The 69,836-nt window shown below is 50.1% G+C and overlaps 3 protein-coding genes across 4 annotated transcripts; 1 reads left to right on the forward strand and 2 right to left on the reverse strand.

Moving 5' to 3' along the window:
• Positions 1–1,451: 1,451 nt before the first annotated feature.
• Positions 1,452–13,052, forward strand: EXTL1 (exostosin like glycosyltransferase 1). Its single transcript, XM_068537797.1, has 11 exons — positions 1,452–2,263; positions 7,134–7,224; positions 7,529–7,636; positions 8,470–8,589; positions 9,114–9,246; positions 9,447–9,553; positions 10,398–10,487; positions 11,208–11,294; positions 11,584–11,744; positions 12,460–12,634; positions 12,790–13,052. The coding sequence occupies exons 1-11, from the start codon at positions 1,491–1,493 to the stop codon at positions 12,970–12,972; spliced, it is 2,028 nt and encodes a 675-aa protein (XP_068393898.1). The 5' UTR covers positions 1,452–1,490; the 3' UTR covers positions 12,973–13,052.
• A 2,716-nt stretch (positions 13,053–15,768) lies between these two features.
• SLC30A2 (solute carrier family 30 member 2) lies at positions 15,769–23,762 on the reverse strand. 2 transcript variants are annotated; one of them, XM_068537798.1, is made up of 8 exons: positions 23,647–23,762; positions 22,759–22,976; positions 21,895–22,041; positions 21,070–21,223; positions 20,148–20,322; positions 19,300–19,405; positions 17,129–17,263; positions 15,769–16,640 (listed from the first exon to the last, which is right to left on the reverse strand). In XM_068537798.1, exons 1-8 carry the CDS (start codon positions 23,694–23,696, stop codon positions 16,495–16,497), a joined length of 1,131 nt encoding a protein of 376 aa, XP_068393899.1. In that variant the 5' UTR covers positions 23,697–23,762; the 3' UTR covers positions 15,769–16,494. The 2 variants fall into 2 exon arrangements, with proteins under 2 accessions (XP_068393899.1, XP_068393901.1); XM_068537800.1 differs by lacking the exon at positions 15,769–16,640 and adding an exon at positions 16,722–16,834.
• Positions 23,763–30,058: 6,296 nt separating this feature from the next.
• Positions 30,059–41,477, reverse strand: TRIM63 (tripartite motif containing 63). Its single transcript, XM_068537801.1, has 9 exons — positions 41,173–41,477; positions 40,083–40,255; positions 37,093–37,261; positions 36,207–36,302; positions 34,753–34,986; positions 33,965–33,987; positions 33,500–33,624; positions 31,178–31,249; positions 30,059–30,114 (listed from the first exon to the last, which is right to left on the reverse strand). The coding sequence occupies exons 1-9, from the start codon at positions 41,329–41,331 to the stop codon at positions 30,104–30,106; spliced, it is 1,062 nt and encodes a 353-aa protein (XP_068393902.1). The 5' UTR covers positions 41,332–41,477; the 3' UTR covers positions 30,059–30,103.
• Between the last annotated feature and the right edge of the window lie 28,359 nt (positions 41,478–69,836).

Genomic DNA, 69,836 nt, shown 5'->3' on the forward strand with positions numbered 1-69,836 from the left:
GGCTGGCCTGTGCGCCTGAGTGTAAGGTGCCGAGAACGGGCCTGAAAAAGCTGGAGCTGGAGCTGGATAGGACTGGTGGAGGGTGAGGGTGGGGTGGCTGAAGGAAGAGGGACCAATCCTGGAAATAGCTGGGAGCACCCTGCCCAATACCAGCCCCACCCCCCGGCCCCTTGACACCTCACTTACCTGTTGATGGAAGGGGTTAAGTGGAGAGCCTGCCTACCAGCCAGGAGCGAATCCCCCATCTGTGGTGACCAGCGGGAAGCTCTAAGGACTCAGGTCAGGAGCTCCGGGTTCAAATCCCCACCCTGCCGCTCCTTAGCTGGGTCACCGTATAAGATACCATCCCCTCTCTGAGCTTCACTTTCCTCATCCATAGGAAACAACAGTGATAAACTTTGGCCTTGGAAGGTTGATGTGAGAATTCAGAGACAGAGGTTGTGAAAGCTCAAGGCCAACTGTGAGGTGTGGGCCCTGCTGGTTATTATTAATAGCAATCCAGAAAACGGGTTTGGAAGGGGTTAAGTGGAGACCTTGCCTCCCAGCCAGGAGCGAATCAGGGCTGGCAGGGGAGGAGCCAGGCTGCCGCTAGGAAAGAGATCTAGATTGGCCAGATACTGCCCTGAGAGGGGACGCAAGATAACAGCGGGGCTTGGGGACCATGGGGCAGGGGCTTGGCACGGGGTCCCTGGCCTCTGCACCCTGATAGCTCCAAGCCAGAGGGTGCAGGACCAGCTACTAGCGTTGGAGGGAGGAGGGGCCGAGCCGCCTGAGCCAGGACAGTGGGAGGGTGGGAGAGGACCAGGACCCAGAGCCCTCCCAGCCCCCCAGGTAGGGGCCACTGGCTGCACTCAGGCCTTGACCTCAGCTGACTCTGAGAGCCCACATGGGATGCAGAGTCTAATTTAAGCACCAGCTGCAGGGCCCACAGCCCAGGAGTGCCTGCCAGTGGGCACAGGTGTGGCCAGGCTGCTCAGGGGCTGCTCAGGCAGCGGGAGGATTGGGGAGACCAGCCCTGCTTCCACCCGGCCCTGCACCCTGGCCAAGCCGCCTCCTGCGGGAACCCTCATGGGTCCCCCATGGCCTGGCAGACGGTCCTCCTCTCCGTTGAGGCCAAGGTCAGGGGGTGCAGCCAGGAGGGCAGAAGGACACTGCCTTGCAGTCTGGACAGGGGTTGCATCAGCCTGAGCAGTGCCAGGGGAAGGGGGCCCTGCTGGGAGGGCAAAGGCTGGCTTGGTTGTCCAAAGGCCGAGGAAGCAGAGTCCTGACCGCAGGAAGGCAGGGCCAGAGAGCTGGGTCCTACCTGGCCTCCTGGTGCCTGGCCTGTGACTTGCTGTTTGATCTTACACAGGCAGCCTGCCCTCGATGGGCCTCAGTCATCCCATCTGTATGATGAGGGTGCTGACCTAGAAGGTTGATCCCAGTCCCAGAGGCCTACACTCAGGCCCCTGCTCCTCCTGCTTCCTGCAGCCCTGGCTGTGGGTGGCCACATGCAGTCGTGGAGACGGAAGTCCCTCTGGCTGGCACTGTTGGCCTCCTGGCTCCTCATCCTGGTGGGAGTCTTCCCCTTTCTCCGCCTGGCAGTGCCCACCAGACCCCGGGCAGGAGCCCCCCAAGGCTGGCCCCGTTGGCTGGACGCAGAGCTCCTGCAGAGTTTCGCCAAGCCTGGGGAGCTCCTGGAAGATGGCCCTCAACCTCCTCAAGCCCTCCATGGTGGCAGCTGCAACTGGGGAGCTTGCTTTGACACCTCAAAGTGCAGAGGTGGTGGCCTCAAGGTATTCGTGTACCCAGCGGCTGGACCCGTCTCCGAGACTCACCGCAGGATCCTGGCTTCCATCGAGGGCTCCCGCTACCACACGCTCAGCGCTGCTGAGGCCTGCCTCCTCCTCCTCCTCAGCCCGGACACCCCCACTGGAGAGTGCGACCCAGTGCCCCCGCAGTGGGATGGGGGCAGGAACCATCTGGTCCTCAGTCTCCGCCCAGCCCCTTGCCCCCGGACCTTCCAGCTGGGACAGGCAATGGTGGCCAAGGCCAGTCCCACAGTGGACACCTTCCGGCCCGGCTTTGACGTGGCCCTCCCGCTTCTCCCTGAAGCCCACCCGTTGCGAGGTGGGACACCTGGCCAGCTGCGGCAACACAGTCCCCGCCCCGGGGTGGCCCTGCTAGCCCTGGCAGAGGACAGGGGCACGTGGCACGTGGCAGGAACCGACTTCTCTGCCTGCCCCTGGGATCGGCGCTGTGAGCAGGACCGTGGACCCAAGCAGTAAGTGGAACTTTCCCCTTGGGGGCTGGATGGGAAGGGTATGTGATGGGAGCGAGCCCAGGGGCCAGGGTAGAGGGCAGGATTGAGATGGGCAAACTTAGGCCTCAGCTGCTGCAGGAGGGACTCAGGTTAGACAGCAGAGAACACTACCACCGAGATGGTGATTTGCTGCAAGGGGTGTCCAAGGAAGGTTTTGGAATTCTTCCTTGGGGATCTTTAAAAGCATAAAACATGACTCACTCCTACTTATTCTTCTTCTTTTATTCCAATCCTTCCTTCCCTAATATTTTATTTAACATACAACTCTATAGTGCTTACTATGTGCTAAGCACTTTTTATAAATGATGATAATAAAATAATACTAATCTTTATCTCTGAAGTGTTGGTGTACCAGACACTAAAGCTCAGAGAGGTTGAGTAACTTGTCTGAGGCCACCCAGCCAGAAAGCACAGCCAGTATTTTAATCCAGGATTGCCTGGCTCCAAAGCCTTCAGCCTTAGAATTCTGGGTTTTAAGCAAGAGTTTATGATCAATCCTGTCAAATGCCTCAGAGCCATGGTCACAGATGGAAGCTCCTCCTATGTCTAGTTTCTGGGATTAACCTCTCAAGGTAACAGACTTTGGTTATAGCAAATATGAATTAAGTCAGACCTACAGAAGAATCCCTACCAGTGAGAGTGCCTGAATATATACAAGAGGCATGGGGACCCATGGGGACATGGAGAGCTCATTAAGAAACTTCTCTCTACCTGGGCTAGTTGTGGTGACACACCTCAGGTGGTAAAGCAGTTAACGCCTAAGCACCCTAACCCCTCTGCAACCCCCAGGAGGCCAGCAGTATCCAAAGTCTGGCTGGGCAGACTGGAGGTGGAACCTGTCACCCTAGAATCCTTCCCTTGTCCCCTGTCTCAGGTATCTCCCTATTCTTTGCTAGAACAACATGGCTTATTCTGAGCTCCACTTCCCTCCCAGGAATTCTTCACGTGGCCAAGCTCCATTTTTGCCTCTGCTTGGGGCTTCTGGGGCTTTTCTCAGCCACAGGGCTCTTGTGGGAATGGAATCTCTCTACCTCCTGAAGGCACATGGCCTCCAGGGAGCCCCGCAGCCAGGGGTAAGAGCAGAACTGCCCCTCAGTCCCCATGGCCCTTCTGCTAGGACCCATCCCTAGCAGGCATCCTCGGCAAATCACCCGAAAAGCTGAGGATCCCCCCAGGTACCTCAAGCTCCAAACTCAGACAGAGCTCACCTTTGGTGACAAGGTTCTCTGCTCACCTCGCCTGGCCTTACTTCTGATTAGGCACTTAGCCATTCTTGGTTACAGGAAGTTCTTCTTTCAGCTGACTTTAGTTATGGCTAAATGCAGTCGGTTACTGGTGAATATGAAAGTCATTTTAGCCTGAACTTCTTTGAGAAACTGAAACTTGGGGAGTGCACACAATAGGTAGTTGCTCACTAAATGTTTACTGATTGAATCCAAATTGGCCAGAGCTGGCCAAGGTTTTCTAACAGGCGTGGGCCACCCTCTGAGTAGCATTTTTGATAAGTGTATTTCCAAGGTGTGATGCCTGAAAGCCTCTAACTGTCCTCTGAATTTCAAGCAGTTCTGTCTTTGGCCTCAACCCCCCTGCAGGCGACAGGACTTGTCATCTCTGGAGTAGCTGGAGCCTCAGTTTCCCTGAAGTGCCAGGCAGCTGCCTGAGCAGCCAGTCAAGTATAGGGACAGAGAGAGAGGGAGGCCCACAGCCACAGGCCAGTGCCCGGACGGTGGCCTGAATAAACACGTGCTGGCCAGAGAAAGAGGCGATTCAGGTCCCTGCCACCGTCCCACATTCACTCCGCTGGGGGAAGGGGGGAGGGGAGAAAGTGGGCATCTGGGGAGAGCCTGCTCTGCCGCTTTACATAATTCATGGCTAATCCTCTCGAGCACCCTTCAAGGGAGGTGTTATGATCCCCATTTCAGGGAACAGGAAACTGAGGCTCAGAGACATGGAGGCAGCCAGCCAAGGGCCTTGGTGACAAACTCCGTGGTTCACCACAGCCTCCCTCACTGCTCCGATCAGGCGCTCAGAAGCAGCAGAGCTGGGATTAAACCACGCTTCTGGCTCCAAAGCCCATATTTTTCCACCTTCGCTGAACAGTCTCATATTGCTTTAGAATAAGCCTCCACCCGTTTAAATTGTTATTTATTTATTTTTATGAATAGGGAATTCATTCACATGGTACAAAATTCCAAAGGCACAAAAGGGTATACAGTAAAAACTCCCTCCCACCCCTGTCTCCAGCCACCCAGTTTTCCCTCCTGGAGCCAGATACCCTTTCTAGTTTCTCTTGTGTCTTTTCTGAAGTACTCTGGGTGTATATAAACATGTGTATATGCTCTCCCCTGCTTTTTGGGTTTTTTTACATAAATTTAATGCATGTTTTAAGGTCCCTGGCCTGTCGCCACTGGGCGCACGAGGTGCAGTGCCTAGGGCCCATGATACTTTAGGGGCCCATGAAAATGTTCTCATTTCTTTGAAAATCAGAAGAAAAAAGTGAACTTCTAAATAGAAGAAAATGCTTTCATATATAATATTAGTATGTTCGTTTTTATACCAACACAGTTATCGAATATAATTTTTATAATATTTTTATGGCTGAGGGACTGCAAAGGCCGAAGTACGCAGGGCACTGGAAGTCGCAATGCAGCCCTGCCTGTGGCCATGGGTGGAGTCACCTTGACAGCAGCCTTGGACACTGAGGCCCCAAGTCCATGCCAAGCACTTTACAGGGTCACAGATCATCAGCAATCACGACGAGATCCATCCCTTCTACAACACACACACACACACACACACACACACACACACACACACACACACGGAGGTGCTCGTCCAGCCTCTGATGGGGAATTCAGCACCTCCCAAGGCCACCCACTGGCTTTTCTCAGCCAGCTCCATTACTAGAATTTGTGCCAAAACTGACCTTTCAGACATTTAGTCCATTGGTCCTGGGTCTCTCCTCTGTTGCACACTGAGCATTCATTCATTTAGCCCCCACTGAGTGCCCATACTCTGCCAGGTGCCCTGCTAGGCCCTGGGAATACTGGATGAGGGAGGCACAGCCCCAGCCCTCAAGTAGCTTGGTCTTATTAGAGAGACAGACAAGTCACTGGTGTGACACACATTGTTAAGCAGAGAGAGGCTGGGCAAGCTGCCTGCCCGGCTCCTCTACTTCAGAGCTGTGTGACCTCTTTAGGCCTCAGTTTCCTCATCTGTAAAATGGGATATTAACAGCACATACCTCCCATCTCATAGGGTTGCTGTGAGAATGAAGTGAGTCAATGCATGTAAAGCACCGAGAACAAAGGGCATGCTCAGTAAAGGTTAGCTTGGCTCGTTACTACTGCAGTGCACTTAAGGGCTGTGGGAGCAGAGAGGAGGGAGCCATCTCTGGAGAGACCAAGGAAAGCTTCCCAGAGGAGGTGATATTTGAACTTTATACATTAAGACCAAGTAGGAGGAATTCTTCAGGCTGCAAGGCAGGGAGGGGTGCTCCAGGCTGGGAGAGAAGGAGGTACAAAGACACAGAGGGAACAGTAGACGTTAACGAGGACTGACCGATACAGTTTATTCAGCAGGCTCTCTGGCTCTGGGTTCTCTGAAGCCTTAAACTTAAGGGTTTTCAGTCCCTTAGGGCTTTACTGGGGGAGGAGGAGAGGGCTGTGGCTGGCTGGTGCTGTGGCTCTCAATGAGGTAGAGGGTGTCCTGTTTTTAACTTGTAGCTTCTTCCAGAAGAAGCCTGGCGGGACACCTGAGCATCGGGCAAAGAAGGCAGGGTCCTCTGGGAGACCCCTGGGCAGCAGGTCTGGGGTGGTTCAAATAACCTGGGGCCAGGAGTTAGCACACCTTGGTTCTAGTTCCAGCTCTGCCCCAGCCCTTTCTGAGACCCTGAGCCAGTCCTCGGGTCTCTCTGAGACTCAGTCTCCCCATCTGTTCAATGAGGGTTAGTCCAGAGGCTAAGTACTCCTAGGATTGCTTCTTGAAGGTTCAGACTCAGGACCAGATAGGCTGTAGCTGAGGAGGGTCCTGGGACCCTCTAGGCCCTATTCAACAGTCCCACTCTGAGCAGGCCTGTGAGCCCTGGAGTCCTGCACACGCACACACACACACACACACACACACACACACACACACCCCGTAGCCAGGGCATGGGCACTCCTTCCCTGGCTGGGCAGTTCCAGGGTGCTGGCTCTGAGGAGGCTGCGACTCCTACCCCTCCCCCCAACAGGCACACACAGCCTGAGTGTGGCCCTGGGGCTGGTGGGGGAGGTGGGAGGAACAGAGGAGGCCTGTCCTCTGGGCAAGGGGCCCTCTGGGCCAGGGGGCCTCTGGGCAGCGGCTTCCTGTGTGGTTCCAGGCTGGGGGCCCAGCCCACCTCCTGACAGAAGAGCCTTTCACGGGCCTGGGCTCTGAGGATGGGGAGAGGGCAGGGCACGGAGGCCACTCAGGTGACGGCCGCCCAGAAGTCTCCATGAGGCCAAGAGGTGGGAGGGCAAACGTGTGCTTGCCCAAGTCAGACCAGCCTTGGAAACGTCAGCTCCCACCACCTCCCATTTTTCAAACGAGGGAACCAAGGTCCTAAGAAGAGAAGGGAGGTGTCCAAGGGCAGCGGCAGAGCTAGAGCTGCTACCCCAGCTGTGGGCGAGGGGCAGTGTATGGCTGGGCGTGTGCAAGAGTGTCTGTTAACAAATGAGAACGTGGTGGGTTTGTACATTGTGAATTTGGGATTGTTAGTGTGGAGGGCTGGGGGGCCATCAGGGGAGTCAGGGGGGTGAGGGGCAGCTGTCTCAGGTCTCCTGTGTGCAGGGCCCCCTCCTGTGCTCCTTAGGGCCCACCCTGGGGCAACGCTACCCAATGCCACCTTCTGCCTCATCCCTGGCCGCAGTCCTGATGCCTTGCACTTCCTTCAAGCCCTGCAGGTACAACCCCGACTTGGGCATCCCCCATCCCTGTCCCCCTACACTCCTGAGCTGGAAGGGCAGTCTGGGCCCAGGCCGATGGGAAGGGCCAGTGAGCTGCCCACTCCTTTACTCTGGGACTCAGATGTGCCTACAGCCATATTCATTGCACCCTCTGCAGAACACCCCCCCACCAAAAAAACCCCACTTTTCTCTCCTCTTTACCCCTTGCCCCCAATGCAGCAGTTGCTGACTTGGAAAAGGGAGGAGGGGTGAGTGTGTGCAGGGTGGGACTGGGCTCCCCAGTGACCTCCCTACCCCCCAGGCTGGCTGCATCCCTGTGCTTCTCAGCCCTCGCTGGGAGCTGCCCTTCTCTGAGGTCATCGATTGGACCAAGGCGGCCATTGTAGCTGACAAGAGGCTCCCACTTCAGGTAGCTCAGGGCCCTACCAATGGGGTGGGGACTAGACCCGGGACATGGGAGGACCCCGGGATCCTGGCCCCCAGGCTGGTCTCGGTCCTCATTCTTATCCCCCATCTATGTATATTGATGATTTTGCGCCCAGCCCCAAGCCTCTGGGGTTCTGAGAGCAAGAACTCAGCCTCTTTCAGCCTCAGTTTCCCCATCTGTACAATGGGATAAGTTAGACCAGATGATCTCCATGGGCTCAACCCCACTGGTCCATGACTGATTAAATACCTAGTTTAAAGGAAAGCCATAAAGAATCCAAAATCTGAGTGCCTACATGGAGCTTGGAGTGGGGAAGCAAAATGTAGAGTGACTTTGCCATCTGATGAAACTCATTTTGCCCAGCTCTGAAAAACATATGCATGAGCCTTGAATCCCCTGAGAAGTGAGGATGGTGTAAGAAGTTAACAGGAATAGCCTCCATTCACTGAGCCTCTACAATGTGCTAAGCCCTTAATATGTATAATCTAATTTAATCCTCACAACCACCCTAAGAGGCAAGTACCATTATTGTTCCCACTTTACAGATGAGGAAACAGACTCAGACAGATTAAGTAGCTCATCCACAGTCACACGGTTACTAAGTGGCATTTAAACTCAGCTCTGTGTGACCCCTGAACTCTTGATTGCTAAGTTACCTGGGATTTTGCCAAGGCTGGCAGCTGCCAACCCACCTGGAGAAATGTGGGGAGCGGGCTTCTGCTTCCCAGACCTCCAGCCTAGGTTGTCCCCACCCCAGGGTGAGTCAGGGCCGGCCAGGGCCCCATGCCTTCTCCTTTGCTCCCTCTGTGCCCCAGGTCCTGACTGCCCTCCAGGAGATGCCCCTCACACGGGTCCTTGCCCTGCGTCAGCAGACCCAGTTTCTATGGGATGCCTACTTCTCCTCAGTGGAGAAGGTCATCCATACCACTCTGGAGGTGAGGGGGATTCACCTGATGGGGGTTCTGGTGTTTGGCTCTGCCTCATCCCTGCCCCTCTCCATGCCCCTCTCTTCGGACACCTCCTCTGCCCTGGTGTTTGGGCTTGCCTCTTGAAGATGCTTCTGGGATGAATCAGAGACTTGGCTCGGAGCTCTTGGATGAGTTCCTTCTCCAGTCTCGGCCTCAGTTTCCCCATCTGTAGCAGACAGATTTCAAAGCATGTGCCAACTCCAGCTGATGGGCATTGGTTGCCTGGGGCGTATGTTGGGAGGGATTCTGGGTCCGGAAAAAATGTCATGACCTGTTAGTGGTATCTGCCATGAGTGAAGACAGCATCACGGAGTGACCCCCTACCCTGGACTTCTGAACCTTTCAGTCCCCAGCGATCTGGTGTTGCAGATGCTGCCCTCCCCAGATTCCTGAAGGGGGAGGTGTGGGGCTGCACTGGGTCCTCACTTCCTCAGACCCCGCCCATGGCCACACCGGCCGCTCCCTCTGCACAGCCTTCTCTCATTTCACAGATTATTCAGGACCGGATCTTTGGCGCCTCTGCTCACCCCTCGCTACTGTGGAACAGCCCCCCAGGGGCAATCCTGGCCCTGCCCACTTTCTCCCCAAGCCCCTCGGACTTCCCCTTCTACCACCTACAACAGGGTATGCCCTAGGGATGGGACAACTTGAAGTCCCTTCATCAACTCTCCCCAAGTCTCTGCCCCAGCCTCAACCATAGAGCCCCATCAAGCCCCTCCCCAAATCCCCCACATCTTTTCTGGCCCCTCAAGTCCCCAACTCAGGTCATTCTTGGGGGGTTGTGTCCCCCTCCCGCCCTAATAGCCTGTGTCTCGTTCCTCCAGGCTCTCGTCCTCTGGGCAGGTTCAGCGCCCTGATTTGGGTGGGGGCTCCAGGCCAGCCCCCCCTGAAGCTCATCCAGGCCGTGGCAGGCTCCCAGCACTGTGCCCAGGTCTGCCCCCTTGCCAGCTGGGGTGCCGGGATCCAGGATGGGGGCAAAACAGGGCAGAGCCCTTGAAGACATCTGGACGCCAAGGACAACCACACATTTTGGGGGGAGGCATGGGAAGGATTTTCAAGTACCATTGCTGCCTTCCTCTTTCAGTCCCAAGTTTCTAGTTCCTTTCCCCCACCTCCATCCCCGCTTCCCTCATGGAAACTGATGAAGCCACCTGAAAAACAGGTGCCTCTTGTGGAGGTTGAAGTAAACATACATGCATTCGTTTATTCATCCAGCCTTTTCTGAGCACCCTGGGCTTGATGCTGAGGATGCAGAGAAAAAGTAGGAAAGGATTCTGCCCCAGATTCATATTCAGTTAGCATTTCCCAGCACACAGACTGTCAAATATCACTTCCAGAGAAGCCAGATAGGCTCTTGAGAGTACCTGGAAAGGAGACAAGCATTTAGCTCAGCCAGGGTGCAGACGGATCAGCTTCAAAGATGGGACATTTGAACTGGGCTGGGAATGATAAAGGAGCAGGAGGAAGAGAATGAAAACCTTTGAGAGAAGATGGGGATGGGGCATGGGCTCAGGGCCCAGGCTAGGTGCGGCTTGAGTTCTAATGCTACAGGTAGCTACCTTCGAGTACCACTGGAATTCACGCCTTCCGGAAGATCAGAGGCAAAAACAGGGCAGTCATGAAAGGACCTTGGCTCTAACTAAACTCCTCCCAAACTCACATATACAGCTGCTCTTCCAAACTTCTTCCACCCTGAGAAAGATTACTCCTGGGACACCCCACACACACCCTGGCCTTCTGACCCAGACTTCAGGAACATCCCCCTTTCCTTCCAGATCTTGGTTCTCTGGAGCAGTGAGAAGCCATCCCCAACCAGGTGGCCCAAGACAGCAGTGCCTTTGACAGTCATTGATGGGCACAGGAAGGTGAGAGATGGGGAGGGATGTGGAAGGGTGGGCTCACCCCCGGAAACCTGAGATCTGGGGAGGACATACACAGCGTGATTTACTTGGGCCTGAGCCAAAGCTGGACTTCAAGTTGGGCCTGGAGAAATCAGACCATGGGTTTCAGCTGCAGGCCTAATAGAAATGATTCTCTTCCATCCCTGGCCCTTGTGAATCGTGCTTCCAGAGAACTGGGGTTTTATGTGATGAGGGAAGGCAGAGAGAGTACATCGCTGTCTCGGGTAAGGGACAGAGGGGAAACCTGGGCAGGTGGCAGCATTTTGGGCGGGGGTGAAGGGGTGGCTTCCAAGAACCTGGGTTGGTGTGACACACCTGCTTGCCTGTGCCGTTCTGGGAAAGTCCCTTCATCTCTCCGGACCTGTTTCTTTCAAACGAAGGATGTTTGACAACCCTTCCAGGGTCGAGGTGAACATTTAATGTGACAATAGAGGAATCCTGGAATGTCAAAACTGGAAGGGCCCTAGACACCAATGGCCCCATTTTACCAAAGGGCAAATTGAAGTCCAGAGAGGGAAAATGAGGTCCTCAGGTCAGAGTTCCAGGCAGACTTGCTGTTTTCACTGCTCTTCCTTCTACACCATGTCTGCAGGGGCTCCTGCTTAGCAGATATTCAGATACTCATCATGAGAGCCTGGGGAGGGGTCCTACGGCTGAGTTGCCCTCCGCTCCCTCCCCCTGCAGGTCAGTGACCGCTTCTTCCCGTACAGTGCCCTCAGCACCGATGCCATCCTCAGCCTGGATGCCCATAGCAGTCTTTCCACAAGTGAGGTGAGGACTCCCAAGAGGAGCCCTGGCAGCCCTCAGATCCCGGGAGCTGGGATGACCAGAGATCAAGAAGTCCAGCCTCCTGCTTTAGGAGTTTTCAGCTCCTAGCTGCAAAAGCACTGTTTCTAGCTCCCAGTTGGGAAAGTTCCCCTAAGCATCCCCTGAAAATTTTCTAGCTCCCTTCTCCTCTCCCCTGAGTCCCCTCAGCCAGGCTGGCCTCGCCTCCATGTCTCGGGAGGCTCCTGGCTGGGCAGGAAGTCCTTCCTCACACCTTACTTAAACATCTCCCCAGGTGGACTTCGCTTTTGTGGTGTGGCAGAGCTTCCCGGAGCGGATGGTCGGCTTTCTGACGTGGAGCCACTTCTGGGATGAAGCCCGGGGTGGCTGGGGCTACACTGCCAAGAGGACCAACGAATTCTCCATGGTTCTCACCTCGGCTGCCTTCTACCATAGGTACAGATGCCAGCCCCGGCGCAGGGCGCAGAGGGCCAGAGAACACTCCTTTGAACCAGGAGCAGGGTGGCGTGGGAGTGGACACAGCAGTCAGCCGAGAGCTCAGAGATCCAGGTTCAAGGCCACTTCCCAGTGCCGTGATGGGCAAATCTCCTCACCTCTCTTGAGGTTCAGTTTCCTTGTCTGTAAAGTGTATTCACCCCACAGGGCTGGTGTGATCATCAAATAACAAAAATACATGAAGTCCTTGGCACACAGTCAACAGATGGCAGCTAGTTGTATTTTAAGTAGAGCCATGCAGAGGACAGGGACAGTGTTTGGATTTTGGGGTGGGTGAATCCACAGCCGTCCTGAAGCTGGTCTTTGGCCTGCCATGTTTGATGGCCTTGGAACTAGCTGATCCTCCCCTCATTCTGGCTCTGGGTTCAGACTTCAGAGCCCAGGGAAGGGGGCCCCAAGGAGCTGTGAGGGAGGGGGCAGGGAGTTCACCGTTGGCTGCAGACAAGCCACAGAGCACAGAGTAGTGGAGAGTGGTGCATACTTGGGGTGGGTGCTCTCTGAGGCAGCCAGGGCTCAGCAGAAAAGGGAGCAGGACTTTCCCAAGAAGCTTAGGAATTGGAGTCAAAGGGAGAGTAAGGTCAGGAGGGAAGAGAATGGGGCCTGGCGGGTGGGTGAATTCGGCTGCAGCCTCTCCCGCTCCTCCCTCCTTACCCAGGTATTACCACACCCTCTTCACCCACTCCCTGCCCAAGGCTCTGAGGACCCTGGCAGATGAGGCACCCACCTGTGTGGATGTCCTGATGAACTTCCTAGTAGCATCCGTCACCAAGTTGCCCCCTATCAAGGTGCCCTATGGGATGTGGCATCAGGAGGCCAGACCTCCTCCACTGGTGAGGATCTAGGGGGGTGGTCGGCACTGGGAGGGCCCCAGCTGGGGAAGGGATTCCCGTTCTAACTCTAACCCTTTTTGCTGCACGAGGCGGGGGTAGGGTGGGGTTCCGAGGACAGAGAAGCCCTCCAACGCATTTCTCCCCGCCCCCCTTAGGAGCCTGGGGGTCCGGGGCTCAGGCAGGAGCCGCAGCCCGCAGCCCAGAACTGCATCAACCAGATGGCGGCAGGGTTCGGCCACATGCCCCTGGTACCTTCTCGCCTCCGTCTGGACCCAGTGCTCTTCAAGGACCCGGTGTCCGTGCTGCGTAAGAAATATCGCAGCCTGGAGAAGCCCTAGGAGGGACTCGCTGAGACCCCAGCGGTCGCTGCAACTGCCTCGGGGGAGGGGAGAGGCTCCGCCTCCTCCCTTGCGGTATCTGGAGACCCAATCAAGGCTGCCATTTAGCCAGCACGGCAGTACCCGATTGGCCAACCACCGCCTCGCCCCCCACCCCCCAGCCTAGCCGCTAGTGGCAATTCCCACGTTCACGTCGCTGGCTCTGGGGCCCTTCCTCTGCCTTCGCAGACCCCTTGCCTGGAATGCCTTTCTCGGCTTCTCTGCCGAGCTTACATCTACTTCTCTTTCAGATCCTCGCCTCCTCCACGAACCTGCCTGACCCCCACCCCCGCCCCGGATCCTCTGCGCTTTCACAGCCGGGTGTGTCCCTTAGTCCCGACGCTATTCATGCTGCCTCGCATGGTACACCGTCAGGCCCCAGGACTGACCCGGGAGTCCCGTGAGGGCAGGGCCGTGTCCTCGTCTCTCTGGCCTGGCAGGTACGGCACAAATATTTGACGAACAGATAGATGGAAGAGACATAACTACATGCCTGGCTCTGTGGCGACAGTGGCGGGGGTGTGGACAGGGTGTGCGGAGTGAGACACAAAACTGCACCTCCCACCCCACCCCCTGGGTTTTTAGTCCGGCCGGAAAGCAGCTTCTCGCAGAATCCTGGGTTCTTCTCGCAGAATCCTGGGCGCAATCCTCGCGCCCCAAGAATAGAGCAGAGACGTCCCGGGGAGCCAGTTTCGGGGCTCCCTTCCCGACCCGGCGGAGCACAGTTGGGGGTGGTATGGGAACGCCGGTGGCCCTGCCGGGCCCGAGCCCCTCGTCTCAGGCACTGCCGTCGTCCTGCATTACCAGCCTGGACCACTAGTGGTCAGCACCGCGCCGCGCTCCCTCCCCGCGGAAAGGGAAGGAAGTTCGAAACGCCCATCGGGTGGGATTAGGGGGAGCGGGGACGTCGAGATTGGTGGTGCGCAGCTTGAAGTCGGAAAACTGGTTGGCCCACACACTTAGGACTAAGAAGGGGCCATTTCTAGGTGGGCTGTGTGGGAGCAAGGGCGGTCCCGAGCGCCCTGGTGGTGAGAGTGGAGAGGGGGAGGGGACGCTGGGTTCTCCTAGGTTCACCCACCTGGAACTGGCATGATCACTTCCGAAATAAAGCGCGTGTCTTTGTCCCTTTGCTCAGGCTATAAATACCTCTACAGCAGCTGCGCGGGGGGAGGGGGACTCAGGTCTCGCCTGGGAGCTGGGGCCACTCTAGAGGAATGGGGATGGTGGGTCCAAACCAGGTCCAGGGTATCCGGTGTTTTTCTGCTTCGATGGCCTCGCAGCTTTGGAAACTCCCGTGACTAGTGACTAGCTCGCTGGCCAGAACATGGTGTCCCCAAGGCCTCCGACGTCCATCCTCCAGTTTGACCTCTGGCCCCTGGATGACTCAGGTCATCCCCAGAGCCAGTCACAGCGTGGGATGCAGAGAAAGCTCTCTTTGGGGAGGCATGGGGCTACTGTATTCTTGAGATGGAGGGGGGACTGGGACTTTAAGGGGAGGGGAGACAGTCTGGCCCTGAGTCAAGGACAGTTGTTGAGGAAGCACACAGCTGCAACCCATGCAGCCTTCCCAGGGTGGGGAGGACTCCAAGTGCCAGGCCCAGCTGGGGGAAAGAGACACCTTTTCCCTCCCCACTCACAGTTGCAGCACCCAGAACACTGAACTACCTTGGCATGGCCTTGCCTGTGGGCTGCCAGGCCCAGTGGCTCATACTGTACCAATATGCAGCCCAGAGCAGGTCACCAGCCCCTGCTGTAGGGGGAGGCCTCGGGCTGTGTGACTTTGGGCAAGTGACTCAACCTCTCTGAGCCTCAGTTTTCTCATCTGTAAAAATGGAGGACAGCAATGACTGTCTCTTGAGAGGTGTGTAAGGACTTGGACTATAGCAAAGCCCAGGATCCAGGTTCCTGCAGCCTGCCATGGCTGGGGGAAGGGAGGAATTTGATTCCCAAGATTGGGGTGGAGTGGAGCTCCACCAGTGGTCACACACACACACACACACACTTCCAAGCCAGCACAACTTCCCACAGATTTGAAGGGGCCGAAGAACCCTCAAACCTAGATCACAGCCAACCCCGGATGACAGTGCTGGAAAGGCACAAACAGGTCGTTTCACAGATGGGAAGAGAGAGGCTCAGAGGGGAAGGCGAGTGACCAACCCCTCCTCCTCCCGCTGTGGGTCAGGACAGAGTCAAGACAAACCCAGTGCTGCCCCCGGAGGCTGGGAAGCCCACCTGGCCCCTCAGGCCATCCTTCCAGAATGATGCTAAAAGTACCCACTCTTCCACAGCCACCATGTGCTCAGCTGACTTTGGTCCCAGTCCTCACAACAACCCTGTGAGGTAGGTGTCAACATTCTTAGTCCGCAGACGAGAGAGAGACGCTGACCTCCCTAAGGGCAGAGACAGACCACTAGATCAGAGCCACCTGATGACTGGGCATACTGCCTCCTCTGTGACACTGGGGACAGGTCCCCTGGCTTCATCTTGGAAATACAAGCCACCTCCTAATTCAGGAATCTTCACACACACCTCAGGAAGCCAGGGGCTCCTGTTCAGGTTGTACCCTCTTTGTCCTCCATCCCCAAGTTTTGAGCAGGCCAGGCCATACCGGCAACAGAGCTGGCCCAACCATACCCAGTGTCAGGCTCCTCGACCCCGGGACACAATCAGGGCAAGAGGAGTGGCCCGGGGCCTGTGGGGCTGTTTCGGGGGGGGGGGGGACCCAAGCTGAAATCTCTGCCCACCTCCACCCCTCCCGCCAGGACACCTTTGTGTTGGCACAGCTTCCTGGACGTTGGCGAGGCAGGGGGGGGATAAGGAAAGAGGAAACCAGCGGGTCCTTACCTAGTCAGAAGCCCCCTACCTCCAGGAAAAGGAAACATTTGGCTCTCAGTGAAATGACTCAGGCACAGATCAGCCTCAGGTGCCCCCTGGCTCCCCATCTCAGGGAGGACCCGTATGAGTGTGCAGGGTCCTCACCACTCCCCAACCCCCATGGCCTCCTTGTAGCGTATTGTTAGAGGCAGAGGAAGGGGGCTCTGTCCCAGGGCTTCTTTACAGATTCATAAGGCAAAGGCCAGACAGACTGAAAATGGGAAATGAGGCAGGTAGGTGAGGGGACAATGAGTCTCCCCTCTACCACCCCTCACTATGCCCCACTGCCTTTCCAGAGGCTAGTGGTAGGGCGGCATTAGCTGAGGATGAGGCCCAAACCCTGCCCCACCGGGAGCTGGAAGAGCGGGGTCACACCAGCTTTACACCTGCCGAGTTCCCATCCTGGGGCTGGCAGTAGTCAGATGGGGGAGACGGGGAAGAGCCCGTTCCTGGAGTGGGATGAGCCCCCTCCACGCTGAACATGGAGTCAGGAGAGGGCCCTGGTTTATAACCCACCTGGGGTAGGCAGAGTCCTGGCTGGGCCTGGGGGACACTCAGCCCAGCCGTCTGCAGGCCTGTCCATGCCCCAGTTGGCGCCTGGCCAGGCAATCAGTCCGAGGGACCCTGGCATGACTGACAGTCCTTCATGTCCTCAGAGTAGTCCTCTATCTGGATGGTCATGGTGTGGAAGTGGAACTTGCCCTGCAGGCGGGCGCTGGCTGCCTTCAGCACAGCCTGGGCATCTGCGTTCCCAGCTGGGGGCAGAGAGGACACACGAGGGCAGGCACCAGAGAACCGATTACTCACTCTTGGGCCCTTAGGAATGATTAGGAGCCCCAGTCTTATATCTTACCCCCAGCAGAACAAGATAGAGGATGATGAACATCAAGAAACCCCCAGACTCACTCCTGTACCAGGCAACCCTCTGGTTCCCATACCTGGCGCAACCCTGAAAGAGCAGGAAAAGCACTGGCTTGAAGGCTAGGAATCTTTCCTCTGCCACTGATGAGCTGTAAGAGCCTGGGCAAGTGACCTTACCACCCCACACCCCCCAACCTCAGTTTCTTCATCTATAAATGGGACTGTGATGACCAAATGAAATAATGTATGTCAAGTACTCAGCATGGGGTCAGGTCCAATGCATGGGCACTGCAAGCATCTGGGGTCATCTGGACCCATCAGGGATGGCCCCGGGCCTCCCGCTGCCTCTCTCTCACCCACCCCGAGTGTTCCCACTACTCACCGATGGCGACGTGGACAGACAGGATAGGCTGGGCCACAGTCAGTGCCCAGATATGCAGGCTGTGCAGGGCTTCCACCCCCTCCACCGACAGCAGCAGATCCCGCACAGCCGTGAAGTCCATGCCCCTGGGGGTCCCTGAGGATGGCAGGGACAGGGGCTGAAGGAAAGGGCGCCCTCCCACCCACGCCTGTTCCTGCTCCTCAAATGTCTCCTCACTCAGACCTCCTTGGCCTGATGTAGCCCCCACCTCCCAAATGACCCCCATCATATCACCCTGTTGTATTTTCCTCTTCACACTTAACACTGTCAGAAATTATCTTATTTGTTAGTTTCTTGCTGTCTCTCCCTCTGAAGTGGAAACTATGCGAGCAGGACAATTGTTTGGCTTACCACCCTATCCTCAGTGCCTAGAACAGTGCCTAGTCCCACAGTATATGCTCTATTAAAAAAATTTGTTTTTATCTTCAGCAAGTGGTGCTGGGAAAGTTGGACAGCTGCATGTAAGTCAATGAAGTTAGAACACACCCTTACACCATGCACAAAAATAAACTCAAAATGGCTTAAAGACTTAACCATAAGACATTGACACCATAAAACTAATAGAAGACAGCATAGGCAAGACATATTCTGACATAAATCGTACCAATGTTTTCTCAGGTCAGTCTCCCAAGGCAACAGAAATAAAAACAAAAATAAACAAATGAGGGCTTCCCTGGTGGCACAGTGGTTGAGAATCCACGTGCCAATGCAGAGGACACGGGTTCGAGCCCTGGTCTGGGAAGATCCCACATGCCGCAGAGCAACTAAGCCCGTGTGCCACAACTACTGCGCCTGCACTCTAGAGCCCGCGTGCCACAACTACTGAAGCCCGCGCGCCTAGAGCCCGTGCTCCACAACAAGAGAAGCCACCGCAATGAGAAGCTCATGCACCGCAAGGAAGAGTAGCCCCTGCTCGCTGCAACTAGAGAAAGCCCGCGTGCAGCAACAAAGACCCAACACAGCCAAAAAATAAATTAATTAAAAAACAGAACAAAACAAAAAAAACCGACTTTAAAATAAATAAATAAAATAAAATATGGCACAAATGAACCTATCTACAAAACAGAAAGATTCATAGACATATAGATCAGACTTGTGGTTGCCAAGGTGGCGGGGAGGGAGAGGGATGGACTGGGAGTTTGGGGTTGGTAGGTGCAAACTATCACATGTAGAATGGATAAACAAGGTCCTACTGTATAGCACAGGGAACTATATCTAACCTCCTGGGATAAACCATAATGGAAAAGAATATTAAAAAAGAATGTATACATGTGTATAACTGAGTCACTTTGCTGTACAGCAGAGACTGGCACAACATTGTAAATCAACTATACTTCAAATAAAAAAAATTTTTTTTTAAAGAAGGGAAACTGGGGATCCCTGCACCCGCATGGGGAATCCTCATCATCACTTTTATCTGGGTCAGTCACATTCTTGGAGAAAAAACTCCGACCTGCAGCCAAGCACTCCTGTCGACCCCGAACCAGGATCTAGACCAACCCTGACCACGCAGAGACCTATGACCCAAGATCCTGAGCACAAGCAAGCCGGGTGAATAAGTGTGGTAACTCAGGGCAGACCATCTGCCAGCACTGAGCACCCCTCAAAGCCCTGCCACGTCCTCTGGAGGTGGGGTCCTCAGAAAGGAAGGCCTGAGCTGGAGTGGATTCCGCAGTCTTGTCCAACACCAACTGTCCCTTTCTGATCCCCAGTCTGCCCCCCCCCGACCCCACTGTGCAATGAGAAACATAAACCTCACCCACTAAGGGAAGGCGAGTGGAGACTCAGGAAACATGAGGAAGGTCTGGAGGGCCAGGTGCTACAGACACCGGCCGGAAGCCCCCTGACTAGGCAGGGAGGACACATCCCAGCAGGGAGGAGGCACCCATGGGGGTAAGAGGAAGGAAAGGACGATCCAGAGGACATTTCCAGAAACAACCACACCTGAGGGCCCTGCTCAATGCCAAGATCAGCCCGGGGCCCCGGGAGGTTCTCCAACCTATGCCAGGCTCCAGACCATGGCCCCCCGCCAATGTGCTGGGATGCACCCTACACCCAACACACACACACACCTGAACTTATATTAGAGCTGGAGAGCCAAGAGCAAAAAGGGAGCCCCAAGCCCAGGTTACCTTCCATCAGCACCAGGATCACGTCTCTCAGGATGGTCAAGGTTGTCCCCAGGACGAGGATGGAGAAGAGGAAGGTGCAGATGGGGTCTATAAACTTGTACTCTGGCTACAGGAAAAGGGCAAGGCAGAGCTGGGGCTCACCACCCAACACCTTAGCCTCCCTTGTCTGCTCCCACCCAGCATTAAGTCGGGGAGAGGGGCTCTCTCTGCAGGGTGGGCATGAGCCTCACCCTGACCCTGCCTCCCAGTTCTCTACCTTTTATTCTGTGTCCAAAAGGACAGGCAGGACAGACCACAGTTTAGGATAAGGCACTGCACCTTCCCACCCCTCCTTGCCCAAGGGGCTGAGACATGGACGGAGCTAAATGGAATCTTAGGCACCATCTGGTCCAACATCCCCATTTTATAGATGGGGAAACAGAGGCTCAATTAGAGCAAGGGACTCACTCCGCATCGTGCGGCTGGCAAGGGGTGGACCAGGCTTCAAACCCAACACTTGGCTCTTTCCACTACACCACACTGCCTCTATACGATGGGCAACGCCCAGGCAGCATACAGTCCTGGGTTTGAATCTGGCTTCACAACTTACCAGCTGGGTGACGCTGTGCAAGTCACTGAGCCTTTCTGAGCTGCAGAAAACACCACCACCTCCCCTTCAGGGTTGTTATCAAGATCAGAAGTGCTAACACTTACTGGGTGTTGGATAAATGTTCCTTCCCTCCCCTACCCTTTTGCCCAGAGCTGGGAGGGAGCTAGAATCTGGAAAGGGTCCTGTGCAGAGAGAAGCCCCCAGATGATCTACCCTCCCTTCCCCACCCAGCCCACTTCCCTGTGTCCCCAGCTCTAACCTTGAAGTATAAAATAAAGGCTGCCACTAAAACGCCCAAGCTCTGCAGAAAGTCTCCAACCACATGGATAAAGGCAGCTCGGACACTGGGGTTCTCCTGCTGCTGGCTGGTGTCGTGGCTGTGCTCATGGCCATGGCTGTGTCCGTGGCCAGACTGGTGAAGAATCAACCCCATTCTACAGAAGTGGAGACAAGGCCAAGGGGCTCACTGAGGTAGCAGATAGAGGTTTCAAATCAGCCAGGTAGAGGCCCCCATCAGGACTGGCCTCCCCAGACTGCATGATCCCTTTGGCCATGTGAGGAGCCCAACCCACGTGGCCTTGGTTCAGAGTACCAACAGGAGAAGGGGCTCAGCTCCATCCAATGCCAGGCTGAATCTGGGCACAAAGATGCCCCAGTGCCAAGTCTCAGAGCAGGAAAGCCCCACAGAGGGGCCTTCACCATGTCACAGATGGTGAAGCTGAGGCCCAGAGAAGGAAGTGGCTTGCCCAAGGCCACTGAGCAAAGGTGAGAGAACCCAAAAGAGACCCCGGTGCTCTACACACCCTGCCTCTCACTGAGACCAATTTCAGGCACATCGCCTTGCAAAAGGACTTGGATTCTGCCCCTAGGGACACCTGCTCCTGCAAGACCTAAACTCACCCCTCCCCATGACAGGTATGAAGCCTCTCTGGTTATTCACTGACATGTATGGGGTGGGAACTTGATGCTGCCACAGGTTTACAGCTCCCGATGGCCTTGCCCTAGGCCTCAGGCAGGACCCAGGTGTTCCAGGTGCCAGAGCTCAGACCACTAGGGAAATTCTGATCCTGCGACCTACCCTGGAGTGCGGCACCTCCTCCTTCTAACGAGAGCAGGCGTGTAGGTATGCGTGTGAGAAGTGGGAGGGGGAAAGACTCACAGGGAACCCAGGCCACACTCACATGACGTTCACGACCACAGCACAGCCCGACGTGATCAGCATGGTCCCCTCCTCGATCTCATAGTCCCCAGAGATCAGCCGTTCCACCGCCAGGTACACCAGTACCCCAGTCACGACCCAGATGGCCAGCACAGAGAGTAGGGCGCCCAGGATCTCTGAGGAAGAACCCGGCCCCCACTACCAATCTTAGCATGGGGCTCTAAGGCTAAGGAGCCCTCTCCTCCTCCCCACAAAGTCTGGGCCTGGATCCAACTGGGCTCTGCCAGAGGTATGGCTGGTGTGGTTGCACCTTACCCCACCATTCATACATCTGGGAACATCTGAGCTAGAAGAAACTCAAGAAATCATCTGCGTCAACCCTTTCTGTTGAAGCTGACTCATTAAAATATATACCCACTGCTCAGCTGGCAAACTAAGGCTTCCGAGGAACAGAGGCTGGGCCATCTGTCACCAAGAGGAAAATGACAATGCAGCCCAGAGATGAACTTCAGAAGGCTTTGTTGAACTTTCCCTCCCCCTAGAGCTGATCCATGGAGTTATGTGCAGAGTTAATGCACAGTCATTTATTCTTGAAGTCTGATCATTTCATTTCTTAGGAAGGTGGACTCTCCTTCCCTATAGGGTGGGAATTCCCAGAGGAACAAGGGACCAGGGCTCCCCCATCAGACTGGGAGCTCCCAAAGGACAGAAGCCAAGGTTGACATCCTCTTCCCCCACCCAAATCACCCTCCTGGCCTTACTCAGGGACCCAGTGCACCCACCTAAGAACTTAATCTTCACCTACCCCCTCTCCCAACTCCATCCCCATCCCAACCAGGGCCCTTACCAGCTCGCTGCCAGCCGAAGTTCATGGTCTTGGTGGCTGGCCGGGAAGACATCCACAGGGAGAAGAGGCTGATGAGCATGCTGGCAAAGTCAGTGAGCAGGTGGGCTGTGTCTGTCATGATCGCCAAACTATGTGCCAGGTACCCACCTGCAGGGGCAGGGCCAAGAGGATGGAGGGTCCTTATCAGTTCCCCAAGGAGCCAACTTCCCAGAGTGTGTGTGCAGCAGGAAAACCATGAGCTCTGGAGAAAGACAATGTATTCCAGACCTCTGCACCATTAGCTGTGTAACCATGGGCAAGTGACTTACTTTCTCTGAGCCTCAACTTCTACCATCTGTGAAATGGGATTAGCAAAATCTACTTAGAGGGTGAATGTGAAAATTGAAGTCAAATTGGGCCTGTAGGGAAATTCCCTGGCGGTGCAGTGGTTAGGACTCCCCGCTTTCACTGCGCCCTCGGCACAGGTTCCATCCCTGGTCGGGGAACTAAGATCCCACAAGCCATATGGCATGGCCAAAACAAAACAAAAAACAAAAAACAAAAATGGGCCTGGAAAGCATAGCAGGCACTCGGTAAATGCTCCTTCCTTCTAGGCATTCAGGTCTTCCCTGACCTACTAGTTGTGTGTGATCTTGGGCAAGTTACTAAACCTTATGGTGCCTCCGTTTCATCATCTGTAAAATAAGGAGACTAACAGCACCCATATGACAGTGCAAGGTTGTTGTGAGGATTACATGAGATAGTGTGCATATAAAATATGGAGCTATTAGTATTAATACTACAGGAACATCCAGGAGAAAAGCCTTTTGGATCATCCAGACTATCCATGTGCCAATTTCATTTAATTAGCAAAAAAGTCCTTACCAATGACTTCCCCAATCATGAACGACAGGCAGAACGCACAGGCCACACAGAGCTGGCGCCAGGCCCTCTTCTTCTTGGGGTCGCAGTGACTGCCAGGACTCGTCTGGGCATGACAGTAATGGTTGCTCTTGGTAGCCAGCTCAATGGGCTGCAAGTCCAGGCCAGGTGAAGACAGAGGGATCCAGCCAGCCCCATCCTGCCACAGAGATCTGTAAGACCTGTCCAAGGAGGAAGGGTGAGGGGAGACTCAGCTCTGAGATGGGAGCAAAGAGGGCTGACTCCAGTCTTTTACCTCTCTGCGGGGCCTGATTGTTCCCATGTGCCCATTTGGAAGAAGAGCTTAAGGACACTCCAAGCTCGACAGACTCTGAGGAGTGACCAGAAGCCCCTCTTTGCAGGGGGTGCTGGGGAACGACCAGTCCAGGAGTCTTGGCTCCGTGTGTTCCCTCCTCCCCCATCCCTCCCAGGGCCTGGAGGAGGCAAAGACCTTGGGAACTGGCCAAGGGGCTGGGCCAGTGCAGCCGAGCGCGGAGAAGGAGCAGAGCTTACACTCAGGGAGAAGAGCAGATCTCCCCCTCTCACGGTCTGGGGACACCGGGCCTCCCAGGGCGGGGCTGCCCCCGGGCAAAGTGCTGGCCCCGGGGCAAGGCTCCAGGCACGCACTCCCCACTAACCCGCAGGGGTCAGGATCTGTGCTCAGCCACAAGAGGGGAGGCATGATCCCCGTGCCCAGGCTCCATTTCCCCTTTCCTTCCTTCACCTCACCCCACCCCTCCTGTGTGGTCCCAGTTCAAGCCGCCGTCAAAACCAACCACTGGCAGGATAGCAAATGAGGAGGTGGGTCTGATGCCACTCAAATTCCCGCCCCTCCCCAGGCTCTCGCCTTACCCGGCTCCAAGCCTGGCGTCCAACAGATGCTTCCTCTCGGTGGCCTCCATGCGGCCCCGCGCGCCCTGCCGTGTGCTCCCTGGAAGTTGCGCGCGGGACGCTCCGCGGCGCGCACTCACCTGCCGGGCGGGCCCTGCGCGCCTTTCCCGCCGCCCCGGCGCGTGCGCCCCTCGCCCGCCCGCTCTGCCGCGAGTTCGCTCTCGCCTGGCCGTGCCGAGGCCGCCGAGGGGTCGTCCCGCTGTCGCTACCGCTGCTGCCCCCACTACGCCAGCCGTGGCGCCCCGCTCCCGCTGGCTTTATCCGGTCCCCGCTACCCCGTGTGAAGCGGCGCGTCGTGTGCAAAAGCCCGCAGGGAAGGGGGAGGGGGCAGCTGGCGGCAAAGGGCCCCGGCATTGACCCCTAGCACCCCGTCCCCTGCGCCCCCGGGGCCCAAGGAGCCCACCTGGCCTGCGACAGAAAGCCTAACCGCTCCCGCCCCGCTCTGCTGCTTGGTGTTTCCGAGTCGGGACTAGTCTGTGCCCGCCTTCTCCCGCTCGGGGCCGGCTGTGTCCCACAGAGAAGTTCTCGGGCCCCGGCTTGTAGAAATCCGCTTTGGGTCCCCTGAGAGCAGGCATGTGGCTCCTAAACTCAGAATAAGGGCTCCTGAGGCTGGGGTTGTGTCTTCCCCTCAGGAGACCACTGATCGGTTTCCACTCTCAGGCTGCAGACGCCAGAGCCCCCCATGTTCTTCCGCTCAGGCCAGGGGGCGCCTGCGGGCGGGGCATGCCTGCCCTCAGGCTGGGGCAGTAGCCCTCCTTAGGACTGGTTGGCACCGACTAGTCCATCCTCGCCACTGAAGCAGCGCCGGTTCCTCCCGTCTTGCGCGCTCGGATTAGATCTGGGGTGGCCGGCTTTATCTCCACCGCTACACGGAGCAGGGTCGCGCTTCAGCAGCAGTCGCCATCTAGACAGAGCTGACACCACTACCACCACACCATCCTTTCTCCACTGCCCCGCAGCAGTTCCCAGGAGCCCCAGGAAGGTGCAATGCGTGGTGTTCCTCCGGGAGAAGCCCGCCGGCCCTTCCTGCCGGCTTGGTGCCCCACCCAGTTGAAGCTTCGCCCTCCCCCGGCGGTTGGGTGGGAGGAGGGGCAGGGGCCTGTGGCCCCAACACTGGCCTCTGGTAGGCCCTCTACATAAAAAGAACTTTGGGCTGGGGACCTCCCTGGCCAGTCACCCATCATCAAGGGCCCTGGGGACCTTGGCTTGGCTATGGTCCTTCACAGAGACAAGAGACTAGGGTGTGAGCCTCTATCCCACACCACTGGGGACAAGGAGGGGCTCCTTCAGTGTCTCCCCGACAGGAGTCACCTTGTTAGGAAACTAAGTGCAAGGAGCAAGGATGGCAGCGGTATGCCTGCCTAGACTGGGTCCCCACTGAGTGCCTTTCCACCTCCTCTGGACTCTTGAGTGTGGACAACTCTTACCGCAGGCTTCCTGGCTTTCCTGTATACTCTTAGAACCAGCAAGCTCAGCATTAAACCAGGAGAATGTGTTAGAATGCAGGTTCCAGGTACCTGCATCAGACCAACTGAATCAGAATCTCTGGATGTGGACCCTAGGAATCGGCATATTTACAAATTCTCAGGGGATTTTCTGCACAGTAAAGTCTGAGGACCTCTACATAAGCTTTTATCATCTCAGACATATATTCACCTGATCTCCCCACTAGATTTTAAGCTCTTTGAGAGCTGGGATGTATTTTGTACTTCTATTACAATTTAGTTGAGCTCTGAGCACCTACTGAGCACTTAGTTAAATGCCTGTGAATTGGATTGAAATGAAGAAGTATACAAATATAGGGCTGGTCACTTAATCTGATGAGAGTAAGTGAGGTAGGTGCAGTTCACAGGGGTTTCTTGCTGGGCCATCTTAGTCGTGTTGCAGTTTCAAACTGCCCTATGCTCAGGTTAATCTTATAATTTATTTGAGGGCAAAACATTTATGCTTTAAAAAAGTGTGTCATCTATGTCCCTCTCGTTCCCTTTAATGCAAAGCACATTGTAAATTCTCAATATATGGAGATTTACAAATTGGATCCAGACACATATATTCATTTTATAAAAACTTTTATGCCAAATTTCCCTTAAATTAATACTTTTCTAGGATGCATTTTAATTGATTTGCAAGAGTTTGACTAATTAGTTAAGACTTTGATATACTGAAAAACTGCTCCACTTGTATTCTATTCACAGATCCCCAGAAGGTCCTATGCTAATGACCTAGCAATTTGCAGACCTCAACAATTTTATTCTAAAAATGTAGATTCCCCTATAAAGAAAAAAATGTTTCCTGCCATTCCACTTCTACAAGGATCAAGCCATTAGCTATTACAGTCGGCCACTGAGGAGAATTCAGGATGGAGAAAAATAAGTATTCTGTGCTTTGGATATATTGGCCCCTAGGTCGTTAAGATGCACATGTAATGAAAATTTTTAATGATGCCAGATTCTTGCATCTTCCCTTACATAGGAAAGCACTAAAATCATTAACTTGAGATGTCTGTTTTTTGTGATTAGCAGACTACATGTTTTTCCCAGAAAAAAAAATTCATATATATCCTGGCTCCTCCCTTACCTGTTCGGAGCAGCTCCTTAGTAAGGACCCCAAATAAAACTTAACTCACAACTTTTGTGTTGTGCATTTTTATTTTGGTCAACATCTACATTCCACAATGAATCTGATTCTGTAAGTCTGGGGAGGGGGTCTGGGAATCTATATTTTTTAAACTTCTGAGTTTAATGCTCTTGTGAAATTATTGTTCATTTTTTATGGTATAAATGGTTATGATTTTGAAAAGAAACTTTATCTAAAGTATTGAAGGATAAAAGGGCACGATATCTGGGATTTGCTTTAAAATAATCCCAGTTGGGGGAGGGAGTAATGATGGAGAAGAAACAAGTGTCTGTAACTGTTGAAAATGAGTGATGAGTATGGAGGGTATGTTATAATATTCCCTCTACTTTTCCATAAGTTTGAAATTTCCCAGAATTAAAGGTTTAGGGGAAAATAAACCTCTGGTGTTTCTAATGCAGCAGCCTATGGAACCGTATTCAAGATTCATGGAATAACCCTCTGAAACCAGTTTCCTTACAGCATAATCTTAAAAGAAACTTGTTGATCAAGAACCCTTCATACCACCCTTAAGTGTTCTGGTTTGTGAGAGCCCTTTGTGTGACAAAGTAGAGATTCCCTTATCTGCAAAGAACGGGTATCTCCCTGGAATTCAAATTTCTGACTACAGAGCCTTGACTGCCCTCCCTCCTCCCTCTGATAAGTGACAAGATAGTGGATGGACATGCCTATCTCACATGTGATCAGTAACCTGGAGAAGAAATCTGGAGACAGAATGTGGACAGGTTGTAATCCTGATTCTTGTGATTTCAAGGTGATGAAAGCTTCTAACTTTCTGGCCTCAAATTCCTTCAGTCTTCTATAGGAGGATAATTTAGGACTATGAAGAAAAGCAAGTGTATGATTGTTAAAAAAGGATAGTGGTGGGACTTCCCTGGTGGTCCAGTGGAAAAACAAAAAAAAGGATAGTGGCTACCTCCAAGCAGGAGGAGGGAGACACATGATGCGTTTCTTGGGTTTGATAACGTTCTTTTCCTTTTTCTCTTTTTTTGGCTGCACTGCGCAGCATGTGGGATATTAGTTTCCCAACCAAGGATCAAACCCGTGCCCCCTGCAGTGGAAGCGCGGAGTCTTAACCACTGGACTGCCAGGGAAGTCCCTATTCTTTTTTTTTTTTTTTTCTTTTTTAGTTGAAGTATAATTGATTTACAGTGTTTCGGATGTACAGCAAAGTGATCCAGTTAAACATATAATGTTCCTTTTCTTGACCTGCTAAGTAACAGCATGGGATTTCACTATACAGTAGTTTATTTAACTCTAAAATTAGTTCTGTGCACTTGTGTGTATGTAATAGTGACACAGTTTTTTTTTTTTTTAAATTTAAGCTTCAGAATTTAAGGACTAGAAATGAAAGCAAAATCTGATTACCTGAAATTCAAAGTTAAGGACTGAGTTAGCCTTGGAAAAACTCCCGGGAGTGAAAATGGGCAGAGGTGTGAGGGTTTAAAACATTTTTGTAAATTGAATTCCATAGAATGCTAGTTCTGGAGGATGTCATGTGAATGAATAAGTTGGAAAATGCTGGGTTATATAGTCAATCTACCAAGAAATATTAAGAGCTTTAAAGATCAGGTGGTATTCCAAACACCGTGAACTCGATGGACCAGTAATTTGTCTAAAGTTAAACAGCTTTCATTATGGCAGGACTGCTCAGAGCCCTTAAGTTGCTACTGAGTTCTGAATGTCGAAAAGTTGGGACAGACTCTGCAGTGTTCCTCAGATTTCTAAATCCGAGGTGTCTCAGACCCAATTAACGCACCACCTCAGATTCGCTCAGCTGCACCTCTCTCCTAGCCCCTTGGCCCCTTGTTCATGAAGAGCCTGGATGCTACTTCAGCCGCAGTCATCCCCTCATCGGCTAGCACGGGTGGCTGTCTTGGCCTTCCCTGGAGTAAATCTGGGCTCCAGCAGAGCCTCCATGGTGACCACTGCGGCGGGGGCAGCAGTAGCTCTAGCATCCCTGCCGTTAGCCCTGACAAGTTTTTGTTTTGTTTTGTTTTGTTTTTCTTTTTTGTAATGTGAGTGCCCGACTTGAGCTTTGACTGCCATCCATTTCAAAAGAGGCAACCACTTCAGGGCTATCTCTAATAAACACCTTGCCAGCCACAGCACTAGATAAAGAGTCAGGCTGCATCTCCCCACTGAGGCTCCTTTGTTTTGGAGATCTTAGTTCATTTTGCTAACTGACCATTTGAGCCATTCGCTTTTTTTCCTCTTCCCACGCTTTAAATTCCCTCTCTTATGTTCTAAATTCACCAATAAAGAGTGAGCCTTTGAAACCCTAGGCCCTCACCCTAGACCCCAATAAAAGCAGAACCCAGGCTCTTGCTTTCTCCCTCCCTCTCTCCACCCGCGAACTCACTGCATGACCCCAGGGATGCTATGTAATTTGCAGATCTTGTAAGTAATAAACGTTTATTTTTTCAGAATTTCCTGATGGTTAGTACTTAAGGGCATCTTGAAATCATAATAAGAACTACAAGGGCCAGTCTAACCACAACATTGGTTGCTGATAGGCTGAGACTGGCACAAGAGACACCCAACCCCACTGGCCCCCGGAGGCTCTGTTCCACCCACCACCTGCAGGGTCAGCTGACAGGTGCCTTCTAGCTTCCCCCGCAGCTGCCCAAAGGGCCAAGTGATGCAATGGAAGAGCAAGGGCATTAACTCTCCGGGAGGCAAACTCCAATCCTGGGAGATGGGAGGTGAAAGAAGCCAGCAGACAGGTCTCTCCCTTCTTCCCTCTGATGAACTGTTTGAGGCAAGCTGTTCTTTGTAACCTGCTAGAAGCATCTCCCGTGGCTGAGCAAGCAGCCAGGGGTCTCTTGGTGAAGCTGTGGCCAGCTGGGTAACACGATACTTTGGATTTGCTTCCCTCCTTTCCTGACTTGCTTCCACTTCCCTTCACTCTGGCTGCCCTGGGAACGTAGCTGAACTAAAGTGTTTACTCTTTCCCTCAGGCTCTGTTTTCTGGAGAACCAGAAAATAAGGCACTGAACCCTTTTCTGGAGGGTTCTCTCAGGGCCAGTTTTCCACGCAGTTCTCATTGGGAAATGCGGGTTTAAAGGACAACTTCTTTGGTGGGATAGAAACCTGGGCTTGCCATCACTGTCTACTTCCTGATGCAGTCGTCCTATCAGGCCTTCTGTCCGTCTACCCTGAACTGTCCTCTCTGAAAAAAAGGCTGAATGAAACCCCAGCTCTTTTGGTAATAAATGGAAGAAAGCGCTGTGCATTTATTAAAACAACATGTAACACGAACTCCGTCGTTGTCCCTTATGTCAGGAATAGACACTGAAATACAGTACCTTACCCTTTCCTAGGTCTGTGAGTGCTACGGAGCCCCTCCCACCAAGGAGAGGAAGTGGGCGGCTGTATCAACCTGGCTTCCTTCCCTTCTTTATAACAATCGCCCGTCACACGTTGACCAGGCATTATCATACAAAAGTTCCTTTACAAAAAGCACCAAATTGGCATACATATACAAGTATATACAAAAATCACATTTTAAAAATGTACAAAATATTCCATTTTGCACCAACGTAGAAAAGTATCCAGTGTGGTTGTTTCAAGCACGTTTCCAACTCTGGTTTGTGACGCTGGACACCGCGGTGAGGTCCCGCTCCTAGTTCCTGCTCTCTGAGCAGAGAGAAGACACACCTCCCCATTGCCCCTCCAGGGGCCCTGACCCCTCCCACCCTGGGCCTGTCACCAAGGCAGCTGGGCCCATCCCCACCCTCCCCAGTCTCTCTGCATCTAGACGGTCTCTCCCTCCTCCATCTCCTTACTGGTGTCCTGAAAGAAAAAGACAAAGAAACACGAGGTGAGATGGGGACTCAGGAGGATCCAGGGCTTACCAGGATGCAGTGACAAAATTATCAGACTCCAATTCCTGCCTGGCCTCTTCCTTTTAAAATTGCAATAGAATTTAGCTGCCTAAATGCTATGGATTTCAGATCCAATGCAAAAAACTCTAGAAGGCTACTTTGTATTTTTTAGCTGGGTTGGAATTTAGTTCCAATAATAACTTGAATTGAAAAATAATAACATTAGCAAACATGACGTTTCTATGTGCCAGACACTGTGTTAAATGATTACCTAATTTACTCTGATTACAGTCTTATCTTTTGAGGTCAGTACTGTTATGCCCCCTTGCATAGATGAGTAGGTCAAGACTCAGAAAAGTCGTGAACTGCCCAAGAACACACCGCTAGTCCGTGGTAAAGCTGTGATTCAGATCCCAGGCCCTTAACTATACTCTGCCAGGTTGGGAAACTCAAATACCTATGGGGCCAGGTGACATGAATGGGTCAAGCAGGCAGACTGACAGTGGTGGGGCAAACTAGCAGATGGATGTCCCATCCAAAGGAGGCAACCGCTTCCCAGAGCCGGCTCTCTGAGGCTAGGGAGAAGGGCAAGCCCAGCGTTGTTAGCTCTTTCCAAATTTTGACAAGGTGAAAATCCAAAGTCTTAGTTGAACTCTTCTTTTAAAAAAAACAGAAACAAAACATCCTTTTAAAAAAATCTACTAATTTAAAAAATGTTGACAACTAATTTTTAAAATTTTGAACATTGGGCCAAGCCTGCCTTGTGGGTGTTCTCTTTTGCCTCTGTTATGCTGTGTCACTTTCTGTTTAGGAAGGTCATTTAGATGTAAAATGGGAGCTTTTTATTATGAATAGTTTGGGGGAGTTCTCTAAGAGTAAAGGGAACACGACTTTACCTTAATAGGTTTAAAACCCCTACAGGGAACAAGAAACATCACCCCACCAGCAAGCACAGCACTTTGCACTCAGTAGGGATCTCATGTTGTCACTGAATGAATGAATGAATGAAAGGAGGGAGACGGATTTCTCACCTTCTTCCTTCCCCTCTGTGGACTCTTCCTCTTCCTGATTTTCTTCTTCAGTAAACTCCTCCTCTTCCTCACCTGTGTGTGACAAAGAACAATTGCATTAGATTGGGGCTGGTGTCTCAGAGGAGAGGCTCAAAGGAGATCCAGGCTGGAGACAGCACTCGTTCCACAACCAGTCGGGGTCAAACGGCCACGCGGTGACATCACTGGCCCAGGAGGTGATGGGCTTGTGTCCTCCTTCCCCAACCTCCTCCTTTCTTCCCACACCCTTCCAAGCGAGGGAGGCTCAAGACCTCCTTTTTTCCAGTAGCAGCAGCAGCGTCTGTCACTTGATCTGCCTGCGACTGGAGGGACCTTTGGGGAAGCACACTGTGTACCGCTGCACATTTCTTAGACAGATCAACTTTACCTGGGGAAAATGGGACAAAAACACCTTGATTCTCAGGGATCAGAGTCCTTATTCTGAAGGAGTCTGCTCAGCCTTTGAAATCTGCTTGCCTAGCACTCCTTCTTCAGTGTTCCGCATTCCTTAGCCTACAGAGGCATGGATGTGGGGCGTGGAGCCCTTCTGGGGCCATCTGCTCCTTAGTTGTCTGAAACTGAGCCTCAGACAGTGACTGCCACAACCTTTGTGCTCAGTCTCCCATCCCGGGGTATCGCCTTCAAGCTCTACTCACAGGGGACGTGCCCCTTCCCCACCCCCTCTCTCAAGCCACTTCCTTAAGCCTTTGGGGGCCCTGAGGGGTCACTACAGACTCAGAGCATTTGCCAAGAGTATCTGGGGAGAGGCTTGAAAGAGTTAATTCCTCCAAACTGACAATTGGGATCTGTGCATAACCCAGGGAATGGTTTTGTGGTGGTTTAACCATTATCACAGTTAACTACTCATAGCAGCATTTGCTGAGAACTTACTCTGTGCCAAGTGCTTCCTTGTGCTAAGGACTGTACATGCACTGCCTCATAAAATCCCCAGACGGCCCTCGGTAGAATCTGCGCGGGGTTACTTACTGGTGTGTGGCCTCTGCAAGTCGCTCACCTTTCCTTGGTTTTATTGCCTCAGTTACAAAATGGAGATGACAAGAGAACTACCTCTTAAAGTTGTTGTATTAAACAACAAAATTCACGTCTAGGGCTCAGTGCCCCGGATATAGAAAGTGCTCAATAAAGGGTAGCTGTGGGTACTCTCCCCATGTATCCATGAGGACACGGAGGCTCAGGGAGATTACTGAAGGCAGTGCAGACAGTCACAGTGTCAGACTGTTCACATAGTATGATCCACTCTTGACTATCTTAGCTTAGGGAGGGTGACAGTGGAGCAGATGCTCTACAGCAGTGGATACACCCAAGTCCGTTGACATCTCAGCTGTGGGATGCATTTTGTCCTTACCCAAGAATAGGGTACATTTGGGCTTCTGGGAATAGATTTAACACATCAGAGTCTGAAAGCTTGCAGGAGAGCAGATTCAGGAGGTGCCAAGAAGCTTTTCTCTTTCTCTTGCCAGCCCACTCACAGTTCTTCCCTGTTCCTGAACAACCTCTACCCCCCTTTCTTTCTCTCAGCAGATCATTGGAACATCACCTCTCAGACAAATGCAACATTCAGCAGAATTGGATCCGCCCTCTCTTTCTTCTTTGCTAACTAGCTATCTTTCAACTGTGTAACCTTGAGCAAACTATCAAAATCTTTGTTCTCCATCTGGTTGCCTCATTTTCTCTTATTATTTTTCCTTTATTATTGTTATGGTTATATTGTTACAATTATTATATGTACTTTATGGAAGAGTAATCACAAACAGAAGCAAGGACAGAATATAGATAAATTAAGGTGCCTGAATATCCGCGATTATAGCAGTAAGAAGCTGAAGCCAAGACTAGCTTTAGGCGATAACTAGTATATGTCTAGCATCTTACAAAGGCTTCTGAAGCCATATCTTATTCGTTGCAACAGCATCATTCGGTGGTCATTATCAGTAGGCTCATTTGTTACCTAAGTTTAAAGTTAGGAAATGAAGCTCCTAACTTCAGAGGTGGAGGGAGCCTCCAAAAGGCCACACAGATAAGAAGTGGTAGAACCGGATTTGCCCTTAGGTCTGCCTGACTCCAGTTGCCAAGCTCTTTCTATTGCCCCAGGTTCCTCCCTATAGCAGATCCATACATAATTAATTGAGCAACAATTATGTACCAGGCACTGTGGTGGGCTCTGGGCTCATCCAGAAGTTGGCGGTATGAATTTAACTGATATCTGGGTGTCTTTGCTAGTGTATCTGGCTCTATGTGGGGCTCAGTGGGAGGGAAGCTGATTTTTGGGGGGAAATAGCCCCTTACCTGTCCCAAAGTCGATGGCCCTCAGGGTGTCTGCTATGTGCTCTAAGTCCAAAGTAAAGTAGTCCATGTTTTCAAAGCCCTGCTCTATCTTCCCCAGCTGGCAACCCTTGGACGCTTCCACAATGCTGTAGGGGAGAGAGAAAAAGGGGTGGGGTGGGAGCACAGTGAGATCTCTGGCCTCAGAGAAGGAAGGAGTTGTTTTAGCCCTAACTTATACCACTGCGCGTGCTTGTGCCCACACCCAGGCCTTGCACCCAGTGACTTCCCCTGGAGGATGGAGTATTTCCTCTCCAGTCACAAGCAGAATGGATGGTCCAAGAAAGCAGGGATGCAAAGGCCAGGAAAGATAGTCTGGGCTGAGACCCTCCCAGCAGACCTAATGCAAAGGAGGAGGCCCTCTGGACAGAAGTCAGAGGCCCAGAAGGGATCTGGGGCCTTGGATCATAGCCCTGGAGAGACACTGACCTTCTGATGAGTTGCTTGGCACTCTGTGGGGGAAAAGAAAGAGCAAAGGGTTAGGACTGCAGAAAGGGTAGCCCCAGGAAATCAGCGAAACCAGTGACTGGGCTCTGCAGATGGGCACTTGGTGCCGTTCCCTAGCCCAGCTGTGATCTGCTCCTCAGCTTTAGCAGAACAGAACTTGGATTTTCCCTCTGTCCATCGTCTGCACACGTCTTGCTCATCATCCTAGGACCCTCCCATTGTCCTGGCAGGAAGCTTGTATTCTAGGAGTATCAGTCTAAACCCTCTTAAACTCTGAAATCTTCAAGATGAGAATCATATCTAATCACCTTTTTATACCCAGTGTATAGCACAAAGCCTGTCCCACAGTACGTGCTTAGGAAATTTTTATTGAACTTTACTCTTCCTTCACAAAATCTTATAGCTGATCCTTTTATGTCTCCCCCAAGAAGCTCTTCTAGGGTAGGGCTGTGTCTCGTTCATCTGTGTCTCCACCTCAGTGGCTGACCTACGGCATGTGCTCAATTAGTAGTCTCGAAGTGGACACTGTATTTTGCCGCTTGCAAAACCATTTCGCAAACATCCTTTTATATGATCCTCGTAAAATCAGTTAAGAGGAAAGAAGGTAGGAACTGTTACATGCTCACTTCACAGATGAGAAAACTGAGGCTTGGAGAGCATTAAATGACTTGCCCAAGGGCACATTCTTTGGTGATCAGTGATGGAGCATGACCTGACCCTCAGACAGAGCTGTTGAGCGGAAGTGCCCACACCCTCCCAGTCCTGCTCACCAAGAGGAAGATGGCCCCGCCGGGCTCGTCCAGGGACTGGATGGCTGTCTCCACCAGCTTGGTGGACTTCTCCAACTGCTCCCGGTATTGCTGGATGAGGGCCTCATGGAAGCTGAGCTTCTCCTCCTGCTCCCGCGTGATCCGCTGCAGCAGCTCACTCTTCTTCTCGTCCAGGATGGCGTACAGCACGTCGAACTTCTGGCTCAGCTCTTCCTTCGCCTGGTGGCTGTTCTCCTGGGGACAGAGATCTTGGAGTCACATCCTGCAGGTCCTCCTTCCTATCCCCAACGCTTCCTTCTTGGGATGGGTGTGCTAGGAATAAAAAGTCTGAAGCTGGGAGAGATTTACTGCACCCCCATTTTACAGAACACGAAATGAAGCCTTGGCAAGAAGAAAGCATTTGCTAAGGTTTCCTAGCCACTTAGTACACCAGTAACATTTGGAGGCTGGTGTCATAGAGAAAGCTACATCTTTCCTCAAAAGTAGAGACTCTAAGGTCAGATGGGATGACGTATGTGGGCCTCCCCAAGTCACACTCTTCCTCCCATTTTAGGACCAAGACCAGATTTGGGAAGCTCTGCATCATTTGGTCATCAGAGAGGTGGAGAAGCTGCTTCTCCCCTAGTGGCCTCCACATTGAGGCTTCCTTCTGTCCAACACTGATGCTACATCTTAGTTTCCTTACCTATAAAATGGGTATAATAATAGCATCTCATCAGACTGGGGGCTCTAGTATCCTCTGTCAGACTGGGAGCCCCTCCCTCTGTCAGACTGGGGCTTGTTAATAACATAACAACATTACGTTGTTATGTTATGTTGTTATGGGTAATAACAACATCCCTCTTCCTTCCTTTAAACCTATCCTTCACACAACTCTTTTGTCCACCAGAAATGTGATGATCCCTTTCCCCCATCTCATTTCCAGGTCCCCACAAGGGGAGATGGAAAATCATGGGTGCTTTTGCAGGGATAGAAAAGTTGCCTTCTGCCTCTACGGTCTTGCTACTCAAAGTGTAGTCCATGGGCTAGCAACTTGGGCAAATCCTGGGAGCTTGTTAGAAAAGCAGAATCTCCTGCCTCATTCTAGACCTACTGAATCAGAACTTGAATTTTAACAAGATCCCAGGGTGGTTTGCATGCACATTAAAGTTTGAGAAGCTTTAGTCTACAGCACACTGGAGAACATTGTTCTAAAAGCTACTAGTGCTGAGTAAATGCTGGGAATTATTGGTGGGACACTGCCTGAAGTCAGGGACGTGGTCTGTCTTGCTCACCGCCCCATCCTCAGCACCTCTGGCAGAGCCTGACACACAGCTGTCCTCAAGAAGCGTTTGTTGAGCAGGTGGATGAATTGATTAGTCAGTCCCTCCCCCACCATCCCTGCTTGAACACCCCAGAGACCAAGTTGCACTGGGAGGCTTCGAACCCCCAGGCAGAGCTAGTCGTCCCCTCACCTTGGTCACTTGACAGGAGTCCTCCAGCTGAGTGATGATGGTCTGAATACGGTCGTTCCCTGCTACCAGCATGGAGATACAGTTACTCAGCTCAGTCTAGATGGGAGGAAGGGGTGGGGAATCAGGAGAAGAGACAAAAAATAGTCTCAGGGCCTGCCCTCTGGGGAGTGGCAGCAAAACGGCACCCTCACTCCCCTCTCTGCGAGAAAGAGCCTCTTTCTGAGGTGCGGCTCAGGTCCAGAGCAGAAAATATCAGAGGGATACTGCATCCCTCATTTTACAGATGAGGCCCAGAGAGGGGAAATGAGCTGCCCAAAATACACAGCAATGTGCTGGCAGAGGAGGGGCTTGTTTCTAGGAATGGAGGGATCCATAAAAGAAAGAGGTTGGAGAATTCTAGAAGAGAGAGATCAAGAGAAGAGTAGGAGGTGGGGAGGAAAGAGTATAGAAACGGGAGCCACAGCTTACTGCATGTACAGCATGGTGGGGCTCCCACAGGCCCAGAGGCCCAGGGAGAGGACTCTCAGCTGCCTCCTGCTGCAGAGGGATCTAGGGAGAGGTGACCAGCACAGGAAGGGGTATCTGGGACCCAAACCACACTGGGTGGTAGAAGGCATGGCCAGAGAGGGCCCTGGTGGCCTGGCCCTGGGATCTGCTCTCTCCCTTGGGGCCACACCCAGATGCTCTCAAGTGGCTCTAAGTATAACTCATGAGCTCAGCCACCTCCCCAGGGAAGGCAAGGGCTGCTGGCCCTGCGGGCGGGAAGTCCCTCCAGGGGGACTATTCCTGAAAGGCCGGCTCAGCAGATCTACAGGGATCAAATCCGCATCCTGAATCGTATGTCCAGCAGGCTCGGGCTGGGGGTGGAAGTGGCTCAGGTCAGCACCTTTTGTCCCTGGAAGACACTCTGCAGTGGGGCCACCTCGCAGGCCTTGTGGACCCCAAACACCTTGCACATGGAGCACGTGGGCACCTCACATGTGAGGCAGTAGATGTTGATTTTCTCATCTTCGTGCTCCTTGCACATGGGGTGGTTGCCTTTCTGCAGGGGCCGACTGAAGTGGAGAAGAGTCATAAGTCACAAGGTGGGAGTCTCGAGTCCCTGTCTCCTCCCCCAGCCCCAGGAGGCCACCCCAGATCTATGACCCAAGCTCTCAGTGGTGGGCTGTCCCAAACCCTTTTCTTTCCATCCTCTGAGGACCCAGGACCAGGGAAGCCAATGACACCAAGACTAGGATTCAAACTCCAGTGATGGAGTTGGCCCTAGGCCTTGCCAGTACAGGACATGGGAAGGATTGCAGAATCCCAGAGTCATTTTGAGACATTTTCGAGAAGAGGAAACTGGGTCCCAGAAAGGTGAATTGACTTGCCCAAGGTCACCCAGAAAGTCAGGGCATGGGAGGCTAGAGTTCATTTGCTCTAATTTTAGTCCCCATGCTCTTGGTTACAGCAGGCTGGGATCCGAGCAAAGCAATTTATACTCATGGCCTCATTGAATTCTATATTTAATCCACCAGACTGTAATCGCCATCAAAGCAGGGAAACTTGCCTATTCTCTTCACCCTTGAATCTGCAGTGTACAGTGCCTGGCATGGAGAAGGTGATAATTAAATACAGGTAGAAAGAATAAATCAGCAAGCATGCCGTGAAGGTGCCCCGAGGCTCTGAGAGAGAGGCAGTATGTGTGCCCCAAGTCACACAACTAGAACATGGGCAACACAGGGCCATCCAATGGCCCAGCACAAGCCTTGATTTCCAGTCTGAGATTCTTTCCAGGGTCCAGAATCACTTCTTTCTGTTTCCTCCCAAACACACACTCTTAGGATAACTTTCTCCCTTTGTCTCTCTCTCTCTCCTTTTAGGGCCTCTGGCATGTTTTCTGTGTTTCTCTCAGGGTCACTTCCTCCCCGAGATTCCATTTTTAGGGTCTAGGTCTTACTGCCCCAGCTAACTATACACTCATTTAGAACCAAGAGCACATCTACACACCTCTGCTTTCCCAGCCCCTAACACAGCAGGCAGCTCAGAATGACTGTCCCCCATCATGTCAGTGCCTCCCCTCCAAAGAACCTTGCATGGCTGATCACACCCTGGGCATTATTGTCCCCTCAAGGTCTTAAATAAGCCCCTTTCCAGACTTACCTTTTTGCATCTTTTAGCCCAGGGCCCCCCCATGCTGGCAGGGCTCTCCCTTTGCCACCTGTCTCTATCCCCTGGGAAGGGAGCTCTGGGGTGGCAGTAGGTGCAGAGGTGAGGCAAGATCCTGAGGGTCTGGTACCTGTGTCCTCTGTCATCCCAGTGGCCTATCCTCCCAACCCCAGGCACCAACATCGGGGTTCAAATCCAGATTGTTCTGCCACTTACTCATTGTGACCTTGGACAAATGATTTCACCTCTCTGAGCCTTGGTTTCATCCCAGAGCTACTGGGATCGTGGCAGGAATTGTCTGTACTGAATGTGCAGTGCCTGGCACAGAGCAGACCCTCAATAACTATCATCATCATTCAGTTCTGTGGAAAGGCTTTGACAACATGCTCTTCCTAGGTCGACACTGGGTGGGCTACTATTTTGGCGCAATATTGATTTTATTTTTATTATTATCATGATCAACGATATCATTGCATTTTTGTAGTGTTGAACTCTAGCTACGTAAGAGGCAGTAGCGGTTAAGAATGTTCACTGGGCAGTCAGTCAGACAGGCTCCCTCTCAGCTCCACCACTTGCTAGCTGAGTGGCCTAGGACAAACCTCTGATCCTCTCAGAGCCTCCATTTCCTCATCAGAAAATGAGGGTAAGAATGGTTTACAGGATTACTGTGAGAATTAAACAGGGATAATGCACGGAAAATACTTAGTGCAGTGCCTGCACACAGTAGCTGCTCAATAAATATTTGATATCTTTAACATTTCCCATCAAAATCCTACTTGACAGTCACAATAACAAATCTTACTGTCCCTTTCTGGAGACAGGGGAAAAGGAGGCCCAAAGACTTACCCAATATTCTACAGTGCATGAGTAACAGAGTCAGAGTAGCAAACAGTTCTCAGGTCAGAACTTTCTCAAGCGAGGACTGGTCTGTCACCTTTTTGGGGGGCCAGATACTGCCTGTAGGCAGGCACTTGGTGAAGGTTTGGGACCACAAGGGCCATGAGGTCAGCAGCCTGGAAGTCTTGTCAGGATGTCCTGATTTGTAAAGATCTCCCTGGTAGCTGTGTCTCTCCCCAGTTTGAGGCCCAACACTGCACAACTTCCACCACGCACAAATTCTGCCTGAGAATGAGTGGCTATTTCACAAATAGGGAGACTTGGAGCTAGATGGACCGGGCCCAGTCCCAGCAATTCTACTTGTCAGCTGGGAAACCTTGGGTAATTGACTTCACCTCTTTGAGCCTCAGCTTCCTCATCCATGAAATAGGGATGATGAAAGCCACGCTGATCCATAGGATTGTCATGAAGCAGCAGCAGGAAGCGTTCCCAGTGTCTCGCACTGGTGTTCTCACTATAGAGAAACTGGCTATGTTCTCACTGGGTGATTTCTCTGCTTATCAGGGCCACTTAGCTGGCTCCAGTGCCTCTCTCTCCCTCTTACATCTCATCTTTCCCCTGGTTTCTGTCTCAGTATCTTCCAGGAGGACAGCCTAATGTGTGGATCCCCTCCCATTCACTGGGTGACACCAAAAGCCAGGGCTGTGGGATAAGATGAGCCTCCGCTCCTGCCTGGGGAAGAGGGAGATGGCTCTCTGGATTGGCTAGCATAGCTCTTCCAGCTAGGGGACTGGATCCTGAGCAGATGAAGCAGGATGGGGCCTTGGAGAGCTGGGCTCAGAGGACGGGCTGGGGAGAGGAGATGGCCTCCCAGCCGCCGGGTGAACTGACCTGGAGCACTCCTGCTTGTAGATATCAATGATATTCTCCACCAGCAGATTCCTCTGCAAGCCGTACACTCCATGACGGTCCATGATCACTTCATGGCGGCAGGAGGGGCATCGGAAACGGCCTCCAGACATGGACACCGAGCCACCCCGGTTGGTCCAGTAGGGATTTGCAGCCTGCTGGTGACAAGGGCAGAGGTGAGGCCTGGGCTCCCTCCTCAATTCCTTCCCTTTCTGACCTCCAACTACCCTTCCCCCTGCTCACCCCAAGATGACTTAAAGCTCCCTATCCTGAAATGAGAGAACCAGCCCACTTACACAGGGAGCACCTGAGAAGTAACCAAGCAATCAACAGGTCTGGAGGTCAGCAGACCTAGGCTCAAGTCACAGTAATTCTCTGAATGACTTCAGGCGAGCAACTTTTTCTCTCCAAGCCTCAGTTTGCCCATTTATGAAATGGGCATATAATTAGAGCCAGCTCCTAGGGCTGCTACTTTAAAGAAAAAATAGTGAGAGATCATTCTGTAAAGTGCTTCTGGGGAATTTTGAGGCCTGCTTCCCAACCGGGATGCACATCGCTCCCATTCTTTTCTTAGTGAGATGAAGCCCCTCCTGCACCATATTATAGGGAACAGCTTCAAAGGGTAAGATGCCTCCATGGCTCAGTGCCTCTCAGTGGCCTCTCGGCCACCCTCCTCCTAAAACTCTGGGCACCCTGCCACTTTGGAGCTGGCTCCAGCCCCCAGGGTCTGGTTTCTCTCCCCTCTCCGCCTGTCTCTCCCACTTATCACTTGAGGTTTTTGGAATCCTGATTGGAGAGTCAACTGCGGTGCTCAGGACAGGGGTGGAGTAGCTACAGGCAGGGTGGGGAGGGGAAATGTGCGTCATGGAGAAGGAATGGGGCAGCCAGAGCTGCTTCCCTAGCCCCCTCGGCCCCTTCCAGAGGCCTCTGCAGGGGTTCACTTCAGAGGGGGAGAAAACAGCCCCAGTTTGGAAGGGTCCTGGGCTAAGAAAGAAGTTTTCTTTTAGTTTTCACCACAGGAAAACTGAGTAGCTGCCTGGGGCCCCAGTTCTAGGCCATACCCAGCACTGACCTGGAAGATGTCACAGGCACACTTCCGGCAGAGGTTGTGTTGACATGGCAAGATGACCACTGGCTTGGTAAACATCTCCAGACAGATGGGGCAGATCAGCTGCTTCTCCAGGTTCTCCATGGGGTTCCCATCCTGGATCAGGCTTGACTTATAATCCATATTGTCAGGAGACGTGGGGACCCACCTGGCTGTCTCCTTCACCTGCCTCGCTCTAAGCAGATCTGGGGTCTTGCCTTTGTCACAAAATACCCGCCTGGAGCCTCTTTGCCTTCTTCTCCTGGAGCCCGAATTCTGCCTTGGTCTGTGGCCCCTCTGATATTTATAGCTGGACCCTGGTCACATGAGCCCCAGCAAGGGACCAGCTGAGCATTCCAATGCCAAGCGGCTGGCGAGGCTTGAGTTTCCTCCAGGCCTGAAAGACCAGCCCTCTCAAATCACATGTAAGGATGAGCAATAGCTGTTCCCTTGGGACGGGGGTCGTAAACAAGAACAGCTTGTTCGTGGACAGGCTTGGGGCAGGACTGGGTACCCAGAGTTTCCTCCAAAAATTAGTCTCCTCCCACAGTAGGCTGGTAAGGAGGGAGTGGGGCACTGGGATTTGTGGGGTTAATAGCCGGTGCCCTCTCACTGACCTAAATCAGGTCCATCCCCTCCTCTGGAGTCCTGGGCAGCTCCCCAGATGAGGTCCATCCCCAGCACAGCATGTTGCTAAAGACCTTGGTCCCGCCCCGTCCCCGCCCCCCCCCCCCCCCACACACACACCCAGGCTAGCCCATCCCTCCATCCTTCGGCCACTAATTCCACTTTTTTTTTTTTTGGCCACACCGCATGTGGGATCTTAGTTCCCCAACCAGGGATTGAACCCATACCCCCTGCAGTGGAAGCATGAAGTCGTAACCACTGGACCGCCAGGAAAGTCCCTAATTCCACTTTAATACTGAAAGGGCTCCCTTGAGACAGAGTCTATTTCCCTCATTTTATAGATTTTGACACTGAGGTCTAAGAAAGAAAGGACCTTATTCAAAGTCATTTGGAAAGTAAGTGGCAAAGCCAGGAATCTTATTCATTCATCACACATTTTCTGAGTACTAACTATACATCAGGCACCAAGGTGATAGATAAATGAGTAATCCTTTTCCCTGCCCTGAGATACTCACAGCCTAGGGAGGGAGACAGACAGAAATAACTATCACGTAGGGCCACGAATCCCTACCTAACCACTTAGACATTATTTAGATGTTCCTGTCTGCTCTCTGCACAAATTTAAATTTTTCTCCATGTCCTTCTTGACCGTCGTCCATGTCAGCAGGTAGAAGTCATTAGAGCAGTTCCAACGGCTGTCTTTAAGGTAGAATGTCACGCAACGGGACATTGGTATAAGGTGCTGGGGCAAGAGTGGGAGCAGTAACATCAGGCCTCAGGATGAGCCTAAGAGGCTGTAGAACCTACAGGAGGAGTGTCCATGATCTCACGAAAGAGGGGCAGCAGGAGAGTAGGTTTGACGGCCTCAGCCTGGAGAGGAGTTAATGGTTGGAGCCCTGAGACGAGACCTAGTGAGTAGTGAAGGCAGAAGAGCCAACCTTAGGAAGGGGAATGGGAAGAAGAAGAAGAGGGGCAACCAGTCACAGAAAGAGGAGGGGGCCTAGAGGACAAGGAGTGGGCAATTTCAAGGAGAGGGTAGTCCCCCCAAAATGTCAGTGGCTAGACTTAGCTGAGCACCTACTATATGCTGGGTACTGGGCTAAGCAATTCATACACATTATTTCATTTCATCATCTCAATAGCCAGCAACGTAAGAACTACTGTATCATCAACATTCCACAGATGAGGAAACTCAGGCACAGAGAAGTAAAATAACTTGTATGAAGTCACACAGGTTGTAAGAAGGGGCTCTAGGACGAAACCCAGATATGCTTGACTCAGAAGTCCAAGCTCTTCAAGTCTCTACTGAACTGTAGGTCAACACTGCCAGGCCAGCCAGGGGCTGGAGGAGGATGAGAGTTGAAAAGAGGCCATCTTTTCTTCCTTGCTCAGTTTTGTTCAGGCATAAGGTAGCACCGTTCTCCAGGAAGGAGGGCCTTTTCACTGCCACAGGAGACAAAGGCTTCAGCCTATCGTGGAATCCCATTCTCTTTTGCCTAAGTGACATAGTTATGGTCAAGGAGACCCAAGGGCTAGTGTAGGTGGGCTAAAGATAAAGGATTTCCTCCCTGATAAAAAGTAAAGTGCAAGAAGAAAGCTTCATTCTTGCCTTTGAATGAGGTTATGAGAGAGTGAGGCAGCTATCTTGCAATCAAGAAGGGACAAGTCTGAAAAGGAAATCAACTCCCTGAGAATGGCAAAGACGAACTACAGAAAGCACTGGGGTCGTTGATGCCATCATTGTGCTGCCAGTCTACCCACCCCCAGAAGTGCCCTCTAAAATGTGAGATAACAAATGTCAGGACAGTGTCATTAATCTGTTACTTGCAGCAGAGAGCACTCTATATCCATTCGTGATTCCAACTCTTCTATGCCAATGATTCTCAAATCTCTAATTCCAGTTCAGACCCCTCTCTCCCTTAAGCTGAAGACTTGTTGGAGATCTCTACTGGGATGTCCCAAAAGCACCTCAAACTCATCATACCCCAAACAGAACACACCATCTCCTCCCCGCCTCCCTCCCCCAACCAAGCTCCTGCTTCCGTTTTCCTTTTCTCATGTTTCGGTGGACAGCACTCCCATCCAGCCATTTGCACAGACCAGAAAGCTGAGAGCCATCCTGGAGCTCCTCCTTCCTCCTTCCTGCACATCCAGTCAATCTCTGCATCAAACATGGGTCCACCTTTACATCTCACTTGTCATCTTGCCAGCTGTGAGTCTGGCTCTCCCTCTGGACTTAAAAGACTGAGGGCAAAGACTGTCTCTGTTTGTCTCTGTACCTCCAGCACCTGGCACGTAGTAGGCACAAAGAAATATTTCTTAAATGGGTGGATGAGTGAATGAGCAAACTAAACATAGAAGCAACAGGGTTACTGTCAGACTTGGGGGAGACTGAGGTAGTTGAACGAGCTTTTCTTGGCTGAGATGGTACAGACAGTGGAGCTGGGTGTTGGGGTTGATGGCATACATCCTAAAGCCTTGGGAAGGAGAGGGACACTCCAACCTTTGAGTTGGGAGGATGAGAGAGAGGAAAGGATGGAGGTTAGAATTAGCTGTGTTGGGAGATGGAGAGAAATGTGCTCATATTGATAACCTCCGTCAGTCAAGAGAGAGCTGAGGTGACCTCTGAGGCTGAGGCAGGGAGAAGAGGAGCATGAGTGTGTGAAGCATAGGAGGAAGTGACCTAGAGAGGGGTGGAAGGGCTGTCTGGGGGCAGAAGAGCCTCGCTGATGTCTCCCAACACGGATTTGCCATTTGAGAGGAGCCATTCACGTGGCTCTGTTGACTTTCTCTAGCCACACTTGGCAGTTCAGGTGCAAAAACCACACAAATAGACAGTGGGATCGACTCCAGCCTGGGAGCTGGCAAGGCCAGCACTGTTGAAAGTCAAGGGGTGAGAAAAGGAAATTCTCACATGGGCCATGCTGGGCAGCAAAACATGTCCTGTCATTTAATCTTCACAACAGCCCTGCAAGAGAGATATTTTGATCTTTGTTTTTCCCAGGAGGAAATGAGATTCAGAGACTTAATTGGCTTGGCCAGAGTCACACAGCCACAAGTAGCAGAGCTGAGCTGGGGTTCACATCCAAGGTAGCCTGACTCCTAAACCTGTGCTCCTCACACTGAAGCATTTATTTAGTGCTTATTGCACATCAGGCACTGTGCTAAGCCTTTTCCATCCATCCCTCTCCCTTTTTTTTTTTTTTTTTTACTTTTTGGCCAGGCCGTTTGGCATGCAGGGATCTTAGTTCCCCAACCAGGGATTGAACCCGCATCCCCTGCAGTGAAATTGTCCAGTCTTAACCGCTGGACTGCCAGGGAAGTCTCTCCATCCTTCCCTCTTGTTCAGTCTTCAAAATAACTCGTGAGGCAGGGATCATGATTTTCCCTGTTTTGCAGCTGAGTTATAGAGGCTCAGGGCGGTTAAGTCACTTGGCCAAAGTCCCCCAGCCAGTGAGTGGCAGAGCCAGCATCAGAAGCAGGAAGTTATAAAACAGTATCCTTACCAGTTATTAGAACATGCTGTGAAGCTATGGACTGACAGACGAAGACAAACGTGTAATATCAGTGGCGCATCTGAGCCCAGAGCTCTTAACTACCACATTTTACTGCTTCGCTCTTTGCAAGTCTCCATGCATCTTCATTTTTACTGTTTATTAATGAAAATCCCAAATATAGAAAAGTAGATAGAATGGTGTAATGAACTCACGTGACCAAACCCAGATTCAATTCTTTTCAGCATTTCCCCAGTCTTACTTCATCTATACCCGAACAAACTTCTATTTTCTAGAATATTTTAAAGCCAATCTTAGTCATCGAGTCATTTCACCCATAAGTACTTTGGTAAGCATTTCTAACTGATAAGGATTTTTTTTACATAATCACATGCCATTATCATAGCAAAAATAACAAAAATTTCTTAATATTATCTAAATCCCAGACCATTTTCAGAGGCTGCTGATTGTCTTAAATGTCTTTTTTTTAAATAAATTTTATTTATTTATTTATTTTTGGCTGCATTGGGTCTTCGCTGCTGCACGCGGGCTTTCTCTAGTTGCAGCGAGCGGAGGCTACTCTTCATTGCAGTGCGTGGGCTTCTCATTGCAGTGTCTTTTTGCGGAGCACGGGCTCTAGGCTCACAGGCTTCTGCAGTTGTGGTACACGGGCTCAGTAGTTGTGGCTCGCAGTCTCTAGAGAGCAGGCTCAATAGTTGTGGCACACGGGCTTAGTTGCTCCGCGGCATTTGGGATCTTCCCGGACGAGGGCTCAAACCTGTGTCCCCTGCACTGGCAGGCGGATTCTTAACCACTGCGCCACCAGGGAAGCCCTCAAGTGTCTTTTTAGTTAGTTTGTCAAATCAGATCCAAATAAGGTCTTACACGTAGCATTTTGTTGGTTTTTTTTCTCATTAATCTCTTTTAATCTATAACAATCGCCTTCCCTACCATTCTTTGTGCCACTGATTTGTCCGAGAATGATCATGGCTATTATGATTCTCTTTTTGACATATCAGGAACTGAAGTTCAGAGAGGTTAAGTGATTTATGGAGGGTCACCCAGCTAAGAGACAGACTTCTCATTTGGGACTGCCCCCAAAGTCTGTTACTAGTAGGAGGAGATTTAGTGCCAGAGGGGGTCCCAGCTGAGTAGCCATCAGGCAAAGCAGCAGGGAGAATGGTTTGGGCCTGACAAGGAAAAGGTAAAGATGGAAGGTGATAGCAATACTAACACTATTTTTGACTGATTCAGTTCTCGCAAGGGGCTGGGCATCTACTCAGAGCTCCATGGCACTATTTCTTTTTTTTTTTTTTTAACTTTTGGGTTTATTTATTTTATTTATTTATGGCTGTGTTGGGTCCTCGTTTCTGCTTGAGGGCTCTCCCCAGTTGTGGCAAGTGGGGGCCACTCTTCATCGCGGTGCGCGGGCCTCTCATTATCGCGGCCTCTCTTGTTGCGGAGCACAGGCTCCAGACGCGCAGGCTCAGTAATTGTGGCTCATGGGCCTAGTTGCTCCGCGGCATGTGGGATCTTCCCAGACCAGGGCTCGAACCCGTGTCCCCTGCATTGGCAGGCAGATTCCCAACCACTGCGCCACCAGGGAAGCCCCCATGGCACTATTTCATTCAGTCCTAGCCACAACCACGAGTAGGTCATACTTACCCCCATTTTACAGATGAGGAAACTGAGGCACAGCTTGGCATATGGAGTTGCCCCAAGTCCCACAGCTAGTGTTGGCAGATCTGGAATAGGCCAATTTAACCCCAAAGTCTGTGCTCTTTTTGATTGTCACTAGAGAGGGGACTTTTCAGAAACCTGAGATTTTGAAGCCTCTTGGTTGGGGGAGAAAACCCTGGCCTGGGGCCCAGACACCTGGGCTCCATGTCCAGCTTTGCCAGAGACAAGCAATGTGATGCCCAGTAAGCCACACCCACCTCCAGTGTCTTCATCTGCCAAATGGAGCGAGCATGAGATGATCCCTGAAGGACTTTGCCCCTCCCCAGTGGCAGGGTTCTCAGAGGAACGCTTCCCAGGATGGATGATGCAGGCCTGGGTGCAGTGATGCTGGGGAGGAACCACCCTCCATCTCCCCTTTCATTTCCACATAGCTTGGGCTTGCTTAGATGTTTTCTTGGTACATCATAGAGCAGATCCTTTCCACGGGTGTGCTGTGTGCCGTTCTCCCTGCAGCCCCCATGACCTTCCCCGGAGGGCTGGGCCTGCCCCGCCTCTTCCTCTGGATTTCCCCTTGAGCCTCCTTCGTTCCTGGAGTACCCTCAGAAAGGGTGTGGGATGGGCACTGTTTTTCTTATGGTTTGAGATCCCTGTCACATGCTTTGATGTCATCCTCGTTGAAGAATCATCCCAAATCACAGGATCAAACAGATAGGTCACTGGATCCAGAGGCTAAAGCCAGAGCAGTTGCCAGAGGCAGGTCCATGGGGTCTAGGTCATGATGCAGTGCCCCAGGTGCCAGGGCAAAGCCCACTGGGCCTGGAAGGGCAGCAGAGCATCTCAGGATCTCACCACTCAGGGCTGGAAGCCCTATGGGCCTCTTCCCCCTATCCCCAGATCCAGATGACCATTGTGGGCAGCTACAAGGGCTCTGGGGAGTGGATGGCGTTTAGAGAAAGGGACTGCCCCAGCGACAGGGAACATGGGTTGCGAATAAGGTCTGGAGGGGGCTCTACATAAATGATCCTGAACTAAAGTATCAAAAGTGCTTTATAAACAATGAGATGCAATAAAGCCTTACTATAAGGCCCTGAGAGTGCAGAGCAACAAGGAAGAGGCTGCCAGGCACTAATGGATCTGGGTTCAAGTTTAGGCTCCTCTACATTTCAGTTCTGTTACTTTGAACAGATTAACCTCTGTACCTCAGTTTTCTCATCTGTAAAATGAGAGTTAGGTAGAGTAAAGGTACCTCTGGGTCTTTCCAGCCTGGAAAGTCTAGGGTTCTGGGTGACTGTTGCCAACACTCTACCCCTTGCTGAAAATTCCTGGTGCAGAGGAGGGACTCAATTTGCCCAGGCACATGGCACATATCTGGCAAGTGACAGACACTCAGCAAACGTTGTTGCTAATATTCTCTGTCAGGGGACTGATACTGGCTGACATTTATTGAACAGTTACTACGGATGACCCCATGCATGGTCTGTGTGTTATCTGTTGCTGCACAACTTATTTTGACAAAACTTAGCAACTTAAAACAATAATAAACATTTATTATCTCACACAGTTCCTGTGGGTCAGGAATTCAAGAGCAGCTCGTTATTAACTTATGAGGTCAATACTATTGTCATGTGGTTCCAGCTCAGTGTCTCTAATGAGGTTGTAGTGAAGATGTTGGCTGGGAGTACAGTTCAGTTTATCTTAAGGCTTGACTGGAGCTGGAGGATCCACTTCCAAGATGGCTCATTCACATGGTTGGCAAGTTTGTGGGAGGTGTCAGTTCCCCAGCAATTGTATCTCTCCACAGGGCTGCTTGAGCATCCTCGTAGCACGGTGTCTGGCTTCCCCCGCAGAGAGATTGACCTAAAAGAGCAAGACAGAAGTTGCCACCAGCAAAGCCCATTAACAATTCCCAGGAAATACAAATAGAATCTGGGTAATAAAATAGTGTCTAACCTTTTTCTTCCCCCTTTGTGTTTAGTCTAGTTTCACTTGCTCATAGGGTACCGCATGCAGAGGCCTTGCACCTGCCACTTCACATCAAAGCTCCTAGTGTAAAATGGCTGCGCCCAACACTTCAGCTCGATGGGCCGTGTGCAGAAGCGCTGCACACGACACTGCAATTCAAGATGGTAGTGGTGGGCCCTGTGCAGGGATGCTGCGCCCAGCACTGCGATCTGGGCCTGTGAGCAGCACAGCTGCACCTCTTCCACAAGAGCTCTGCCCCTACTCCCTGCGGGCAAGAACCCTGTAAAGCAGCCCTGCTGATGGCCTTTTGAGGAGAGCGTGTGCTCTAGAACATGAGCTCACACCTCTCCATTCCTCGATTAAAGAATAAAGCTTTCATTTGCTTCTGAACCAAACTCAGTCTTAGAACTCGGTCTCGTTCTATTGGCTTGAACTACATTGGGGCTGAACAACCCTTGTTGGGGACCAACTTGGGAGGGTCCGTAACAAAATTTTGGCATCCCGGATGGGACACACCATGCCCTTTTAACCTGCACCTATCCACAAGGCTCTGAACTTGCCCTGGCTCCAGCAAGAGGATGGCGGAGGCTTTGGGAGGTCCACCTGAGAATGATTGACTCTGATCTTTGAGTTCACTCTGACAGGGTAGAACTGCAGCAGGCTTCAGTCAAATTCGGTGTAACTCTGCCCAGCACACTGATACCGGGTGTGGTGCACACACAGCACGGCACTGAGTCATCTGGACTGCGCCCCCTTGAGGGGATCACACTGTGGCATCACTGGGGATTGGAGACTGAAACTCGTGCATGTCTGCCCACTGCCTCTGACTGGTTTTTTTTTTTTTTTTAAACATCTTTATTGAAGTATAATTGCCTAACAATGGTGTGTTAGCTTCTGCTTTATAACAGAGTGAATCAGTTATACATATACAATATGTTCCCATATCTCTTCCCTCTTGCATCTCCCTCCCTCCCACCCTCCCCACCCCACCCCTCTAGATGGTCACAAAGCACCGAGCTGATCTCCCTGCGCTATGCGGCTGCTTCCCACTAGCTATCTATTTTACATTTGGTAGTGTATATATGCTCTGACTGGTTTTTTCTCCGTACCAGACACCCGGGGAATGTTGGGGACCTGTGAACAAGGGGGAGCTACAGCAGTCTTCCCACTGTCTCGCCAGTAGTGCACCTCTTGGCCCCTGTACAAGGCAGTGTGGCTGCACCAGGGCTTTTTGTTCTCCTCGTCGACCTCCAGGGGTCAACAATAGCATTCTCTATAGTCATTTCAGTTTGATAAAGGAAAGTGGCCAGCCCTGTGAGCCAAGAGGTGAGACTGGGAAAAGGCCCATGTAATGAGGATGCTTGACAAAATGGAACAAGGACACTCAATCCAAGTTCAGGAAAAGGCTCCAGGGACACCTGAGTGCAAAAGGATCCCAAAGTAGGTAAGTGAGCAGTAACTTGACCTCTTCTGGTCAGTGCTAGTTTCTCTGAAGTGGGCTGGGGAGCCCTATGAACTACTCCCCAAAGATAACAGAGCTATAGAGGAAGAAAAGTCAGAGGATAAAAAGGCCCAGAGTCAAACCCACCTACTGGCTATTACCCTCCAATGTCAACTGGTCAGTACAGGAATCTGGACTAACTGCCCACAGAGACTCTCAACTCCAGTAAGTGACCCCTGGCCCCTACCAAGGGGGCTATCTCAAGCCAAGGAAACTAGGACCCAATCAGTGCGTCATATGTAAAAAAGAGGGACCCTGGAAGAGAGAATGTCCTTGCCACCCCTGAAGGGGGGCAGAAATGGCAGATTCTGGCCACTACCCTCGAAGGCAGATGGTCCAAATAGATGAAGAAAGACAGGCCAGGGGGCTCCTAAGCTGGCATTCCAATTGACCCCCGAGGAGCCCCGCTGACACTGCACATAGAGGGGAAAGCCTATTGAAGTCTTAGTTGACACTTACTCGGTTCTGAACCCCAGATCAGGGAAAACTGGTCACAAGACTTGTAAAATGATGGGGTAAAATGTAAAATGGTTCAGGGAAGGCCCAAGAATGGGCATTCATAAAGCCATTAGAATGTAAATTGGATGCACACATGCTCACCCACCATTCTTTCCTGTATGTCCCCAAATGCCCTATACCCTTGCTAGGAAGAGATATTTTACACAAATTGGGGGCTACTATCCACCTAATGGGAGACAAATTGGAGACTGGTATTCCCTTAGATAAAGGGCACAAGATGATAATGTTAATAGTTGAGGACAAACCTCCCTGGACAAAACAATAATGGTCCAGCATTTGTGTCTCAAGTGATAAAGGGGATAACGGGTGCCTTGGGCATAAAATGGACCTTGCACTCAGCCTGGAGGCCCTAATCACCAGGGAAAGTAGAGAGATCCAATCAAACCTTGAAATGGGCCTTAGTCAAGCTATGTCAGGAAACCAAAGAAAATTGGGTTAAGTTGCTATTGATTGCCCTGCTCTGCATTCAGTTAACCCCAAGAGATAAGTTTAAAGTTAAGTGCATTTGCACTCATGTCTGGTAGACCCATTCCCAAGCCCAAGAGAAGGGACACCTTAGCCCCCATGAAATGGAACAACTCAAGTATGCCCTCCAGGTAGGAGAAACCATGAAAGCTGTCAACAAATAAGGTAACCAGGTGCTTCCCACACCCTCTGACCTGGCCCTACACTCCTTCCAGCCAGGAGACTGCACGAACCTAAAAACCTGGAAAACTGGCAGCACACAAGATACCCTGGTAATTGCTGCCATCGTGCTGAGTCCTCTTTGCCCCCCCCCCACAGACACATTTACCCCAGTGCTTGCAAAATGAGGGCCCTATACTTCCAATTTATACTTCCCATTTGGGGAATTAAAACGTCCTCCCCACTGTCGCCCCATGGCAAAAAACTTTCTTCTATAACATGATCAGAGATATTCAGGAAGGACGGAACTTCACTGATTGTTGGATCTGTCACGCCCAACCTGAAACAGGAAAGGACCGTCAGACATATTTAAGAGGAACCCCAATAACCAAGGAGGAAGCATTAAATAGCACCCTCTTCCCAGCAGGCAGTAAATTGTTAACAAGTTGAAGTCACAGCTGGTCCCAGCTGTGACACTTAGGGGTCAATAGCACCAACAATTATGTGACTCAGGCAGTCCAACGAGGGAAAACAGTCGAGTTTGGTACCTGGGTACCCTAATAGGACCCTGGATATACTTACATGGATGAAAAACCAGAGCACTGACCCTTCAAAGATTCAAACCAATGACACAGGGCTGGTGCACTTACGAAGAGGATACGTGTTCTCGGGTAAGCCCCCCAACTCAACGTGGGGCTGGGCATCTCAGTGCTTAGAGGGGATATGTCACCATAAGAACTGTGGGACCAGATCCAAACTTTAATTAAGTTTACAGTCGGGGGACTTCCCTGGCGGTCCGGTGGTTAAGACTTCGCATTCTAACGCAGGGGGGTGTGGGTTCAATCCCTGGTCGGGGAGCTAAGATCCCACATGCCTAGTGGCCAAAAAACCAAAACATAAAAAAACAGAAGCAATATTGTAACAAATTCAATAGAGACTTTAAAAATGGTCCCCATCAAAAAAAAAAAAGTTTACAATCAGACCATTACCCTTAGGAAGAAGCCACGACATTCCAGAAGAGCCACAGGACTACTAATTGCAGGAATCATTGCACTCATAAGGGCGCTAGTGATCCTGGCCAGGGGAACCATATATAACGCTGTCAATGTAAAAAACATAACAGCCACAGTACAACAGTGGCCAACGAGACTGGACTCGACTTCAACTTATTAGAAAAAATTTGACATGTGAAGCAGGACAAACCCTTAAACCCCATACAAAAATCTGTTGGCTCACTGGCTGCTATGGTCCTAGATAACCGAATTGCCCTAGATTATCTGTTAGCTGACCAGGGAGGGGTCTGTGCACTGGCCAATAGGTCAAGTTGCTTTCATGTTAATGCAAGTGGCCTGATTGAAGAAAGTGCACACAGGCTACTAGGAAAAGCAACTTGGCAGACAGGCCAGGCAGCCTCATCTGGCCCAACAAATATGCAGCAGGTGAAACAGGCCCTCCCCAGTGTCACTTGGTTTCTACCTTTCCTGGGCCCCTTAATAATAACCTTTGTCCTCTTGCTGATATTTGAGCCATGTATCTTAAATTGTCTGGTGTCCTTTGTCTCCAATAGGTTAGAATCTATAAAACTTCCAACGGCGGTCGCTCAGGGACATGAACAGTCAGGGCTAAGGCCTGGTGACAATCTAAAGGCAGCTGAGGAGAAATTCTGCTCCTCTCCTGGGGTTATGATGACGCCCAAACTCAGCAGGAAGCAGTTGCAGAAGACGGACCTCTTTGCCCCTCAGCGCCCCTCAAGAAAGAGGAGCAGGACAGAAGACAGAGGAGGGATTTGTCACCAGCAAAGTCCATGAACAATTCCTGGGGAATAAAAATAGAATCTGGGTAATAAAATAAAGTCTGTTTTTTTTCCTTTGTGCTTAGTGTAGTTTCACTTGCTCACAGGGTGCCACGTGCAGAGGCCTTGCACTCGACATTTCAGACCAGAGTTCCTAGCGGGAAATGACTGTGCTGACACATCAGCTCTGCAGGGCCACGTGCAGAAGTGCTGCTCACGACGCTACAATTCAGGATGGTGGCAGCAGGCTGTGTGCAGAGACACTGTGCCCGGCACTGCGATCTGGAGCCTGAGCAGCACAGCTGCCCCGACCCACAAGAACTCCACCCCCACCCCTGCTGACAAGAACCCTATAGAGCAGCCCACCCCACAGCCTTTGCGGGAGCTCGCACCTCTCCATTCTTTGATCAAAGAGTAAAGCTTGGGCTTCCCTGGTGGCGCAGTGGTTGAGAATCCGCCTGCCAATGCAGGAGGCACGGGTTCGAGCCCTGGTCCGGGAAGATCCCCCATGCCGCGGAGCAACTAAGCCTGTGCATCACAACTACTGAGCCTGCGCTCTAGAGCCCACGTGCCACAACTACTGAAGCCCACACGCCTAGAGCCCCTGCTCGGCAACAAGAGAAGCCACCGCAATGACAAGCCTGCGCACCGCAACGAAGACTAGCCCCCGCTCACTGCAACTAGAGAAAGCCCGCGTGCAGCAATGAAGACCCAATGCAGCCAAAAATAAATAAATAAAATGAATAAATTTATTTTTAAAAAAAAAGAGTAAAGCTTTCCTTTGCTTCCGAACCTAACTCGGTCTCATTCTATTGGCTTGAACAACACCAGGTAGAAGGACCCATGTTGGGGACCGACTTGGGAGGGTCCGTAAAAAGTAGCAATGTCTTTGATGACCTAGATTCAGACATCTCACACTATCAATTCCGCTGTATTCTATTGGTCACACAGGTCAACCCAGTACAGTGGTGGGGGGACCACACACGGATATGAGTACCAGGAGGCAAGAATTATTGAGGACCATCTTGGAGGCTGGTTATCACAGTCTTTTCTAAGTGTTTTATCGCTATTAATTAATATATTAATTCATGAGGTCGATACTGTTATCATCCCCATTTTACAGATAAGGAAATTGAGTCACAGAGAGATTAGGTAAGTTGCCTAAGGTTACACGTCTAGGAAATAGTCTGGGGCAATTGCTATGAACTTAATGTTTGTGTCTCCCTGAAATTCATATGTTGAAGCTCTAACCCCCAATGTGATGATATTTGGAGATGAAGCCTTTGGAAGGTAATTAGGGTTAGATAAGGTCATGAGTTGGGGTCCTAGTCCAATGGGACTAGTGCCCTTAGAGACAGGAGAACCTGCTTCCCCTCTCTCTTCATGCACACACATGAGGAAAGGCCGGGTGAGCACACAGCAAGGTGGCAGCCATCTACAAGCCAAGAAAAGAGGCCTCGGAATGAAACCTACCTTGCCAGCACCTTGATCTTGGACTTCCCAGCCTCCAGAACTATGAGATATAAAATTCTATTGTTTAAGCCACCCAGCCTGTGGTATTTTGTTATGGCACCTCGAGCAGACTAAGATAGGCCTTGAACTCACAGAGTTCAGGATTTGAACTCAGAGGGTTGAGGCTGCTTAGCCCTTGCTCTTAAAATTTCTCTCCCTCTACTGCCCCATTAACCCTGGCCCTGACTCACCCTGACCCTTGCCTGGCCCCTGGGCTATGCAAGAGACTCTTCACTGATAGAGAGGCCAGGGCGTCACTGGGAAGACCCAGAAAGGGGCTGGAGGAAGCTCAAGGCAAACTCAAGGCCCAGGGCTCAGTGCTGACCCTGATGTCCCAGTGCTTGTACCCCAGAGGGTCTTGGGGGCCAGCTCCCCACCCCACCCGGCCTGCTGCTCTCCACCCCCACCAGCTTGAACCTGGGGTTTGCCACACACACGCTCAGATGATCCAGGTCATAAACAGTAAGCAGGTGGAAAACAAACTATATTTAAACCTGCAGTTGCTCCATAAACAAAGATTAAGAGACAAGTGACCGTTGGGAGAAAACAGAAGAAACCCATGTGTCAATAGCTATAATGTATTAAGGTTCTAAAAACAAGCAAAGGCTATAAAAAAAGTAACTTACAAAAGAATAAATGCCAATGCCCCTTCCCCAAAACCAAAACCAAACAAAACAAGGCACTGGTTCTCAATAATTTTAAAAATCTCATTAAAACCACAATAAAACCTGATTTTTCCTCTATCAGGTTGACAAAAATTAAAGATTAATAGTATCCAAGGTTGGTGAAGGTGTAGGGCAATGGACCCTGCCACTACTCTTGACCTTGGGGGAGGGGGTGCAATTTGACAAAATCAAAATGTAATATATTTATACATGTGACTCAGCAGTTGTATTCTGAGGAATCTACTTTATCAAAAAACTAGAAAGATGATGACAGAAAGATATACATAGTTAGCTAGATAAGTATAGGTAGATATTCAGATCTATAGATCTATTTACATACAAGGATGTTTTCTGCAATATTGTTTGTAGTAGCAAAACCTTGGAAACAACCCCAATGTCCATCAACAGAACAAATAAAGAAATTTTTGTGTGGTCGCATAGTGAATTGTATACAGCAGTGAGAATGAACAAATACTACCACATGTAAAGACATAGATGAATCTCACAAAGAATGGTGAACAAAAGAGTACATACTGTCTGATTCTATCTTCACAAGGTTCAAAACAGCCCAAACTAACCTAAGCTTTTAAAAGTCAGGATAGGGGCTTCCCTGGTGTCACAGTGGTTAAGAATCCTCCTGCCAATGCAGGGGACATGGGTTTGAGACCTGGCCCGGGAAAATCACACATGCCGCAGAGCAACTAAGCCCGTGCTCTAGAGCTCACGAGCCACAAGACCTAGATTTTGAGCCTGGCCCTGCTACTTACTGGCTGTGTGGTCTTGGGCAAGTTACTTTACCTCTCTGAGCCTCAGTTCCCTCATCTATAAAGATGATACTAAATTAATATCCAACTTATTAAATTATTTGAGGATTAAAAAAGGTAATATTAAAACTCTTAGCTTAATATCTGGTACAGAGAAGGTCCTCAGTCAATGTTATTATGACAATGTTATGCATAATTCAATTATCTGACCAATGAGAAGTTTCACTCCCTAGGAGCAGTGGGACTAGGGAAGGTTTTTAAACTTCCCAGATCAATCCAAGAGGTCTTCCTGAGAGAAGCAGCATTCCTGTCCCATTTTTAATTCGAGACCATGAGTTCACTGTGTGTGTGTGCATGCGCGTGCACGTGCATGTGTGTGTGTGGTTGTGCTGGGGCGGCCGCAGGGGTTATTTGGGAGAAGGTGACACAGCTGGGGTAGGGAGCGTTGCCTCAGTCTGCTGTGGAGGGGTCAGGTCAAGTCTAAACATGGGCAGGACTCCAGGCCTTGTTCTTGGAGGATGTCTCAACAGCCTGCTATGGCACCTTGGATAACAAATAGGTTGTCATCCTTCGAACCCCAAGTGAACTTGATAAATCCTGGCAAAGCTGAGAGGAGGCCCATCTATAAATACTCCATGACTCAGGCCCAGTGTCCTGTTGAAAGGGCCACTTGTGTTTATGGTTCTGTTGCTCTGTTGAGGCATTCCAGTTCAAGGAGGAAGGTCTAGGCCACCCTGAGGTCTCAGAGCACCCAGTTCGCTCTGCTGGGGCAAGTTTGCGGTCTGGGGTCAGGCCCACCAATGCCTGGCTTAGTATCCAGTCCATTATGAGACTCTGGGAAAATCTCTCATCTCACCGGGTCTCCTGTTATCCAGGAAATGAAACATGTTGGTTTTGCAGATAGGCTATGAGGCAGGATGGCCTAATGGTTGGGCACACAGGATTGTTTTCTTTTGGGTTTTTTGGTGCTTGAAAAACATGGGCTCAAGGTCCAATTTCATGCCTTAACTAGCAATGTGATTTTAAACCAGTCACTTCACTTTTCTGAACCTCAGTTTCCTGAACTATAAAATGGGGATAATAATGGAAATTCTTTTGCACGATTGTCATGAGGATGAGAAGAGAGTATATAAGGCACTTAGCACAGTAACCAGCATGTAGTAAACCTCCAGTTAATGATAGGTATTAAGATTACAAATTAAGCAGTTTAAAATATTTTGATAAAGGAGTACTTTGGGATTTGGTTCTTCCAGAGAGAGACTTAGGGAGTCAATGGTTGCCCCCAGATCTTTACCATCTCTCTGCTTTGCAGTTATGAAGAGCCAAGGTATGAAGAAAACAAGACTGTTGCCAAGATTGGTAGGGAAAGGGCAAGGTACTGTCATTCATCAAACACCTACTGTGTGTCAGCTGCTGCCACGAGCATCATCATTTCGCCTGACTCCCCAAACACCAGCAAGGTATAACTCCCGGAAAACCAAGGCCTGGTGAAGTTCACTGAATGGCAGAGCTGGCAGTTGAACCCTGGTCTGTGTGCTGCCAAAGTGCTTGTTGTGTGTGACCCACTGCACCACAGTACCTCGTTGCCTCCCTGGTCTAGAAAGGAGGCCAAAGAAGGGATAGAAGTGAGAGAATGAGGAAGGAAGAATCAAGAGCTTGGCAACAGTCTGGGAGAGTATAGAGAACTGGAAGCACAGTTGGAGAGAGGGAGCTGGTTGGGGAAGACACATGACTTTGGAGTGACTGCTCTGTGAGGTCAACCAGTGGACAGAAGGAAAAATACAGCTGAACTCAGAAGAAAGATCAGCCTGGGATGGAGGGAGATGTCCTTTGCTCAAGACTGTCTGAAATGACTTCTGAACTTACAACCCCCACAAGACCTTCTTCTACCTGGCTTTGAATGCCCTCTCTGAAGCACCCACCTCAGGGCCTTTGCACATATGGTGTGCTCTGACTAAAATAGTCTCTTCCCTTTCTCAACTGAGATGTTACCTTTCCAAAGAGGCCTTCATTAGCCACTCTATTTAAATAGGTCCCCATCCCATTACTCCTGGATTTAGCACCTGTTCTTTCCTTAAATTTATCACAATTTGTAATTGTTTTACTCAATTTCCTTGTCAATTTATGTCACCACCTCCATCCCATGAAGTATCTGTTCCATGAGTACAGCGATTGGATGGGCTTGTTCACTGATATATTCACAATCCCTGGCATGTAGTAGGAGCCTAGCAAACATTTGTGGAATGAGTGAAAGATCCAGCCCTACCTATCTCTTAATATACCCCCTTTTCTGATTCTCCACTCCTTTGAGACTGCTTTCCCATATTTCACCGTCATATCTTCCTCATTCTCCCCTCCTATGTGCCTTCACTTGGAGTGCCCTCACTCCTCTGCCCATTCAAACGCTGCCCAAGGCTTGGCTCCTACTGGACCTCCTCTCGGAAGTCCACTCACCCCTGGATCCAGTGCCCCTGTGAAGTAAACAACACAAACACCTGTGCATGATGACCCTACTCCAAGCACCGCTACTTGTGTGTGATCTTGAGCAAGTCACTTTCAGGTGACTCTGGGCCCCATTTGCCCCACTTAAGTCTATCCTTGGGATTGTATCTAAGGGAAATAATTTAAAAGCAGAGAAAAGCCATAAATGCCCAAAGGTATACTTTGAAGCATTATTTAAAATAGAAGAAAAATTTTAAACAACAATAATGTTAAATGTTATAGTAATAAAAGGTACTGTTTAATGAGTGTTTGAACAGGCCAGGCACTGAGAAGGGCATTAAGAGCTGCAGTTGAGAGCACAGATTCCAGAGCCTCAGCCTCACCACTTACTCTCTGTGATCTTGAACTAGTGACTTTACCTCTTGGAGCCTCAGTTTCCTCATCTGTAAAATGGAGGTGATAAATATTCCTACTCCTAGGGCTTTCGTTGTTATTGTTGTTAAGCAAAATTTTATTGACTATAATCCAAATACAGAAAAATATACAAATAAATGTGCAGCTCAGTGAATTTTCACAAAATAAGCAGGGCTGTGCAACCAGCTAATAGGGCGGCTTTGAGGATTACATGAGCCAACACCTGGAAAATACTTAGAGCACTGGTAATGGCTGGCTAACGTTACTTGCTCTGTATTTCATGGGCATAGTGCTAAGTGCTTTATGTACATTATTTTATTCAGTCCTCACAGTAACTCTATGAGGTAGGCACTAATATTATCCTCATTTCAAATAAGGAAACCTAGATTCAGAGAAGTTAAATAAACTGGCCAATGTCACGAAGTTAGTAAATGACAGAGGTAAGAGAGGAACCCAAGTCTTTTGCCAAAACCTTCCTCCCAAACTCCTTGATACACTGATTCCCCAAGACATCTATTACAGCATCAACTAATAAGTTAAAAAAAAAATGGGAAATCAATGACCGACTAGAAAAACTGTGGTTTTCTGAATTCTTGAGTCGATTAAATAAATATTTATTGAATGGCTACTATGTGCCAGGCACTGTTGTAGGCACTGGAGATACAGAGCAAGCAAGATAGAAAAGTTCCCTGTCCTCGTGGAATTTATATTCAGGTGGGAGAAGACAGACACAGAAATAAATAAAGAATTTCTGATAGTAATAAATGCTATCGGGCTTCCCTGGTGGTGCAGTGGTTAAGAATCCTCCTGCCAATTCAGAGGACATGGGTTCGAGCCCTGGTCTGGGAAGATCCCACATGCCGCGGAGCAACTAAGCCCATGTGCCACAACTACTGAAGCCCGTGCACCTAGAGCCAGTGCTCCGCAACAAGAGAAGCAGCGCAGTGAGAGAAGCCTGCGCACCGCAACGAAGAGTAGCCCCCGCTCGCCGCAACTAGAGAAAGCCGGTGCGCAGCAATGAAGACCCAACGCAGCCAAAAATTAATTAATTAATTAATTAAATTTATAAAAATAAAACAATAAAAATAAATGCTATCAAGAAAATAAAACAGGATAATGGGATGGAGAGAGACTTGCAATCGGGGGGGACTGCTTTAGATAAGATGTTCAAGCAAGGCCCCCCAAGGAGGGGACCTGAACGGTATGGAGGAGCCAGCCTCACAGCAACCTGCAGGAAGCCCACTCCAGAGTAGCCATGAACTTGGCATGCTTGAGCAACAGGTAGAATATGATGCAACCGTTCTAAAATATCATTTTGAAAACTAAAACCTGGAAACAAGTAAAATAAAAAAGTACAAGGTACCCTAAGATGCTATCTTGTCCCAACATTTGCTAGATAGACAAAATTCTCAGAAAAGTGAAATGGTGTGATGAATTGGATGGTTTTTAAATTTTTCCTTTTCAGAAAATATCTGCTGTTGTCATATTATGGTTTCTACAATTTTGTTAAAGTCAAGAAAAAAGGAGAATTCCAGGAATCTCATACAGACCAAATAAGATAGTTCTCTGGTTACCTGTGAAGGTTATGCAAGTGAGTTGGACGTATCATCTTCGAGAACAAGCTGTGCAATCTCCACCAGTCACACTCCCTCTCTGGGCCACAACACAGAACATGCAGGATGCCACATTGCCTGGTGCACCCGCCAAAAGTGAGGTCCCTCATAGATGAAAGCACTAGCAAAGTCAAGCCTTTCTGCTATTCATGTGACACATAATTAAAAGAATACATTTTTTAATAACAGGAAAAAAACACATTGAATCATTAATAAAAATCGGTCAGAAGAATGAGACAACAAGCCGCAGACTGGGAGAAAATATCTGCAAAAGACATTTGACAAAGAACTGTTATCCAGGGGACTTGCCTGGTAGGCCAGCGGTTAAGAATCTACCTTCCAATGCAGGGCACGCAGGTTCGATCCCTGGTCAGGAAACTAAGATCTCACATGCCGCGGAGCAACTAAACCTGTGCACCACAACTACTGATTCCCCATGCCGCAACTAAGACCCGACACAGCCACATAAATAAATAAATAAATAAATAAATAAATAAATAAATAAATAAATAAATATTAAAAGAAAAAAAGAAGTTAACATATACAAAGAATTCTTAAAACTCAACAATAAGAATATTAACAACCTTATTAAAACATGGGCAAAAGATCCAAACAGCTCACTAAAGAAGATACATAGATGGCCAATAAGCATATGAAAAGACATACAACATAATATGTCATTAAGGAATTGCCAGTTAAAACAACAAGATACCATTACACACCCATTAGAATGGCCAGATCCGAAACACTGACCACAGCAAATGCTCGTCAGGATGTGAAGCAACAGGAGCTCTCATTCATTGCTATTTGGACTGCAAAACGGTACAGCCACTTTGGAAGACAGTTTGACAATTTCTTACAAAACTAAACATACTCTTACCGTATGATCTAGCAATCATACTCTTTGACATTTACCTAAATGAGTTGAAAATTTATATCCACACAAAAACCTGCATGTGAATGTTTATAGCAGTTTTATTCACAATTGCCAAAACTTGGAAGCAACCGAGATGTCCTTCAGCAGGTGAATGGATAAATAAACTGTGAGACAAGCCATTACACAATAGAATATTATTCAGCACACACACTGAAAAAGAGTTATCCAGCCACAAAAAAACATGGAGGAAATTTAAAGGCATATTACTAAGTGACACAAGTCAATCTGAAAAGGCTACATATTGTATGATTCCAACAATATGACATTCTGAAAAAGGCAAAAGTATGGAGAGAGTTAAAAAGTTCAGTGGTTGCCAGGGGTTTGGGGAGAGGGAGTGATTAATAGGTGAAGCGCAGGGAATTTTCAGGGCAATAAAAATTTTCTGTATGGTACTATAATGGTAGATACACGTCATTAAATGTTTGTCAAAACCCATACACACAAAGAGTGATGTCAATTATGGACTTTGGGTGACAATAATATGTCGATGCCGGTTTATTGACTGTAACAAATGTACTGCTGGGGTGCACAACGGTGTTGGTGGGGGAGGCAGGGTGTGGGAAGGACAGAGGTATATAGGGACTCTGTACGTTCTGCTCACTTTTACTGTGACCCTAAAAACGCTCTAAAAAATTAAAGTTTTAATTTTTTTAAGTCATTTAAGAAAACAAAGAAGCACTGTCTGGGAAATTCCTGGAAGAGCTTTGTTCCTTGTCTGCCACTCACACGGGAAGGAGCAAGAAGGAAGTAATGTGGGAAAGAAGAGGTTATACTACCAACACCTACTCTTTACCAGACACACTGCACACTAAGCCCTGTGCTTATATGAGTTATTTCATTTGTTCTTTCAACAGCCAAATGAAAATGTTTATATTACATGAAAGACTTGAAAATATTGTTCCCAGTTAACAGTGGAGGAAACAAAGAGATACTGATTTTTCCTAGTCACCCCGGTCTGTCTGAGCCCAGAGGCTGAGTTCTAAGCCACTAGGGCGGGTTGGGGGCTCTCTGAGCCCCCTTCCACCTTCAACATTCCACCATTCCATGAGTTGATTTGTCTCTTCTGGGAGCACCACTGGGGGGCCTTGCTCACTTGGGCACTGGATCCCTGGAAGGACAGTGCTGTGTCCTTAGGGGACTGAGAATCTGACTGCCTGGAGCTTGACTTCGTGCAGGAATTTCGCACCTTCCCAGACCCTAGGCTGCAGGTGGAGGGTGTCTGGCGGGAGAAGGGGCTAGGTGCTGCCTGCGAGGCCTGGAAGGGCCGCTCGCACAGAGAGAGCGGGCTCCTTCTCCAGCCCTCGGCCACCTGTTCCCCAGCCCCGCCTTCCCACCCTCCACCTCGTCATTGGAATGCTAAATCCAAGAGCTGATGGGGCTGGTTGGGTATTAATAACTGGACGCTGACGTTTGTGCTGATTAGAAAGGCATTCCCTCTTGGCAGCCGAGACATTTGATTGCCTTTTCAGCGTATCTCTCCAGGCCTTCCGTGGCCCTGAAGAGAATGAGGGTGGCAGGATAATAATAGTAACAATAGCTACCCTGTCTGGGTGCTCTAGTTTGCCAGACGGCAGTGCCAAATGAGTCATCCACACAGTTGCCTTCAATCCCTTCAGGTGCTTTTAGTATCTCTGTTATGTACATGGGGAAACTGAGGCTTGTGAGAGGTCAAGGAACACGCCGCAGGCCACACAGCAGGTGAGCAGCTGGGCAGGAGCTCAAATCCTATCTGCCAGCAGCACCGAGCCCTCCCGTGGGTGGTGAGAGCCAAAGACAGGCATCTGCTCTGGCCACATAAACATGAGGCCCAGTTCCTTTAACTTCCAGGAACAGAGTGACTGGGAGGGTGTAGGGCGTGGGGGAGGGGCGGCTTCCAGGAAGTGGATGGCAGGACCTGGCCCGTGGCCCCAGGCCCGTGACAGCCCAGGGTGAGGAGTGGGGGGATTGCGGTTCTGTTTAGGGCAGGCCTCGACCCTCCTGCTCCCCTGTTTTCTTCTCGTGCTGGTTCTCCACGCCCCACTCCCCTCTTCACTCCTTTGAGGTGCTCAGCTATTTGGGGCCTCCCAGAAGACAGCGTCAATCCCAGGGAGAGGAGAGCAAAGGGGCTCATTGTCCAGGGGCTCACAGTCACAAAGGCCTCAAAGTTAGGGTTTTGACATTAGTTTTTGAGGAGCAGTGTAGCATATTGGTTAAGCCTGTAGCCTCTGGAGCCAGACTACCGCTGGGCCTCCCTTCCAGATCTGCTACTTAGGGCTGTGTAGCTTTGGTCAGATTCCTTAACCTCTCTGTGCCTCAGTTTCCCCATCTGTAAAATGGGGAGAAATACCTACCTCATAAGGTTGTTGTGAAAATTAAATGAGCTAAAAAATGTAAAGTGTACGTTTAATGTAAAGTGTAAAGCCTGGCACAGAATAAGCATTCACTCAGTGTTAGCTTCTATTTCCAAATGATGTCACATAAAGAATCACAAATAGAACAGAAAGGGGAAGACGTTCATTAAGGAAAAAATATCTCCTTATCTTCACCCCCATGTTCATAGCAGCCCTATTTACAATAGCCAAGCTATGGAAACAACGCAAGCGCCCATCAACAGAAGAATAAAGAAGATATGATGGGACGTCCCTGGTGGCACAGTGGTTAAGAACCCACCTGCCAATGCAGGGGACACAGGTTCAAGCCCTGGCCTGGGAAGATCCCACATGCCGCGGAGCAACTAAGCCCACACGCCACAACTGCTGAAAGCCCGAGTGCTCTAGGGCCTGCGTGCTGCAACTACTGAAGCCCGCGTGTCACAACTACTGAAGCCCGCGTGCCTAGAGCCCGTGCTCCGCAACAAGAGAAGCCACCACAATGAGAAGCCCATGCACCATGACGAAGAGAAGCCCCTGCTTGCCACTAGAGAAAGCCCACGTGCAGCAATGAAGACCCAACGCAGCCAAAAATGATAAATTTAAAAAATATATATATATATACGTTTTTTGAAAAAAGATGTGATACACACACACACATACACACACAATGGAATACTAATCAACCATTTAAAAAAGATGAAATCTTGCCATTTGCAACAACATGGATGGACCTCAAGGATATCATGCGAAGTGAAATAAGTCAGACAGAGAAAGGCAAATTCTGTATGGATTTCACTCATATGTGGAATATAAGAAACTAATAAACAAATGAACAAAAACAAAATGAATGAACAAACCAAACTAAACAAAAACAAACATGTAGATACAGAGAACAGAGTAGCCGTTACCAGAGGGAAAGGGGCAGAGGGGAGATGAAATGTTTAAAAGGGGATCAACTGTATGGTGATGGATAGAAACAAAATTTTTGGTAGTGAGCACGTTGTAGGGTATGCAGCAGTAGAAATATAATGTTGTACACTTGAAACTTACATAATGTTTTAAATCAGTCACCTCAATAAAAATAAAAAATAAATTATCTCCTATAATCCCACTATTCAACACAACCACCAACACCGTTTCACTCCATTTCCTTCTAATCTTTTTCCTGTCCATTATTTTTACAACACTGCAATCACAGAGTACTTACAAGTTGTGCAACTTTGGGACTTTTTTTCATTTAACATTTTATTCTAAGCCTTTCTAATCATTCAATAGGCTCTTATTGAGGGCCTATAATGTACTGAGCCTTATTCTAGGCTCTGGGCAAACAGCTGCCAGCAAAACAGACAAGCCCCTTCTCTCCAGGAGCTTATATTTTAGTGGGCATTGTTATGTTGCCTTCAGAATGCATTCTTTTACATTGCGGTCTCATCTACATAACAGCAGAGAGCACAAATATGAAGTGTGGAGTTCAGGTAATTTTTACATATATATTCACCCATGTAACTGCCACCCAGATCAAGACACAGAACATTTCCATCACCCCAGAAGATTCCTTCACCTTCCCCATCAGTTACCACCCCTCTTCCACATAGATTAGTTTCACCTGTTTAAGAACAGGATCTGCCTCTTTGAGAATACCTATTTTTTAGTGGCTGCAGAATATTCTGTCCTATGGATATGTTGTTGGACACATCTTTTACTTTCAGTTTCTCATTGTTGTCAATAGTGCTACAGTGAATGCCACATTTTTAATTATCCCCTTAGGCTCAACTCTCAGAAGTGGGATTGATTTTTGAAAGCGTTCTTGGTAAATATTGACAGATTGTTTTCTTTAAAGGTTGTACATATATTTCAATTAAAAAAAAAAAGTTTGGGCTTCCCTGGTGGCGCAGTGGTTGAGACTCTGCCTGCCAATACAGGGGACACGAGTTCGAGCCCTGGTCTCGGAAGATCCCACATGCCACGGAGCAACTAAGCCTGTGAGCCACAACTACTGAGCCTGCGCGTCTGGAGCTTGTGCTCCGCGACAAGAGAGGCCGCGACAGTGGGAGGCCCGCGCACCGCGATGAAGAGTGGCCCCCGCTCACCGCAACTAGAGAAAGCCCTCGCACAGAAATGAAGACCTAACACAGCCAAAAATAAAATAAATAAATAATAATTAAAAAAAAAAAAAAAGTTTACAGCTCCACCAGCAGTGGAAGGGGCAAGCTGTGGGCACATGGCATAACTACAGTCCCTCTTGATCACCTGCCTTCTTAGCTAGACTCACCTAGAATTTAGCTAGAACCCTCAGCATATAATACAGTGGTACAGAAGGGTGTCTCCATGAGAAATCTGACTGGCAGGAGAAAGACTCACAAGGCAGGATCTCCCTTGGTCCTGAGTTTGGGACTCAGCTTTACAATGTCAAAACTGACTTCCTGCAGCCCTCCAGGAGGAGATTCATCTTTCATCGATGGATTGACAATAACCAAGCAACAGAGTCTGATTCAATCATTAAAGCAGGTAACAATCTAAGAATTTACAAAGATAAATTTAACAAGAATGTACATACCAGAAGACTGGTGTGTCCTCTCTCAGTTAGAAGGCCACAGGGAAAGCCAAATTATAATGAGAATGTTTCTTGGTGGTTCAATCTGGGTTCCCCAGAAAGCAGAGCTGGTGAGAGGAAGCTTGAGATGTCAAGAGAGGGCAACTTATCTTCAGCCCAATGGACCCCCTCAGCTCCGAGTCCTTAAGGAAAACTGAGTTCAATCTAGCATTCCTTGACAATTTGTCCTTCCCACGCTAAACCTGAAAAGCCCAGATCCTGCGCAGTCTCCCACTTGCCCTTAAATCTACTTCTCCCCATCTCCCTGATCACAGCCTGACCCACAGCAGCCGAGACTTTTGCAACTGACCTCCTTCACATCCCTCTCACTCACCCTTGATCAAATCTCCACCTGACAGCTAAGTGATCTTTTAAACTGGAAATCTGATCAAAGTGTACTTAAAACACTTTGGTGATGGAAGGATGAATAAACAAAAATCAATGGATGAGTGGATTAAAAAGTGTAATATATACATACAATGGAAGATTATTCAGCTTTAAAAATGAAGAAATTCTGACATGCTACATGAATTGAACACATTATGCTAAGTGAAATAAGCCAGACAAAAAAGGACAAATATTGTTATATATTATATACATAATGTTTATATGAGTTACCTATAGTAGTAAAATTCTTAGGGACAGTAAAATAGTGATTGCCAGGGGCTGAGGGGAAGAGGGAATGGAGAGTTATTGTTTAATGGGTACAGAGTTTCAGTTTGGGAAAATGAAAAAGTTCTGGAGATGGATAGTGGTGATGGTTGCACAACAGTGTGAATGTACTTAATGTCACTGAACTGTACCCTTAAAATGATTAATTTTATGTTATGCATATTTTACCACAATTTAAAAAACACTTCAATGACCCATTACTTTTATCTCAAAATCGGTCACATGGTCTACAAGACCCTACAGAATGTGGCCCCCGTCTTGTATTGGTGTTTGGAGGCTGATCATCACACCTCTTCCCCTTTCAACTGGGACCTGGACCTGTTAGGAAATGGGAAAGGAAGATGGAGAGATAAAGATATGGGCTTGGGGGCTTCCCTGGTGGTGCAGTGGTTGAGAATCTGTCTGCCAATGCAGGAGACACGGGTTTGAGCCCTGGTCTGGGAAGATCCCACATGCCGCACAGCAAATGGGCCCGTGAGCCACAACTACTGAGCCTGCGCGTCTGTAGCCTGTGCTCCGCAACAGGAGAGGCCCCGACAGTGAGAGGCCCACGCACCACGATGAAGAGTGGCCCCCGCTTGCCGCAACTAGAGAAAGCCCTCGCACAGAAACGAAGACCCAACACACACCCAAAAATAAATAAATAAATAAATAAATTTAAAGTACGTGCCGAAAAAAACCAAGAATTAAAAAAAAAAAAAAAAGATATGGGCTTGGGACTCCCCAGGCTGTCCAGTGGTTAGAACTCTGCAGGGGGCACGGGTTCAATCCCTAGTCAGGGAACTTGGATCCTGCATGCCACACAGCATGACCAAAAAAAAAAAAGATATGGGCTTTATTACTGATAAAGTTGGACTGGAGACAAGGCTTGTAACTATAGGCACAATGGAGCTTCCTCATACCTTCCTCCCTCCATTGCTTCCCCCAAATCATGATTTAATCTTCCACCTCAGTTCTTGGTAGAGCTGCCGGACACATATATTCCCTCCGCCCACGGTGCTCTTCCCTCCACTGCTCACTTAGCCAATTGCTACTCATCAGTCACTTCTTAGCATAAATGTCTCACGCGGAGAGGTCTTCCATGACTCAAACAATCCATCCTACCACCACTCCATGCCGTTAACTAATCTTGTGGCCTTTAGGGTTTCTCCTTCATAGCATTTTTCACAGCTGTGTATTTATGTGTCTCTTTCCACCATCCCTCATGGAAGTAAATAAAAAGGTAGGTGAGGGACTTCCCTGGTGGCGCAGTGATTAAGACTCTGCGCTCCCAGTGCAGGGGGCCCAGGTTCCATCCCTGGTCAGAGAACTAGATCTCACATGCATGCCGCAACGGATCCCGCCTGCCGCAACTAAGACCGGGCACAACCTAATTAACTAATTAATTAATTAAAGAAAAAAAAGGTAGGTGTGCTCTGGGAGAGCAGGCCCTGTGTGCGTTTGTTACTGGCCACGTGCCCAGTGCCTGGCACAGGGCCTAGCTCTTAGGCGCAATACATGCTGGAGAACATCATATTTACTAGCACTCATCTCAGGGAGAGCTCTGTATACTGTTGCAAGGAGGATGTGGGTAAGGCTTCGGGGTTGGGAGGTAAGGGGAGAGCCTAAGCAACGTTCCGTGCTACACTGAGCAGCAGGCCTTCTTTGTTTTGCTATGTGGGGTCTACAGGTTTTGTCCAGGGCCCAATGGCTCAGGACCATCAAGAAGCTAAGTGCGGTTACCTGGGGCTTCCTTCTCTCCCTTTTCCCCAAACACTGCACAGCCCCTGCTCTAAATAACTGTTGACCAACTATTTAAAGAATGTCAGCTTGTAGGAGTGTCAAAGTGTCTCACTTGGACCCTCAAGTCTCAATTTCAATGCTACGTCCTGTCAAAAGGCTTCCCTGATCTCCCAGGCCCCTTCATATCAGAACAGCTTAGGGTCCCCTCCTCTGGGCTCATGTAACCCCCTTCTGGAACTAATCACATTGTACTGTCTTTGCTCATTTAGGTGTTTCCGTCTCCCCTACTAGACTTTGAGGACCATGAGGACAGGGGCCTTGCCTTCTTGTTCACTGCTTTTTACCAGCACCTAGAATAATTTCTTGCACATAGTAGGTACTCACTAAATAGCTGTTGACTTAATGAATAAAGTGCCCACCATGTGCCAGGTACTAGCTGACTCCTCGGTAAGGGTATGTGTAGTGACATTTGCTGGCTGCCCCTCTAGCCTCTGGACTTAAGCCAGTAAGTTCCATCCTCCAAGGCACAGAGTGTGGTCAAAGAAGAGCCCACAACCCTAGATGAGCCCACCAGTTCTTGCACTGTGGTCTGAGGAACAGAGATTGGAATTGACTTTCTTGTTCCTGTGGGATGTGAACTCCTATGGCTGAATCCCTAGGAGCACTGCTGACCACCTGGGGCCATGAGAAGAGCCAGCATTAAGATGAAGTCAGCATCACTGAAGGATCTTTGGTGATATGTGAGCAGCTGAATCAAACCTTCCC

The sequence above is a fragment of the Eschrichtius robustus genome, chromosome 3 (assembly GCF_028021215.1).
Source record: "Eschrichtius robustus isolate mEscRob2 chromosome 3, mEscRob2.pri, whole genome shotgun sequence".
NCBI classification, from domain to species: domain Eukaryota; kingdom Metazoa; phylum Chordata; class Mammalia; order Artiodactyla; family Eschrichtiidae; genus Eschrichtius; species Eschrichtius robustus.

Excerpts from the sequence above, each read along its gene's own strand:
- EXTL1 (XM_068537797.1), top strand. The coding sequence starts at position 1,491 with ATGCAGTCGTGGAGACGGAAGTCCCTCTGGCTGGCACTGTTGGCCTCC. Across the intron at positions 7,637-8,469 it reads ACAAGAGGCTCCCACTTCAG|GTCCTGACTGCCCTCCAGGA; the intron begins GTAGCTCAGGGC and ends TCTGTGCCCCAG. Across the intron at positions 11,295-11,583 it reads GCAGTCTTTCCACAAGTGAG|GTGGACTTCGCTTTTGTGGT; the intron begins GTGAGGACTCCC and ends ACATCTCCCCAG.
- SLC30A2 (XM_068537798.1), bottom strand. The coding sequence starts at position 23,696 with ATGGAGGCCACCGAGAGGAAGCATCTGTTGGACGCCAGGCTTGGAGCC. Across the intron at positions 21,224-21,894 it reads CTTCGGCTGGCAGCGAGCTG|AGATCCTGGGCGCCCTACTC; the intron begins GTAAGGGCCCTG and ends GTTCTTCCTCAG. Across the intron at positions 19,406-20,147 it reads CCTTTATTTTATACTTCAAG|CCAGAGTACAAGTTTATAGA; the intron begins GTTAGAGCTGGG and ends CTTTTCCTGTAG.
- TRIM63 (XM_068537801.1), bottom strand. The coding sequence starts at position 41,331 with ATGGATTATAAGTCAAGCCTGATCCAGGATGGGAACCCCATGGAGAAC. Across the intron at positions 36,303-37,092 it reads GTGTCTTCCAGGGACAAAAG|ACTGAGCTGAGTAACTGTAT; the intron begins GTGCTGACCTGA and ends CCTCCCATCTAG. Across the intron at positions 33,988-34,752 it reads GCGGGGCCATCTTCCTCTTG|AGTGCCAAGCAACTCATCAG; the intron begins GTGAGCAGGACT and ends TTTCCCCCACAG.